General features: G+C 34.0%; 2 protein-coding genes and 1 long non-coding RNA gene across 3 annotated transcripts; all 3 read left to right on the top strand.

Moving 5' to 3' along the window:
• The first annotated feature begins 25,960 nt into the window (after window positions 1-25,960).
• On the top strand, window positions 25,961-36,923 carry LOC128240153 (uncharacterized). The gene is made up of 5 exons (XM_052956672.1): window positions 25,961-26,087; window positions 27,802-28,071; window positions 29,705-31,809; window positions 32,720-33,768; window positions 34,747-36,923. The coding sequence occupies exons 2-4, from the start codon at window positions 27,810-27,812 to the stop codon at window positions 33,764-33,766; spliced, it is 3,414 nt and encodes a 1,137-aa protein (XP_052812632.1). The 5' UTR covers window positions 25,961-26,087; window positions 27,802-27,809; the 3' UTR covers window positions 33,767-33,768; window positions 34,747-36,923.
• A 592-nt stretch (window positions 36,924-37,515) lies between these two features.
• On the top strand, window positions 37,516-40,549 carry LOC128240478 (uncharacterized). The gene is made up of 3 exons (XM_052957122.1): window positions 37,516-37,575; window positions 37,800-37,863; window positions 39,553-40,549. Exons 1-3 carry the CDS (start codon window positions 37,516-37,518, stop codon window positions 40,185-40,187), a joined length of 759 nt encoding a protein of 252 aa, XP_052813082.1. The 3' UTR covers window positions 40,188-40,549.
• Window positions 40,550-65,588: 25,039 nt separating this feature from the next.
• On the top strand, window positions 65,589-66,887 carry LOC128240460 (uncharacterized). The gene is made up of 3 exons (XR_008262173.1): window positions 65,589-65,664; window positions 66,283-66,402; window positions 66,799-66,887. It is a non-coding gene; the product is annotated as an uncharacterized LOC128240460 (long non-coding RNA).
• The last annotated feature ends 411 nt before the right edge of the window (window positions 66,888-67,298 follow it).

The following is a 67,298-nucleotide window of genomic DNA, read 5'->3' as shown; positions in this document are numbered from 1 at the left end:
AACATTACCATCTGAACAACATTCTCAAAAACTGCATGACCAAAGGTGAAACAGATGTGCTATGATTTGGACAAATTATAGGTCATAACTCTAGGTTTACTTACGACAGCGGTAAACTAAACTACACCTTCTAAATAACATTCCACTCTAGGTTGAATAATTTTAGAGTTTTGAGCTACACAAAATCAAATATTACTGAAGACGGAAGCTTGCGGACGGAAACACGGATGGACGCACGCCCTAGAACCAAGACGCACTAATGAATTCAACGAAGAACATTATTGATGGCAAAACAACAAAGTCCGAGAAACGCTAGAATTTAAGACTCTGTATGACAAGTTTCTATTGCAGTATAAACACGTTTTTCATTATTGGAAACCAACGTTGCCTCCCGGGGATTAGGGTTTCTATAATTACCAAGCCTATCACGAAATTAATAGCAACTTTACTCGAAGTAATACATTTCTTATCTGCAACACTAAAGACATCAATGAAATAACGGATACTGACCAAACCCTTATACAAATCTCTGACTTATTTCCATACATGTATTAATTGCCTTCAGGAAATCAACCGTCAACTTTTTCATGCTTAAAATGTAATAAGCAATGTCTTGTGTTTATCTTCTCAATTATTAAATATCGAGATATAGACCTTATCATGCATGAACGTATGGTTTCTAGCAACGCTTACAATTTATTTATGTATTTTGTACGTTTATGAGTTAAGGCCACTGTTAAAGAAAGGTTTTGCTCGACGCCGACAAGAACAAGAACTAAACTCAACTGATCTTTATTCAGTGACTTTTATGATAGATATTATAATTCCATACGTTATTGATAGGTTTTAGATTGCATTTTAGAGTAACATGAATATTTTTCAATAACCTTGACCAAGTCTCGTTTGTTTACTGACAAAATATTGTCAAAACCTAATATCAACGCCTTTATAATTTAAATATTCGGATTAATGAACTCATAGAATAAATAAGTTACGTAAAATTGTTCTGCAATGCAACTCGTACACAGCTGGGAAAACCATATTAGACTTGCGTTGGTGATATCTGTAATCTGTACACTTCAGTGTAGATATTCATTGATAAGTATCGCAATTACGCTTAATAATATGAGTATTTTGACAGTTACTGAAATTGTTCAACTTTTACAAAACTAACATCTATGGTATTTTCACAACAACTCTAGCAGTCGTTTTTAAAGCTAGGGGAGGTAATTACTATACAATAAGACAACAATGTGTCTGCGTGTTACGCACCCTGTAATAAGTGATAAGCACAACCAAAATCATTGTAATGTAATTTCTTTGCAAAGTTTGCTCTTCTTCGTAATGCAGTAAAATATGTTGAAAACATGTATATTGTACTTTTGTTAAAGAATAAACATTAAGGAGAATACGAAATTATTTTTTGAAATATTTTCAATTTGAGCTTTGCCGACCCACTGCGCATTATAGATGGCCCTTAAACCTGTCTTGTACAAAAATACTTAATCAACAGCACATGCAAAGCTGTGATTAACACAGCGATAGAAATTTATAATTTTACTTTTCGAAAAGTCTTGGCATTCTGTACACTTAATCGGTAACTGCAGAACGTCTTCGTTGCAAAGCTGTTCCGCACCACATTAAAGGCCTTTCGCGCATCTCGCGGTAGTCTGTTTTCGGGGAATGCTCCACATACCCCGAAAACTTGATGCCCATCAGCCGCTTATCTTGAACCACCGAGTCTTATGCATTTCCAGCTGAAGCACCCAAAATTTCCCCGATGATTCTACCATCTGCATGGCTGATACTTTCTTTTGCGTATTTTGCAACGCGTTTCCGTAAGTGTTCTTCCGGCTTTTTACGGTTTCTATCCGGTATCTCTTGAGTTTGTCATCATATACCTGGCGATATAATTTACAAAATGAACATGTTTTCCCTACAACATAAATGTTAATGAATTTCCATTCCTTAAGTTTTATCGAACAATTATGGCCTGGTCTGGTTTCATAAAAGAACAATCAAGTCGCATCATATACTAAACAATGACGTTTCTGATATCCCAGTGTATTGTTATTATTACTGCCTAATCGGATTATAATATTTTAGACGGGACACTATTTTGTCGTCTTAGGTAATTCGTAAAACCGGTCACATATATCTGTTGACAAACATTCACCACCTGATGGCAAAATATACACCTATAGGAAGGAGATCATTCCTGGCCCTAAGATAACAAATACCCTAATAAAAGAAACAACCATTTTTGAAAGTATTCCCACCCATATTTGCCTATTAGGTACCCCGGTACTATACCAATATTTAACATACATTTCTTTGCAGAAATGAGCACCTAAAACGTTCAGATTTTAACAGCAGCTGGAAAATCGCAAATTTATGCCTTATACACATACCACTACACCCCAAGAAATAGAACCGTACAATAACCACAATATATATCTTACAACACCTGCTAAAGTGCAGCGCCGCATTCTCAATGGTTCGAGTCAAAGTAGCTATAACAAGTTTGCACTGGACTCTGAAAACTGCAAAAAAGACCTTAATCGCTATACATCATTTAAATCATACCGTGTTTGAAAATACCTGCCCTTTGATGACGTCACGATGGATAAGAGAGCGCTATTTATGCAAGATGATCAATTTTCAGCTATGGAATGCAATATAAGGTACGGTACACATTTGATGCATTTAAAAGAAAAAAATTCATGTAGAAAATGTGTCTTGTACTATTTAACAGAATGAGTCGTGCTTTGAAGCAAATAATCGGTTTGTCACATATTTTCGCGACTTCCTTGATATTTGAGTGAATAAACATTGATCAAGCCCAGTCATGGTTTCACACCATATTTTATTGTTATACTATGACATTTGACACATATCTTAATGCAAGATCGGATGTTTTTATTTAGTTTTGTCTTTTGTTTTGGAGTCTTTTAGAATCTGTTGTGTTGCTGAAAGTCATACAACGTGCCATGATGAAATACGTGCCAAATGACTGACATTGAAGCGAAAAGGACCCGAAGTATTGCGGTTAAAATAATTTATGTGGAAAGAGCAATTAATAAAGTTAAGAACATTCACATCTTCGATCAGGTGATTACATTGTTTACGTTCGTTTGCATCAATCTGATATGATGTATACTCTATTAGATAAACGTTCACCCAGTACCAAATAATATCTTATCCAGTCAATTAGTACAATTGAATTGTGCACACTGAAGACTTAAATTGATTGAATTTTTAATCTCACATGTTACGGCATGTCACGTGGTACATTTTGTATTATTACATGTTATTTGTATATTAAACTTTCAAGATACATGTTTGGTCTGTTATTTGTGTTTTTATTACGTTTACGTTAATATATCTGCCTTATGGTACTGATGTTAAGAATGCCAAATATGACACATTTTTTTTCTTTTTTTTAGCTTCAAATAATTACAATATATCTGTAGATTACCTTAGAATCCCTCTATGAGGAATCAAATAGTGCGCCATTGCGTCATGTTAAACAAGAATAGTCACGTATTTTAATTATCTTTCAATAAGATCAATATGTCTAAAAATTGATGTCAATACATTTTAGACTTTTCAAACTATGTGCCATAAAGTATTTGTATACATTTGATTTTCTTTATCATAATTGAAATATTCAAGCTTGAATTACTCTCACATGTAAGACATGGACATACGCTTTCTGACAACATGTGTTCCCAGTTTCTTATGAAGATCTTGACCTGTGTTGCAGTGTGTAATGAGTATCTTATTAGCTCGATTTTCTTTAAAAAGAGACAAGCTAAAGGAGGGGAATAAATTTGCTAGAGTAACTTTCTTTATTAATTATACATGTCATATGGAACCGGTAATTATAGTAAAAATTGAAAAAAAAATCAGCAATATGGCTCTTTTGACATGACAATTAGGTTGATATTTAGCAAGACTTAAAACAAAAGGTTCATGAAAATAAGTTGATTGAACAGCACGATGTAGCAACGCATTCATTGCAATGCATTATAGTGATTAACAGTGTATGTGCATGTTCGTGTATGTTTTCACAAGTTAAAGAAACGTAAGACATTATGATTATGAATAAGAGGAACTTTATTAAAATTAAAACCATAAACCAAAGCGTGATAAATATATTTCAAATCCAGGGTTATAGACTTTAATCTTGAAAACAAGAATGTTAAATGAGCAGACAGGAGCACTGGCAGTAAAACAATTCTAAAACATACAGAGGTCAGAAAAATTAGAACAAAACGATTTTCTATGAAACAAATACAGAACATATAAATGCAGTAAAATAGTAACCACACATAGAAATTCAAGTTCAATAAGAACACTCAATACGACTTAATCGTCCCCAATTTAATGGAAATTCTTGGTAACATCACCGGTGCTTTCTTTCATATATTCAGTGTGACGTAAGTGTTGTCACATTCCCTGCAAAGCTGTGGTTCTGCGTTGCACTGGCGGTAGTAAAGACTAGCTGTTAAAGTAAGTATGGATTAAGGTAGTGAATGAAGCTATGTAAAGTAGATATAACAAATGTGTATAATTGGAATTTTCCTGTAAATTTCGATATAATCACAAGAAAAAGAAATTTTCGAGAAACTGTTCGAAATCCGAAACCAACAACGGTTACAGGATTTCTGATAGAATTCAGAATACATATTATTTGTTTATAGACGTGCTTTTTTATCAGAAGAATAAGATAACAAACTAAAAACTGTGTAGCAAACCCGTCGAGGACATACTCATACAGCAGCTACGATCGTATGTATTATTTGAGCTGAATTAATATTATTAGGTATGGTCTTTTTTCATCAACACATTATAAATTGTTCAATATTTTTGTGTCGCAGACACATAGGTTTCACTTAGATGGTTCATTATCGGCGTCCGCGGCATAATAGTCGGTGTCAAACTTTTGTTTCCGACCGATAACCTTTGAATGTCTGATTTTCTAGTGTTTCTTATATATTCTAATAAGTTCTTTATGTTTGCGTCGCCTATAAATCATAGTAGACACATAGGAATAATTTTGTTCTGTGTTGTTGTTATCATTACATACGGCCCAGTCGTCGGGCCCCCTCTTTGGTTTCCGACCAATAACCTGTGAATGACTTAGTGTCTTATTTTAACATTTAATCATTGTCCGTAGATAACCCTTGCTGATTTTAGGGTCAGTAAGTCAAACTTAAAGTCATGGTAACAATTGCGTTCCCGACAAGTGACACATTTAGTTCGCGGAATTCTAGATTTTGTTCGTACATTTTGGTAACGCACAGGCACACGCACGCGCACGCACACGCACACGCACACACACACACACACACACACGCACACACGCACACACACACACACACACGCAGACATGCACATTATATATGAACTGTTTGGTTGTGTGTGTGTGTTTAATCATTAAACTCATTTGTGTAGCGGGACCTGAAGTTACCGGTTCAAATATTTTTATTGACCTACTTCACATCGGTTTATTAGATAAAGTAAGTATCAAGATGTCAAACAATTGCATACAATGTAATTTCAGTGCAGTTTGCTGCGCATTTTAATATCATGCAAATGCTTTTATCTTTAAAAAATTGACCTAGATTTGTGCAAGATTTTTTTTCATGTCTGCACTTCACTCACTATGCGAATAGGATCTTTCAAGTAGTAAGAGGTCCTTCATTGATAAAGAAAAATATAAAATGATACATCCTGTACTATTATACGAATATTTCCTTTAGGTAAGAATTTCTTTTAAACATATTGTAAGTGTTTAAAATAGTTTCTTCATCATTTATCTGACATTACTTCTAATGATTGAACTTTGTGAACAAATAAGTACCTTTGTATATCTATCACTGTTATATGATTAACATTATTGTTAGATAATTATCCTTCAGATTAGGCCTAAAAAAAATTATGTCTGTTTCCTGTAACCCGACCGACCGTAAGTTTTTACCGCCGACCGCAATTTTTTTATGCCCCAAAATTCGAAAAGTCAGATTTTTAGCGATCTCTGGCCTATGATGACAACGATAATTTAAATATTTTGGTAGTGTCCGAATCGTTGCATAGTTACAAACGTTTCCGGTTTGGCAAGTTGAAACAATGGCAAAAACCTTAATGGCTGTGACATTAAACTGCAGGGCTTTCAATTGAGCTCCCGGGTTTTGACGCACAGGAATCGTAAATGACCCGAAATCAACTCATCACCCATTTGTAATATGCATCAGTTTTGACACGGGATATTTCGGTGTGAGAGTCGGTATCATCTGAAAGGAGCCTCAATGCATGATCTGAATGTTTGTTTAACCCGCAAGAGCAATTTACACCCGAAGTGACAAGTGATTATCGATCTGGAATCTGATCGGTAACCTTGTCAATTAGCAGCACTCAAACTCAATGACGTAATATTAACTCCGCCCATTATGCAAATTAACGGATACCTTCCGCTTTTTCGCTAAGTGCAATGGTTTTGAAAAACAAAAATGCTAGGATATATTTTGTTCATTTATTTTAAGTTTTTTTTTATTATATCTCCAGTTAATTAAAAAATATTCTTATAAGTTTTTAATGAGTTAACAGAAAAATAAACATTGTTCATACCACATGGTCTAAAAAGCACGGAAAACAGGTGCACGCTAACTTCCTGTCAATTTTAATGAAAGTGAAAGGAGAACTACGTAGATCGTTGTCAGTGTTATAGTTTAGTCCTATCACGGACCTGGTTTATAGGTCCTTGGTTCTATAACAAAACTGTTATGGTTTTGCCATTGATGAAAAATACGATGTTGCAATACTGGCAATAGGAACGTTAAATGTTTTTGTTTACTTCCGGAAAAAAAGATAAACCTGAAAGTGAAAGTTAAAGTAAGAAAGATGTCGTTGCAACTAAACAATCGCTGGTGCATATTGGAATTTGACAAGGATGCACTGGATTACATAACGAAGATGCATTAACTAAATAATATGTTCGTCAGAGTCAGAACATATTTTACCAAGTTTTGACTCTGGGAATGTTTTAACCCCGTAGTCCAGTCAAGTCCAGAAAAGGAAAAATCAACAAGGTATTCTATTGAAAGTTACATTGATTATCGTGCTTGAGATTTTTACAGAATGAACAGTGGATCTAATACAGCAGATCTTTTTAAAACACTGAAAATTGTTAAAAAAAATAAGTTGTGGAAACTATTTAAGGTACTGTACGTGTACTAGTTTTGCTGTTTTACTGTTTAAAAAAGAAAATGGTATTACTTTTTATTAGTCAGTCTAAGCTTTTTTGATACTGATTCTAGTCTATTTAAACATATTCCAGTCCAATCTGTTATTTTACACTGTTCGCTGTCGAGTCAGCAGGTAAGGTTTAAGTGTCAAAGCAGTGAACAGCGTAGACAATGGGTCTACACTGGTCCCAAAGATCTGTACAATTCTGACAGCCTCTAAGAGTTAAATGGTTTAGTCATTGATTCTAGTCATTTATCAATCGAAGTATTGATTTATATAAAATTATGTTTTGTGGAGATTCTTGTCTGTTCTTGTTGTAACAGCATTTTATTTTATAATAGTTGTCATGTACATTTAATTGTAATACATCTTGATATTATTACACAGTCTATCTTAAAATAGTCTGTGCAATAATATCATGTTTTATTATTAGAAAATGTATGCATTTTGAAAGTTTTGTTTAAAACATTTTCCAAAAATAAATTGTCTAAATGTTCTTTGATTCACTCTTTCACTGGGTTATATTTGCAAAGTCTAAAGATGAACTGCTTCCCTGGTGAACATACTGACAATGCTCAAAATTGCACATAATGTTGCCACCGCTGGGAGTCGAACCCATGGCTTGCCCTTCAACAGGATGCATTCTACAACTGAAATACATGTACCATGGCTAAAAATAACTGATAAACAATGCTGTTTCTTTGTCAAGCTTCACCTATATATAGATGTGAAAAAATCACTTAGTCTTGATTTATTACAATGATGATGTATTTTATGTTTTGATGGCTGTCAAGCTAGCAGTTTTAGCTTATAAGTGGCAGAAAGATTGAATCTATATATCACACTGAATTCTTATTAAAATAATTCACCTGAAATAAACTTGAATATTGGATCATTATGACATTTAAAAAAAAAAAAAAAAAAAAAAAAAAAAAAAACAATCCCTACCTACCGACCCATCTTTTTTTCAGCATGTTACAGGAAACAGACATATTTTTTTTTTAGGCCTTAGATTCATTTTAGTGAAGTAATGCTATCCTACCTTTGTTGGATCCTGTTCTGCTCGCTCTGTGTTGGGTATTCATTTTATCGCATTTCTTTTCTGTTGGTTTCTTACGTCGACATTTTCGCTGTGGTAGAAACATCCGAAAAAAAGTTCAGAAATGTATTTTTAAAACAAACCATGAATAATGCATACTAACAAAGTATCATTTAATAAAAGGCTTTGCATTTGAGTGAAGTTAAAATAATATATCGTTAATCATTATATGTCTCATGTTTCTATTAAATATAATCTGAAATTATATCACAGGGAAACACGGGAAGTGAGTTTGCATTTGTTTGGGGTAATGTACTGATCAGAAATTGCTAATAAAATGTTGTGATTTTGGTATTATTGGCACAAATGTATGCATACCACGATGCAAATACGATACATCACGGTATTATATAACCGAAGCACAACTTATATCGCCATATACCGTTTGAAAATTAAAATGAATAGTCGCCTGTACTGAATGTAGTATTTATGTTTATATGGCCATTATTTCACTTTCTATTTTATAACACGTCAATATGATATATTAGTAATGTATTTATTCGTCTTTATTGGCTTAACATCTTTACTATGCATCAGGCTGTTCACAATAATTGTGTAATGGCGACTAAAATTGATGAAAGTGTACTGTGATCATTTATACTGTATACAAGTTGATTGTTTCATATAACAAATATGTCATTGATTACAGCTATCAGAAAACCATCATCATCATTATCATTCAAAACGGGCATTAGATGTGTCACACAACCCACCAGGAAATATCGAAATTATTGTCACTTCGTTGTGACACATACCGCTTCTTTAAGTATCCTAACAAAACATAACATAACATAACCCTTTAAGGATTACAATATATCGGTTTATCATAACATAATATAACATATCATAACATCAAACAACATAAAACAAAATAAACATAGCATAACATAACGTTTATCAAGCTTTTAATGTTACAAAAATTATGGCCAACAAATGAGGTAAACCTCCCCCCCCCCCTCCAAAAAGGAATCCAGAATACCTCTTTATTAATGTACCTGAATTCGGAAGACCATTTCGTATAAATGTTGATAAAAACGCCTAAAACGTCTAAAGATTTCTCATCCGTGCCGTACACCCATGTAAGATAATTCAAGAAGGCAAACAGTGGCACGCAAATGCGTCAATTGAAGAGTAGTATAATGCGAGTTTGTGTAGATGTTCCTTACACGGGTAAGATAAAATCAAGGCTAGGCACACGCTGACAACGACAGGCTTGTAACTATGATCAAAGAAAGTTTTTGTTCGATAGAACCTATCTCTGTAAAACTATTAAGTATATTGCATGTTTATAACTGTATGATCGAATTATTTGAAGTGAGGGCAAGTGCGGGAACCGGTAGCAATTCTGTTTTATTCTACGGATTTCGTCCGAGTAAACATTAAGCGAGCGGTCGACATAAATGGGTTTTTTCCATTTCGCACAAGATCAAAAGCGTGTGAATTTATAATGACAATCCTGAATAGCAACAACATCTTTAACCGTACGAAATGTAAGTAAAGGTTAATACCCCACATATATATTCATTTTATATACTTGTCTCAGACTTCCGCATATTATATTTGTTTTGCATTTTCTAAAACAAAGATGCGATAGACGCGTACAACGAAACATCAATTTTGTGTGGCCTATCGGTAATTAAATCACTTAAACAGACATGTCTTGTTTGGTAGTTATATCTGCAGGTTACCTCCTGCGGGTGAGGGCGCATCTGGCGCTCGCCCTCCCCCTTTATTTTCGTAAAAGTCTACTTCTTATATCAATAGCGGAATAGAAAATACGACCAACATGCACTTTTTCGAACATATATTGTTTAGAAATACCCGAACATTTTGAACAATATTCATTTCGGTTCTGAGAAAGGGAAGCATGTCAAAATGTTGGGTCCCTAAGTAACGCCTCCTCTAACAGCAAATCCTTGAAACGCCCCTGCCTTTGCTATTTCCTCTGAAAAAAGTTTCAAGGAAATAATAATTTGTTTCCAGGTTGGTTATCAAGTTAAAACTTAATACTATGATCATCATCATTCATTATATTATGTAAGGTAAGGTTTATCACCGTTATTTTCATAGACACAATACTTTTTATATACTTTGTTTCTTTTTTGTTTATTACCCAATTTTTGTTATATTTCAGATCTTACAGTTACAGTAAATTAAAAATAACATGGTTAAAGCAAGGCCAAGGATAGAGTTCCCAAACAAAGATGGGTATGACCAACATCGGACGTGTGCAAGGGATCGTGCTATATTAACCCGCGATCATATCGGTCGAAACATTCACATGCTGCGACCAGGTGATCATATTGGTTGGAAAGTGTTTTATGTTATTGCTCATCATGCAATCGTAATCGAGGTAAAGTCTCAAAGTATTGAAGCATTTCATTTTCGCAAGGACAAAACGGACGGACGTTTCAAAATATTGAAAGTAGAAATAGACAATTCTAAAAACCGTTTACTGTATTGATTTAATTATCCATCGAATGTGGTGAAACAGAATTCACCGCAAATAGTTTTCGAAAGAGCAAAAGAGTGTTCTGAAAATCAGAAACGGTATAATTACTTCAGTAACAATTGCGAGCAGTTTGCAATATTCTGCAAAACGGGAAATAAGTATTCGTTAGAAACAGAATGGTTTTTTGGGGTAAAAATAAAGCTCCTGTATATCGTTCTACAGATTTATGTTTAAAATGGGCTTGTTGTCCTAGGGGTGATCGGAGGGTCGCATGCTACTAAGGTTGTTTGTAAAGCGATTGGACGAGTTTTTGATCCCTTGTTTGGAAGATTCTTTCCGAAAGACAAACACGCATAAGAAGGCAAGCTACCTACATGCATTTTGAAGGGACAACTACAAACGACAACAGTAGTTTCTTATTTCCCAAATTAATTTTGCATTGTCTTACACACTTATTTTCATGCAGTGAATGAATTGTGTTTATCTCTTGGTGCCATGTTCAAGTTGTTAAATAAAGAGTTTTAAGAAATTGTTATAACATTCTTTGATTCGTGTTTCCTTGAACGAACAATAAATTAAAAAATAGAAAACCTTGAAAAGGCCTTGAACGAAAGAACGTTCGATATGAAACTAGAACTTTTCAGGTTCAAACGTGACGTGTTTATCTAGGGAAGGAACTACAATGGATTTTAAAAGTAATTCTCAAAGTTGATATTTTCACTCCTGAGTTTGCAGTAAAATATTTTCACTCAACTCATCGATTAGCATGTAGGAAAATTCAATGTACGAATTGAGTTATGATTCAGACCACCTCTTGCTTATTTTGAAAAACAACGTATTTGTACTTCATGCTGTGAACATTAATAAACATCTTACGTGTGCGTCTTGGCCATGCTATTGAACTATATTTTTGTAAATTGCCCGATCCAAAATTGCGTTTGTTCCAATAACACAGATATAATGACCTTCTATTACATAGAACTGTAATACATGAACAAGCAATTCATCTTGTTTATGAATGTTCAAAGAGATAACCTGTATGAAAATTAAAATATATGACAATAATGGAAACATGTTAAATTGATCAGATATTATCGCAAAAATAGTTTCCCACTTAGACCCTGCTTTTAACGTTTAGAGCTTGCTAAACGGTGATAAGATTTAAAAACAGGCATGTAAATGTAACACTTGATTTTTCAGTTAATACTTATGAACCATAAACATAGAACTTTATTGATGAAAACTACTATGTATGAAAATATCATACCAATTTACTGATTCCACTGCATTATATTTAACGGGACAGATTCTAAATTTTGGATGTTATTAGAACTCGACATCTTATGTATCAACTAAAATCGAACTTACACCAAAATTATAAATGAACAATAGCCTTATATATGGAATCTTTATATATTTTGTGATGTATCATAAAACACTTTTTAAGAGACACCGATAAAATGTGGGGTCACACGACATCAAAACTTCACAGAACTGAGCATAGGATACCATTTTTGTTTTTTTGTTTACTCTAGGATGAACATCATCATATTTCATATCAGTAATATTACAGAAAGCCGGGAAAATACAATAAAGTGCGACCAGTGCTACCTCCGCGTTTGTTGTATAAAGGTCGTCCCACTGTAATTGGTTGGATTATGGATTTTAGTGTGTCTGTTGTCAAAACTTTGAAAAACATCTTTTCCTAAGCCTAGGTGCGAACTTAAGTGAACCATCACAGAAATGTTTCCTAGCACAATTTCTTCATACGTTGCCCGAAGTGGAACTCAGGTTGCTATGGATAGCTAGGGATACATAATAAATATAATTCCATGTAACTACATGCCTTATTTCAAAATCATTTCGGAGTGTTTTTCACAGGATTATGAGATAACGAATTGATGCGTTGAACAAGTTAGTCGCTAGAGGGCTAGGCTATTTCTTCATCTATTCTGATAAAACAAACTATACACTTCGCCTAAATGTCTGTTCTTATTTCAACAAAAATGTCCCTCACATGATTCTGTGCAATAAATGGTGAAAAATTCCAAGAAAAACCGATGGCATTGGCATCCCAGAGAAATCCCCTTTAAATATGCTGCCATTAAAATACCTGGTTCATCTTTCAAGTCGCCTTGGGAACCACAGTTATACTTGTTTAGTTATGTTGAAGACAAGCATGTCAGATTGGTGAAATAGCTGTTTTCGAACTTGAGACCATTCATCAAGATGAGCCATTTAGTTTAAACGACTGAATATAAATTAAAAAGAATACACGCAAAACAATAAAATTGTATAATAAATATCTAAATAACAGGATAAGTTCAAGTTTGTTAAGATTTTTTTCATTTTTGTATATTTTTCAATTTATTTATTTATTTCTGAATATTTCGCAGAATATATCGCCGGTATTTTTCGAATGGGGAAATTTGTGACCCAATGTGAAACGAATGATTTCAACTGGACGTTTTGTCTCTTGAATAAATATAGGGAAGAGTTTTAATGCATCATGCGCACTATTCTAAATATTTGTCGTACTTGCATAACGAACAGCAACATGGCAGTTCCGCCTTTACATTAAGATATGTTATCCCATATTCTTTGATTTGTTTTAACTGGTCGTCTTTCGTTATCGATATTCTGCAAAAAACATTTTTCTGTAAATATGATTCTATTCGTTTAATACATAGAGATTCAACTTGGAGGTTCAAAGGGTTTTTGACTAATTCGAATGTATGTTTGTAATGATAACGACTAATTGTACTAGCTTGTGGCAAGTGAAAAGTCATTATTATGTAGCATAGTATGTTCTGTATCATTTAGTATGCATTGATATTTTCTAGTTATAATTGTCCACGAATGTGGGTGTATTGCAGCTGCGACTTGTGCCAGAGAAAGTGCAGAGTTTTGAATTTATTGCATGAGAAACCTATTCGATCCAATTAGCAAGCAGGGTAATACAAGTTAACAGTGTCCGTTCGGTGACTGTACTGAAAAATACATACCTAAAGGGATGACATTCGTAAGCTATACGCCTATCCTTCTGTTCGTAGCATTTCGTGTGTAACCTACAACTAATGCAATATTTAAATAAAATCTTCATTGAAATATCCTTTCTTGGACATATTTCAACTGAAGTACCACTTCCAAGTAATTTAAAATACTCAGGGGCCGTAAACAAACATCAATTGCAAACGGATCAAGCTATCGGGAGCGAGATAACCAACTCACAAAAAGGTACGATGCAGTACATAAGACATAACTGAGGTTTAAAAAAAGAACAGATTAGCTTTTTTCACTCGGTTTGTGAGAATGAGTCTTGTGATTTTCTGAGTGACATTATGAAGAATTACTATTGGTTGAGCTGTCGTTATGCAAAACACATTTACCATTATATTTGCCAAATAAAATACATTCATGAAATTCATATGCTACAAGTGAACACTCGTAGAACAGAAGTAAGGCCGATAACTATTCGAATAAAAAATGAACACCTCTAGCAGGTTAAGCCGCTTGATATTTTTAAATATGTTCGAACAAAAAGGTTTAACAATGGCGACATAGAATTTGTACTATATTTCCACATTATATTACGTACACCTGCTATCTTTGAAAATATGAATATGTTGTGTTGATAAATGGTTGATGACTATCATTTAAAAAGGATGCATACTCACTTAAAACTTGTTATCTTCAATTTCAAATTGTTTAGAACGTCGATTGTTAAATAAAATGGGATTATAGTTGATGTTTTTATTATAATTTGGATGTTTAACTGAAACAGTTAAATATAAATTATAACGCTGTAAATTGGCACACCTATTACATTGGATATGAAGGCGTTATGTAAGTAAATAATGAACGAGCAGTTAGTTCGTTATTGAAGGTTTGAATTTTCATCAATAAAACTTATATTCAAATCGAAGGACAACACGTTAAGGATAACCCATTTACTGTATTAATTGTGGCAACTCAAGAAACTGGTTTAAGCCCAACATAAAGTTTTGTAAGGATCAGATAAGAAATGTTTGAACGCGGACATTTTTAAATGACAACTCGGACGGTGACGCTAAACAATTTGATCTCTATATCAATATACTATGCAGCCGGCATTAAAACTATACTAGCTGTGTAAGTCTAGACCCTTGTGCATGTTAGTTATAATTAAGATAACATTGGAAGGATGATATGCTTGGTGGTTAATATAGCCAAGTTCTACAGTGTTTGATTTTTGGAAATAAATTCGGGCCTATGGCAAATATTGTTATGCATTAAGATGCAAAGAACCTTTGGTCTGAGTAATCCTTACTAGAAAGTCATGCATTTTGTTGGATTCACATAGTAATTGTTTCATATTATATATCAAAAAGCCAAATAACACAGCACCTTTCAAAGTCCAAAAATGGGCGTTTATTCAAACCCGAAGAGAATATATTTTCAACTCAAATCATAAAACACATATATATCTAATGTTATGATATTACCCGTGAAAAAAATATCGCACGCTAGTATCAGTATATTAAAATAATATGTTTGCCATCAATGCACCACCGCAGTTTGGACATTGCCATCTCTTATCAAACTGCTCAGATTTAGTAGGACACAGCATCACCTCAGCAAAAGAACCGGCTTTGATGTCGCCACATACTTCATTAATGATGAGGGTGGTAGATTTTGGAGCAACTCTGACTATGTAGGACATCCTTGGATAATTGACACCTTATTAACACCCTCTGGAATAATTAGTTTGTAGTTTTGTTTTAACCTTATAATTATGTCCCCTTCGAAGTCCGTCCGTCCGCAGATCAAAGCTTGTCCGAGTGATAAATGGATTATTTCTGGACTTACGGTCTTAATCATGAAATGAAGGTTGGGCCTGACCAGTAGATGACCCCTACTGATTTTAGGAGTCATCCGATCAAAGTTTAAGGTTACAGTGACCTTTAATGGTAAAATGTTGTCAAACCTTTTTCGAGTGATAACTCAAAAATGCCTAGACATATGGTCATCACACTTTAAAAAAATAGAGGCTGGGCTTGAACACTGGATGATCCTATTGGTTATAGGGTTCATCGGGTCAAAGGTCAAGGTCACAATGACCTTATTTGATTAAAGGTTGTCCGAGTGATAACTCACCAAGTCTGCAGCCATTATCCACAAATTTAATTTGGAGGTTGGTACTGACCCTATTGATTTTAGGGGTCAAAGGTCAAGGTCACAGTGACCTTAAACGCAAAATTGACAAATTCTGGACCTATGGTAATCTAACCTGACATGAAGGTTGGGCCTGACCAGTAGATGACCCTTATTTATCTAAGGGATCTTGGGGCCAAGTGTCAAGGTCACAGTTACCTTAAATGCAAAAAGGTTAACAATAATTCTCAGTATGATCTCAACAATGCCTGAACCTATGATCATCAAACTTGACATGGAGGCTGGGCCTGACCCGTAGATGACCCAGTTTGTGTTTATTAGTCATTGGGTCAAAGTTCAAGGTCACAGTGACTTTGAATGCGAAAAGGTTGTCCCAGTGATAGCTCGACAATCCATGCAACAATGGCTCTCAAACTTGTATTGAGTGTTGGAACTGACCAGTAGATAACCCCTTTTTATTTTCTTCAAAGGTAAAACTCACAGTGACCTTAAAGGCAAAAAAGCTTGTCAGTGCGATTTCTCAACAATGCCTGCCCCCTTTGCCCACAATCTCGATATTTTGGTTGGGGTTGACCAGTTGATGACCCCTGAGGATTTTGAGGTCATAGAGTTAAAGGTCAAGGTCATAACTCATATTATCCAACTAATTTTCGTCATATTCTCTTATATCATGCTGCTTCGTTATTATCTGCAAATACAAGTTTTCATCTGAACATGTTTAAAAGCTGTAACTACTATCCTTACACTTTGAATGTTCATTATCTTAAAACTGATGCAAAAACATTGAGTGTCAATGACAAATCGCAGTCATTTCTGTCCATGCAAATCTCATTAAATTGTACAAGTAATCTTGACAACATGGCGCTCAGGTGGGGGTGGGGGAAGCATAATATACTGACAAACATCTTTTGTTTCAATATCTTTTAGTACAGTTTTTTATGTCAAAATATATCAAATAATTGTTTTGGAAATAATGTTTTTAGGCACGTCATAACGTTTAAATGATTTTTTGAGGACATTACGTACAACTCAACCATTTAATTACAAAATAGTACTTATTGTCTACGTTGTATATATTTTTAGTAAATAACATTATAATTTTGTATAATTAATATCAATAATTAAAACCGACTCTAAAACAAGGAAGCAGGATACAAACAAGTTAGTCAAGTACTAACGGAAAAAGCATCACGCTTTAATTAACAGCTTTTCAAGATGCTTGCATCTGAGCGTATAATGATGTGTTACATCCTAGTACAAAAATGACAAAATTGATAATAAAATACAATTTCTCAATAACAAATTTACGTGGCTGATAATTGTTTTCGTTCGAGATTGATCTTGCCAATATCAATGTACCTTTTAGAATTGATAATCTTATATATAATAAGCTGACATACCCGGCATTGTTCCATCACTCTCAAAAGACTGGAGCATGTAAACAACTAATAAATATTACCGTAACATACCACGTTGGGAAGCATTCTATCATTCTGTAAAAATCTAATATACATTGCCGTAACGTACTGCGTGCGGAATTGTTCCATCTCTCTGTGAAAAAACTAACATACATTGCAGTAACGTACCCCGTGGCAAATTGTTTAATCCCTCTGTAAAAAGCTAATATACATAGCCTTAAAGTTTGCTCTTCGAATAAACCTTTGCATCCACCATTTCAAGAAACTGTATTGAGACCTGACCGATATAAGGGACAATGATTACAAATAATCGCAAATCTGAGTAAACTCAAATTGCATAACTCCAAATCTTCTCTGCATTTTATTTTTCGTTCTAGATGAGTAATTATGATGATAATCGCTGAATTTTATTGCTATTATAATTTATACAACTTTTCACATTTATTTTTGTTAACCAAATGAAATAACGATGATGTTTTGTAATCAAATTAACGTTCTTACTGAATCTGAGTCCAGACTTGGGCTTGAGACTGTAATTATAGCTCCTGTAATAGTTCGTCAACCTGCATCCACTACTAGTGGTATTTGAATTTTAAACAAAGAACGCTATTTGAATCACGCGAGTTTGGTGTAGTTACTGTTTTGTATCATATGTCAAGGGGCAGTATTAAATAACCACCTTAGATTTCACTTAATGTTAAAATTAGAATCAAGGTGTTATGATGGACTGAAAATTAACTGGCTTATGAACTGATGAAATCATGGAGGCGTGTCTTCGAGCAATATTTAATACGGCACATAGAGGATCCGTGTTTTAGTAATAGCACACTTGACTGTCAATTCAGGGGTCGTAGATTCGATTCCCCGCCGCACCACAAACAATAACAATCGTATGGGGGAATGAAATGGGGGTCCCGTGTGGTAGCAACTGGAGCAACGAACCAGGGAAGCTCTGACTATGGCAACATTCTGTCTGTGCTCATGCTCTAAAACGTTAAAATGACTGAAAATCTTACCGAAGCACAACGTGCACACACATGCCCATAGACAACGCGATACCAGTCATATCGGACACAAAAGAAGACAGCTATTTATCGATACTCACTTTACGCAAAACAAGAGAGCTATATATCGATACATAACTGACACAAAACAAGAGAGCTATTTATCATAATATAGTTTATATACAAAACAAGTGAGCTATTTATCAATATATACTGGCCACAAAACAAGACACTATTAGTCAGTATATTCGTAATACAAAACAAGAGATTTATTTTTCATTACATTCTTGACACAAATCAGACAGCTATTTATCAATACACTCTTGACACAAGCAAAAGTAACTATTGATGGATACATATTTGACACAATTCAAGAGAGCTTTTTATGAAAACATACCTGAAACAATGCAAGGGAGCTATTTATCACTACATACTTAACCCAAGGCAAGAGGGCTGTTAATGGATACATATTTGACACAGAACAAGAGCATTATCTTTCATTACATACTTGACACAAAACAAGAAAGCTGTTTTAATTATTGACTCATACTTGACACAAGCAGGAGAGCTATTTTTCGAAACTTACTTGACACAAAACAAGGAAGCTATTTATCGAAACATACTTGACACAAAACAAGAGAGTTATGTATCGATACTTAAATGACACAAAACAAGAGAGCTGTTTATTGATTCACACTTGACACATAGCAGGAGAGCTATTTATCGATTATTACTGGACAAAAAAACAAGGGAGCTATTTATCGATAAATCCGTTACACAAAACAAGGGAGCTTTTAATCGATACATACTTGACACAAAACAAGAGAGCAATTCATCGATTCATACTTGACACAAAACAAGAGAGCTTTTTATCGATACATACTTGACACAAAACAACAGAGCTTTTTATCATAAAGTGCAAATTAAAATATATAAACCGCATTGTATCCAGCATCACCTTCAAGACAAGAAAGTACAAAACGCACAAAAACATATGACTGACCTATGAAACAACTTTAAGTAATTAACAACTAGATACGGAGTGTTGTTTCCTCTAAAATATAACGCAGTCCTATGAAGACAACCATCTGCCATAGAACGATTGCAAACAGCTTTAAATCTAAGAAATCATATACTGTTATAACATTAAACTTCAAGGATAACTATCACTCTTAAAGTTAAAGTTACCTATGTATGTAAGGGTGTAATCAACGGCGATGAAAAGGTAACCCTGGCGGCAAGGGTGTAAACAACGACGATGGAATGATAACACTGGCGGCAAGGGTGTAAACAACGGCAATGGAATGATAACACTGGCGGCAAGGGTGTAAACAACGACGATGGAATGATAACACTGGCGGCAAGGGTGTAAACAACGGCGATGGAATGGTTACACTGGGGGCCAAGATGAAAACAACGGCGATGGAATGGTAATCCTTGCGGCAGCGATATAGAGGTTACACCGGCGGCAAAAGTGTAAACAACGGTGTTGAAAAGGCAACCCTGGTTGCAGATGTGTAAACAACGGCATTAAAAAGGTATCTCTGGTTGCAGGTGTGACGATGAAAAGATTAAGACGATGAAAAGATTACCCATGCAGGCAAGGGTGCAAACAACGGCGATTAATAGGTTGCCCTGACGGCAAGTGTGTAAACAACGGCGGTAAAAAGGTTACCCTGATAGCCAAGAGTGTAAACAAAGACAATAAAAAGGTCACCCTGATAGCAAGTGTGTAAATAACGGCGATCAAAAAGGTAGCCCAGGCGACAATTGTGTAAACAATGGTGAAAAAATGTTACCCTGGCGGTAAAGGCGTAAACAACGGTGATAAAAAGGTCACTGTGGCGGCAAGGCAGTTAACAACGGCGATGGAAGGGGTAACTTTGGTGGTGACAGGATTATAATCATGAAAAGCTTTTACATTTTATTCCAGTAATAAATCAAACCTCACTTTTTTAGACAGGTTACCAAATCTATAGTTCGCCCAAAAGATTGTATGCTTTAAACGTTTGATTTTGCGTTTCCACTGGATGAGATCTTGAGCGAAAGTAACAAAAATACAAAGAAGTGAATAGGATATCGACTAGTTCTGCAAAGAATGATAATTAAACGATATCGTATCAGAAGCCAACAAAACTCGAGTATTATATGGCTGTTATAATTATACAGCTTATAATAAAATAACATACATATCGTGCCCTTAGTCTTTAATTACTATCTGTGTTTTGTTCATATTTATAAACAAGATTATAAGGATATAGACACTTAAGACACTTAAGCTTGTAATTGTATTCGATTTGTAATACGTATCTTAATAGTTACTTATAAATATCAGTTCCGCAATGATGTCATAATGTCATCAAGTTGACTTATTAACTAGTTCTATGACTTTGTATTTATTTTTGATACTGACACATTATTTTTGCCCCACACTTTAACAAAACTCGAAATTAGAATCATTTAGCCCCAATAAAGAGTCACTTAACATACAAGCTTATTTATGAAACGGATCAAGGGCGTCACTATGTCGGCGTGTTTTACTGAAGTTGTGTTCTTCAAAATAGCGCTAAACCTACGCATTTTGTAATAATGAATAACATTTTCAGCACTTTCCTCCGCTTAACCTTCGTATATTTTTCAAAACTGTATTCACTGCTCTATAACATTACCAACTATTTCATAAAATATTATACCCTTCCTGGGCTCATTTTCGAAATAAACACGTTACATTTGCCTATGGATCTCTGTTTCTGGGGCGTCATAACTACAATACAAGTGGTTTATGGCCTTTCAAGAAAAAAACATAAGTGGTTTACAATGATGTAACTAGGGAGTGAAAGGGGATTTCAACATGTCCAGAATCGTACAGGCTTCTTGTTCCGTCCATACAGACAGTGACGGTAAAGCTTGTTGCAAAACAGGGTCGCAAAACCATAGAAATAGGAGTAATAAGAGACTGTCGTGAAAAAAATTTATGGAGAAAACTCAATTGAACCAATAGAAAAATCGAACATGTCAAAACATGCAGGATAAATTGGGCTTTGTTTTAAAAGAAAAAAATCCTGAAGTATTCTGACGTAAAAAACTGCAAATCCATCGTGAAGAACAAATTGTATTTGATAACGCACTCCAACCCGCTCCCTCCTTCACATCAAACGCAACCTCCGCTCTTTTGAGGTCTAGCTAATTATATATAGCTAATATTACGTGCGTGTCTGTCCGTATGGTGTGCGTGCGTGCGTGCGTACGCGCGTGCGTGTGTGTGTGTGTTTGGAGATACACATTCTCATATATTAAACGATTAAATAACGACATATTATATCATAGATTAAATATGATTTCTTCAGGCTGTAGTCAGGTTTTAGTGAAGGAGCTAGAATATATAATAACAAGTGGCCTACAATCAAAGATAACCAGTTTTTGATGCTGTTGTTAATTCTTTTTGTGCTTCCGTTCTCCAAGAATACATATATGTGTTACGAAACAAAGTTTGATTCACTTTTATAGAAATATATCTTCATTTAAAAAGAGAGTCATATAAGTGTCAATCAGATCCTGAAGGGACAAGTTAAAAACAAAATCATTGTTTCTATTAAAATATCAGCTTCTGTAAAAGCTACCAGTTTCCAATTTGTTTACCATAATTATAAACTTCCTATTCTTTCATTTACATCAGGGTTTTTAGTCACTGTCCATCGCATCCACATAAATTATAATCGTACCTTGTTGTATTATGCTGGTTATTTAAAGGGGCTGTCTCACGTATGATAAAATAGCGAAAAAAAAGAAAATTGTCGAAAACTGACATAAACTTGGCATCGATGTGTACAATGCATTGAAACAAACTAATTAACTGAAGTACCACATAGTTTACAATTTATTTAAGTTTAGCAGTTATTTCGTATTTTTCCATTAAAAAAGATTACTGGGTATGTCTACCAGGTATAATTCATTCCTTATGCATAATTGGCTAGTCGGTGTTATCACGTGATAATACCGAGGTAGGTGTATAGCTTAATTAAGTCACCCGATTAGAATAAGTCTTTATAGCGCAGTGAGTGAGACGCTGGAATACAAATTTGGCGACGCGGGTTCGAACCCGGTCTCCGACACATTTTGGTAATTTTTTACAATTATGATATCAAAGCGTAACACATTCTGTTAGATAATCACCTGAGATTCGTTACAGAAAAACACCTTTTTTGGTGCCAATCTGTGACACAGTCCATTTAAAACAACAAACTGATTTGTTTTTTTTCAGTCAGACAGCTTTTTCACACGACGCTATTATTTAAATGAAGGAGATCCTTAAGTACTCGTATTTCTCCGTTTTGGCCTTCTAGCCCTTGCAGCTTTTCCTGTTTGAAGAAATGTTAAGTGGAGCGTACTACATCTTCTTTTACATCAATAAACTAACAATTGTTAGACTTTGAAAATTTTAGGCAGACAAAATTATGTTATTTCATATATTAAAAAGGTAATGTTTTATATAGTCCGTCTATAATTTTCTTTCTACACATGTTTATGAATTTAAACAAATTGTAGATCGTTTCAAATATAAGTATGACATATCAAAGTATTTATTTTATTTTAGGGACTTGACACCAGATGGTACAATTGCCAAAAAAAGTCAAAATCTTACAAACTTGATTTCATTGTGTACAATTCATTTTTTTTTGCGTATTTTCCTATTCGAAAGTAACTTGGATCGACTACCACGTAAATACAGGTTAATTTAAGAATAGAATCGGTAAATGTATATTTACAAATCATGTGATTTGCACCTGCTAAATATACACACTATAGACTGGGAATCCATTGTGCGCCTTTTAAACTGGTAAACTCTGCTGAGCCAGCGACAAAATATTCATTTAAAAGTTAAATGATATATTTTCGGCCTCATACTACCTCGTATTTACAGGAAATACTGTATTTTTGCGATTTCGCGACCATCTTGTGTCTAGTCCTTTAAAAAAACTATGCGGTGGTAAACATATTTGTTTTCAAGGAATACATTAAGGCCACAACAAATTGATCATTTGTTCTACGGATTTTGCCCAAAAAAAGTAGGACCGAGCGATCGAAAAAAAAATAAAATACTTTTTTTTAAATTTCAGGCAATTCAGAGGCGAGCGCAAGGCGAAAAATTAAAAAAATATATAAAAAGTTTATTTCTTAACAAATATATCATGCAATATGTCAAGAAATGCTTTTTAATTGCAAACAAAGGTTCTTAGTTTAAATATAAATTAAAAGGTTTTGATTGTATCACATGAAAATCTGTCTCAATATATAAAAAAAATGGCAATAAGATCCAGTGCTTTACTATTATTAACTTCAATTTAAGCATGGATATATTGTAAAGACAACATTCCTCATAGTAACGTGCAATTATTCGAAGACCAAAAAGAAAACTATTGTATTCATCCCGTAACTTAATACTATCACAAAAGAATTTTTTTTTAGACTAGTAAGAGTAATTCATCATTTGAGCATTTTCAAAAATTGGGTCAGGTCTATATTTGAACCCACAGGCGCTAGTCACATAATCAAATATTTTACAAAATCGGCCTATATATGTATTTTTAGATATATCTTATTACAGTATATAGCCGTTTTAGAACATTAAAAAAGTGTGTGTCAAGTACCTGTGTTTGAACCTCTTGAAGCAAATGATAAGGTTGTAGTGACTTTGACATTGAAATTAAAAACTGAGAAATGCGTTTCAGAATTTAAAAAATAACTCACGGAAACATGTTCATTTGTTGTAAGTCGAGTGTCCGTGTATTTTAATATAAGTTTTGCACTCAAAATCTGATTTAGTTATTATTTAGCACTAAATTTTGAGTACAAAACAATGAATTACTTAAAACACACATAAATAATTATTGCCTTCGACGCTGTGAAACTGTTGTTGTTTACTGAAGACTATAATCCATTGACTATGACACTGATTTTCAATTAAAAATGTGTATTTTACATTTACGAAAACTGAAAGTATCCTGCAAATTAATACCGGAAATAAATAACAACGGTGCGTCCTGCAAAATATTCCCGACGAAAAACAATGTCAACAAATATCGGCTGTTTTGCGGTTACCCGGACCTGATTTTGTCCTGACACGAGGAAAGTTTGCTCGCGGAGAATGAAAGCATGGAAATACCTCCAAAATAGGGCGAAGTCGACTTTGCAGGTTTAAATTTTAAGTAAAAATAAACTTCAGCAAATAGAGGAAATTCAGAAGTAAAAAAATAATAATAATATGCGCGGCCAAATAGTATGTGCGGGCGCAAAAAAAAGTTTTTTTTTTTTTTTTTTCGTTTTTCGAATTTTAGGTGCGGCAAATCCGACGAACAAATGATCAATTTGTTGTGGCCTAAGAGTTTTAAGAAATGCAAACAAATTTACTACAAGTACGGTATACAATGATACACTTATTCGACACTTAATACTAATGCGTTACTTAAATACATCAATTTACTTTAAGAATCCAAAAGGGCGTTATAAGAGGAATAGAGGAAAGCCCATTTAGCGTAGAAAAAAATAGTAATTAAAATGTGTATTGATATTTTACGTTTAAGCGCTTACCTATTATACATTTTCTTTTAAAAAATCTCTTACACTCAACTCAATCTGAAACACAAACGTTTATGTGTGCGCCGCGTCAGACAGAACCAAATAAGCAGCCTGCCGTAAGGTTAGATTCTGTGTCCATCCGCCCCTAATACATATGACCGATTGTCGAAATTGGCGTCCGTACATAATGACATCACTGAAAAAACTACCGTCCTATGGCAGGTATGATTTATTGGTGGTGGTATGTAAGCTTATTTATACTCACACTCGGGCTTGCACATTCGGCGAATGCTCCGTTAAGATTGTTAGTCATTTTAGCTTCTTGGAGCATAGTGCACAGACAGAATGTAACCCTGGTTACAGCTACCCTGGTTCTTTAACGTGCATCAGTGTTAAGCACTGTCACACGGGACCCCCATTTAACGTCCTTCCCGGAAGACGATTAGTATGTATTTAGTGATGCGATTGGGAATCGAACCTGCGACCCCTGGATTTATAGTCAAGTGTGAGTGTGTTACCACTAGTACACGGATACGCCTCGTATGACTTATTAAAAGGGAGTGTGTAATATATCACGACTTAAAAGTGGATTGAAATGACAAGGGTTCGAAATGAACGTTGTGCTATTAAGGTGACAATCATATTCAAAATACCAAACATAAAAGTGATACACCTTTAATAAGAGAGCAGCTTTAAGGTCTCGAAATGGTTTCACAACAGTGGCAGATTAAAAGGAAAGCGAGTCGCACTGTAAAATGTACACTGGTACAGCAAGTTTCACCTTAAAAGAATAATGCGCCGTCTCAACGTTTCTGTTATAAACATATCCTTTCTTTAAAATAAGACAATTACTTTACTCTATTCATGACTTCCGCGTTGACATTTAAGACCAGCAACCAATTAAAAAATGACAATGAACTTGCCTATGATTCGATGAAACATGCATCGATAAATTCGATAGCTTGTGCTCATGTATTTCATTAGATGATATCTGCACACACCAGTCCATAGCACGAAAAGCATTGTTCCGGTCTAGCCGGAGATGGCTGAGTAGTTTCGTGAAGTGTCTAAAATATATTAGTTGGCGGCAAGTGAACAAACCAAGTGGTTGATTTGGATAACTTCTGTGAAATGTAAGTTTTAACCAATTTGTTAAGACATATTATAGGAATGCCATGTTAGTTTTTCATAGCAATTGGGTAACTATTGAAAGTGTGATAAAATGTATAATTTATCTTTATGACCCTCTTGTGTCTCAAACTGCAGTGACACATTGGACAATAAACAGGACAGCCGGGAATGAACAAGCCAGGCATTTCTTAAACTACGTACTAAGCGCCTTGCAAACATAACTAATAGCTACTAAACCAACAACACCAGTTATTAAAATTATATACCAAAGATTTACCATAAATAACGAGGGAAGTTGGTTAAATTTAGTCTTTAAGCTGCATTCTCACAGATGGAACATTTTGACAACATTTTTATTATTTGTTTTGAAACGAACCAATTTCTTCGAAAAACCATGGACCGTAAGCAACGGTTTAAGCCATGAAACATGAGCTTTCGAACGGAAATATAAAAGTCTACGATCTGATTTTTTTGTCAGCAATCTTATTTCATTGGTTTGCAGATATTTACGCAAAAAAATGCTCTTTCCAAGACAAAAAATTAAGAGCCTTGTAAAATGTGGGTTAATTTGCGTCTTAAGAGCCTTGTCAAGTATAAGTCAAAGCTACTATACCAAGAACACCAGTTATAAAAAAAAATATATTCAAACAATTCGCCTTTAAAAAACAAGTGCAATGAGTTTTATACCATGTTGTCAATGGGAGGCTTTATTAGTCAATCCTGCAAATTAAAGGGAATGACGTTTTTATATATCACGCTTCCGACATAAATGACGCAACGCCATTGGTTCAGGACTGGTCGCACGGTGACCCCATATATTTCCATATTGGGGCACCAAATTTACATCGTATCGAAATGGCGTTTATTTTCCGATTCCGATTAATATTCCGATTAATAAATCATGTAAACAGGCTAGCGGCATGATATAAACGTTACTGGGTCAGTAGGTAACCCGATATGGGATATATAATATATGATTATATACATATAACAAATTAAAAAAAGTTCTTGCTATTTCTCTGTTACATTTGCAATATTATGATTGAAATTTGGAAACTAGAACTATGGGTTGCGAAACCTCATAGTGTCTTATTTTCATAAACAGAAGCATGAATTAGAAATCGTTTTGTTGGATCCAACTCTGTAGTTACTCAATATGAATTTATACAAAAACCTGGTAGTTTTCCAGGCATCTTTTCACATTGCAAAATATATTGTTATGCCAAGAGGGCAATACAATCCCTTTTGCAATATATATTCCAGATTATATGCATGTTTGGTAGCACGTAGCCTATAAAACAAATATGTGAACTACTCATAAATATTATGTTACATGAAGTCAATACAACGTGCACTGTACCCCGTATACTTCGAGAAAATAAATAAAGGATCCATACTAAAACATAAACACAACTAGTCAACCTACTGTTTATGTACGAGTTCATTCCGACTGATCCAATAGTGGCAAAAAGTACTAGTGTTGTTCAATGCGCAATTTCGATTTTAACACCATTTGTCCACATGTTGGTACGGCTCCAATGTGCATAATCACAATTTTAAAATATCCATAACAATTGTAAGTACACTGATAATGCAGTCATGCAAAACTACTATATGTTCTTACATCAGGTATGACAACTCTTGTGCTGAGGCAAGTGTTAATAAGTAAGTGCATTGAATAGTTTATTAAACGATTTACACTGTTTATTCTACCAGACAATGCTATGAAAAGTATGATCGAGTCAACCAAAGAAGGCCTATCCGAAGTGACAGTCACTGTTCAGACTGGGAAACTGGAACTCGAAGAAACTACTGCGGATGGAAGAAACGAACTAGCAGAAGCGACAATTGACGGGAAAAGGGAGCTCGAAGACTCACTTGAGAAAGCAAAGAAGGAACTCAGCGAAATTATTGATCATACAAAACAAGTGAGCATGATTGAAGGAGAGGAACGAAAGGAGTCCAAATTTACAAAAGCAAAGTCAGGTAAGAACCTGCAAACTAGCATTCTCTATAGAGTGAATAAAGCAATTGATGTGCATTACACGACATTTGATCTAAGAACACGTTTGTCAACCGCAAAATGATCATATAAATTTTACAGCTCATAAGTACGCTTTTTTCAACAGTTACTTGCCAACTTTATGGATATGACTTAAATAAGGGTTCATTGGAATAATTATTTAAGTGGATACCATTTTAAAACAATGGAGATATATTGAACAAATGTCAAATATGTAGCAACGCTCGGAAGATAAAAAGTCCCAAACATACGAGAGTGGGTAAATATATGTAGGATTTTACATGAGTGAGCGTTTAAACATTTCTGAAAGCTTAGAGAAAGTTATAAAGCCAGCCTTTAAGTCTAATAACTATTTGGTGTTTTAATAAAAATAATTGGCAACGAATTTTTTTTTTTTAATTACATGGCACATTGGTCGCCTTGATGGGGATTGCATTCTTTTTTTCAGTAAAAAACTTGATGCTTGTGTTAAATTAGTAGTGTGAAATGACGTAAATATCAAGTGTTATAAAAGGAAATTAACCGATCGGTGAATTAAAGTAATGTTTATTTATTTATATTTCATTTGATTTAGAAATAGGCATTTTATCTAAATTGGAAGATAATTCATAGTGCATTCTTTTAATTACATGAATTTTCGAACACCATCGAATTCCCATCAAATGCAAATTTGTTATTATGAAACGACTTTTTTCTGACGTCTTGTAACACGTTGAATTTGGTGTGAACATGTAAGCATTTTAAACCACCGAATGAGACGTGAAACCGGTAAACATCAAATGTAAAAGAATGTACCTGAGTAAGAGTTTGAATCATATCGACAATCGGACAGTCAACTGCAGTGCATCCCATTTAGATCGTAGTATTTTATGTGGAATGTGGTCCTTGGTATCTATCTTAACACACAGTCACCTTACACCATATATTATAAGGTTGAAATAGGAATTTTATCAAATTTCCGATACCTTTTGGCTGCATGGAAATATATGTGGCACTTACAATTTTCTTACCTGAAAGGCCAAGGGCTCACGATTTATATCAGTTTAAGTGCCACAGCCAATTTTTAAATTCTAATAAACTAAGAATAATCAGAATTAAAAATTTGGAAAATTGTTGCTAATTACAATGTTTCTGCTATCGAATCTTTCAAGGTCGTATTACGAGGTGAATATTGCCCAATTTAGATTTCCTAGCAATATTTTACATCTCTGCAATAATTGCTTGTTTCAGTTAATCTTTAAACAGACTTTTAGAGCTCAACTGAAAGGTCTTTGTTTAGATATTTTGTTAACTGCGCAATGTACATGACGATCATATCCCAACATACAGTATGAAATGTTCAATATCTCACCATTGAAAAAATATTAAAATACAATTATAATACCTCAATATATTGTTCTTATCATGTATTCAAGTAACAACTGATGTGTTTAGGAAAATGGCATTTAACTTGATAACAAGGAAATACCTTGTTGTAACTTTTGATAATTCACTGATAGCATAACGACATCTTATACCAACAGCATCGTTGATTTCCACTTCTTTTTTTTTTCTTTCGTTTTAAAACACCTTCAACGAAATAAGATAATTTTCCAGATTTACAGAAACAGTTGCTCAACCATTATCAAGCAACTTCTGACAGAATGAGCGTCCGATTGGACATCGATGCAGCTATAGAAGATATTTATGAAAAGCCAAAACTTTTATTGAACAGAGAGAACAACAAAAAGGACAAACATTGTAAAATGAAATATAAAGAGGTACCAGAAATAAGTGAGATGTTTCAGAGCGGAAATGGCAAGATGGCTAAGACAATATGCGTGGTGGGCGAAGCGGGCTCAGGAAAGACTGCGCTTTGTAAAAAGATCGTCCATGACTGGTGCAAACTGAAACAGGACGGAAATGAGGAGGCAAACAAAAACCGATTAAGCCAGTTTGAATTTGTGTTTTACATAAGGCTTCGAGAAGTTGAAGATCGATGCAAAATCAAAGATTTGATTTTACAGTGTCTGATTGAACAGATTGAATCGGGTGATAAAGAGTTGAAAGAACTGAAAGAACTGTTAGCAGATATTTTGAAATCAGAATGTTGTCTTCTCTTGCTTGATGGTTTAGACGAGTGGAAACATTGCAGCAAATGTAAGCGAAATGAACGAATTCCTCATGTTGAAACAAATTGGACAAATTGTACAACATTGATAACAACACGACCATACAAACTAGCGGAGTTGAAATTAAGCCGCGCACAGCTTGGCAACCAAGTGCAATTGCAAGGCGTCCAGTCACCCACGAAACTTGTTCAGAGAATACTGAATGAATTGGAGAAAGATCGTCAAGTAAAGAGGGATTCAAATGCCTGTATTTTTGACCTAAGAGGTAAATGTCTATGGCACTTAAGTTGTGTTCCAATCATGTTTGTTCACATTGTATGGCTCTGGTATAGAGACCAGCTAAATGCAGGCATGTCTTTGTCGGACGTATACGAGAAAATAATCAAAGAAAGGTGGTGTGAAATGAACGACAAGAAAAAAATAATGGACAACGAACTTCCAAAGGAATTTCTTGATTCGTTGAGTAAGTTAGCTTTCAATAAGCTGTTTTCAACATCTGAAGATGATTCCATTGTTTTTGGCATAACGGCTGGCGAATTAGAAAAAAAGTGCAAACAGGAGGCGCTCGAATCTGGCATCATGTCCTGCAGTAATAAAATTGGAGAAAGATCAGCGTCTTATCAATTTGTGCACAAAACTCTTCAAGAGTACTTGTCAGCATTTTATTTAGCGAACTGCGAATCAAATTTGTCCAAACATTGTCATCAGATTCAGGAGGTGTCTAGACATCACCGGAGAGAAGGTGCGCTTAGCTTGCGTCCGATGTTCCTGTTTCTATGCGGCATAAATATAAAAGCCGCTGAAGTGTTTTCTGAGTCATTAAATGAGCTTTTTACTGAATACTTTGAAAGAGACGGATGTTCAGCTGAGAAAACAAGAGCTTTCCAGAGCATGATACTGGAAGGCTATGAGGAGGCTGAGAGAAGCGGATACACAAAAGTGGAGTTATGCCTGAAGCATGCCTTCCTTGGTCAAACAGAAAAACACAAGTCAGTTTTGAAACTCTGCTTGGATAAAAGCAAATCCAATCTTGTGTCTTTACATATACAGAAGAAAAGCGACCTCGCTTCTTTGTTGCAGTACAAGAAAGATCCAACTGTTTTAGATTTAGAGACTTGCAAGAAACTAAAATTTGTTTGCTTAATTAATGTTCCTTATGAAGATATCAACCAACTGAATTTTAATGGATTAGTAGGATGCAGAATAGAATTCAGTGACTACAAACCAGCAAATAAACTGGTATCTTCACTTTTGTCCTCAGATTTGACATGTTTGAAAACACTCACTTTGAACAACTTAGGTTGGGAATGTAAAACTGAGGAAATCTTCTCCAAACTTCGACATATTGAACAACTAGACGTCACATGGAGCAAATGTCCACCGAACGATTCACAATTCGACCTTGAGCGCCTTCGCCATCTTCAACATCTCAACCAACTCACTTTAAAGCGGATTGCTTTTTCTGACGTTGTGAATCTGCATATGCTCAATCTCCGCACTTTAAAGGTCAGCTTTAGAACACAAATGAGAGCATCAAAGTTGATGACGTCATTACTGGCACAAAGCGACGATTCACTCAATTCAAATCAAGTAAGTGCTACAGTAGAATTTGAAATATTTTAAAACGCAAACAGACAAAAACGTATTTTGTTAAATAACACGTTTGACCAATCTGCCCGAGTCATACGCTGGTTCGAACTATAATTTTTTTAAAAAACGGAGTTATGTTTTAACGGTTTCAATTTCGCTGTAGAATAAAATAATGATAATTATACTTTCCGCTTACTTTGAATTAAACGTGCAATTATGGGGAGATCGTCTCATTCGAATACTTTGGTAATGTTTGTACAGCCAAATGTGCCAAACATAATTTTTAATTTGCCTTATTTGAAATAAATATCTTGGAACTATTTTTTAAAACTTCGAAAAGTCGAAACAAGTGGCCTCAAAGAAATATAAACCATGTTATGCACGAAATAAAAAATCGGTTCATCGCCTCTTCTGAAACGTTCTAAAAATGTACGTTTTGCAATTCTTGTTCGAAGGTGAAGCATTTTTTTTTTACAATGTCAACATTCAATTTCGTTTTTTCTTAATATTTAGATGCCAAACGAAAAACATGTGCACACAAAGATATTGGAATATTATATTTAAAAAATACTAGAAAAAAAGTGCAAACCATGGTTATTATAACAAAAATTGAAATTCAGTGAATCATCAAAGTAAACACCTTTAATAGTTTTTGTTGGTTTATTCATAGTTTTATTGTTCTAGTAATAATACTATTAATTTAGCGGGAATGCCGTTTTAATATGGTGTACAGAAGACTAGTGAAAATTGTTAACAGCTAAATAGTTGTAAATAGCGAGTATTGCAATCCACATGATGTTTGTGCGTTTTTTGCCGGAGAAACCATGGTGTCTCTTCTACATCAAATATTAAAATATGTTTCTCTGATTGTCACTTGCATATTCATATTTCTTTTATCATGGCATTTCAGAATGGGCAAGTCCTCACGGACGTGGTATTGGAAAATACGCTCATGTCAGGAGAAGTATTCAGACGTTTCGTTCGTATGATGATAGAGTCGCGACATTCTTTGAAAAGTTCGTTATTGAATTGTACAATAGAGCCTGAGGAGGACGTGGGACAACTGTATATGGAGTTGGTAACTCCAAAATCCGTCTCAACTGACTGCACAACGCAACTTCTTTTCAAGAAGGTGTCCATGTCAGCAGGAGCGCTCAGAGGTCTCATTAGTATGGTGATACTGTCGCAAAATGGTCTGGACTGTGAGTTATTAGACTGTACAATAATTCCTGAGGAGGACTCGAGACAGGGACATGTGGAGATGGAAAACCAGCCTGTTTCCCAGACGATGGCTTCACAAGTAGCATCAACTGACTATACAATACACATTCGTTTACGAGATATGACATTATCAGCAGGAACGTTTAGAAGTATCGTCAGTGTGGTGATACAGTCGCAACATTCGCTGGACTGTAAGTTATTGGACTGTACAATAGAGACCGTGGATGACATGACGCAGCTGGAGATAGAGATGGAGACCACTCCTCATATGATAGCGCCAAAGCCCGCCTCTACTGACTATACAACACACATTCTACTACATGATATGACCATATCAGCAGGAGCGTTCAGACTTCTAGTTAGTATGGTGTTACAGTCGCAACATTCTTTGGACTGTATGTTATGGGACTGTAAAGTAGAGACTGAGGAGGAAGAGATGGAGAACCAACCCTACCTCAAAATGGTAGCTCCACTGCCTGTACCAACTGACTATACAACACACATCCATTTAAAGGAGGTGACCATGTCACCAGAAGCGTTTAGCTGCCTCGTTAGTAGGGTGATACTGTCGCAACGTTCTGTGGATTGTGTGGTATACGACTGTACAATAGAGCCTGAGGAGGACTTGAGAGAACTGGAGGAAGATATGAAGAACCAGCCTGCTCTCAAAATGATGAAGTTTTATCCGGTTGAACCTTCCAATAAGTGGTTCATTGAGTTCAACGTAAACGTATAAAGGTAGGTGACATATTCACATTTGCTTGGAATATTTAAATTGAAATTAGCTCAGGTAACTAAATATATTATGTTAACTTTTTGATTTTCTTTATCACATTTTATGTCAGACAGAAAATCATTAGCAGTTAAAATAGTTTACTTTGGAGGATACTTTCATTGCGATTAGCATTGGTGTTACCTGGTGTCAATGTCATTTGTATAATCGAGTATAATAATATTTTGTTTGTTCTATGTCACTTTGAAATATAATTCCTGTCGGATAGGTACACCTTGAAATTGACTTATTATGCCTCTCAACTGGGAATCAATTTGGTATGGCCGAACGCGTAATACAAACAAGCAAAACATGTTACACTTCTGTATAATAAGAATTACCGTTGAAGAATACTTCATCAGAATTCCTTTGCTATAGCGCCTGACTTGAAAGTACTTCTTTATCGGTTTGAAGGAATTAAATATTTGATGTCAGCGACACCTTTTATTATGATTAAAACATATTAGGTTTATGAATTGCTCTAAATCACAATAACGTTTGATTGTTTAACGAGGCTAAACCAAAAAAGGTTCCGTTTTTTCAACCTTTTCCTTTCTTAGTACCCAATACTTATATGATTATAGGTATCAGACGAAATGTTTCTGACCGTAATTTTTCTCTCATTTTGCGATATATTTGGATGACTTTGTATGAGAATGGCGCGATAATATACTTTAACAAAATCGTGACGATGATTAATTTCAGTATGAAGCTGAACAGAACTTTACTAAAATAAATCCAAAGTTATCTACCCTGTATCGTTTGGCCGTGAAATCGAAACGTAATGTACTTTCGGCTAATGAAGCAGAAAACAAGAAAGTAAAACATTCTCGGATTATTATTTTCATTTTTGTATGACAGCTGTAAAATATCCCGAGAAATACTTCACTATGATGATTGTCGTTATCAGTGTTATGTCTGAATGCTCTTTTGTTTTGTTCCAGGTTCCGACACTCGGAAAATGCGAAGGTGACGTCTTTTCAGCAAAAAAACAAGCATGGAATTAAACTGAAATTTTTGTCTAAGGAATTTTGATTGAAGATATGTTCCTCGTGGAAACCCCAAAGCCTTAGGTCAGACTAAATGACTGACTTACGAGTTGTGTGTTTTTTAACTGTCATAAACAAGTTTATTGTCTAAAGAAGACACCTGCTATCGAATAGAAGGTATAAAAAGAGGATTCATGTGTCTGTTTTATGACTATTTTTTTATGATGTTTATAGTTTAGTTCATATTTAGAGATGCACTCTTACTCCCAAATAAGATTTACCACAATTAATGTCGATAAAAATGGTTCTAATGAAGGATACCGAGTTTAATGTGAAGGAAATGAGCATTAAACACGCTATTTCTACCTTATGAGTCTATAGTAGATCACAATGAATCCTTTAGATTTCACCAATAATTAAATATTTTTGCGCTTTCTGGTATTAAATATACGGTTTCAAGCCTGTTATCAGTAATTTATAGTTTCCATAAACGCATTTTTAGTAAGTAGTTAAAGGTTTATCAGTCAAAATTTATGATTGTTATACATGTGTATGTATTGACTTTAAATAAGAGTGTCCCTTTAATGGTGGCTTATTGCATTTTTATGGTGAATTATATCGTGATAAACGCATTGTTTGATTTAGTGAATTTATCAAAACATGTATTCACTGCTTTTCTCATTTTAGCACGTTTCAAAATTATGTAAAAGTGTGTATATGCGAAAATTGCTGGAAAGAAAGAAAAAAAAACATCATTACGTTATCTTAAACTAAGTATCAATTCATAATTATTTTTGACAAATTATAAGCATTTTTGTATGTTTTTCGATGGTTATGGGAAAATAACGCTGTGTTATAAGTCCGATTCACTGTCACAAAAAACAAAACAATGTTAACGCACAGAGTCCAGGGAGGGAAAAGTAACATCTTTTACGGTATGACATCATTTTGATAACATTTGGAGATATTTCCAATTAGATATCAAAAAAATATTGTTTCTGATGAATAACCAGCATGCAAAAAAGAAAAAAAAACAACATTTGGTTGTTTTAGGGTAAGACTGTTATTTCTTTCACTTTACTATTACCGAAGTAATATTTAGTTTTTGCTTCTCACTTGGTGAAATGCAATGCTATCCTGTACTGAAACAAACAACTTCTCTTTATATGTATTGTAAGTCATCTGATTTGTAATTTGGATTTTTGTTTTATATAAAGTTTGATCTGCCTGTGTATGCCTTACAAGTTATAGTGATTTCAGAATTCAATACAACTGTAAATAGAGTTTCATTTGTGTACACATGCATGTTTTGAACGGTTGAACGGATAATTCTTGTGAAATGTGACCGAAATGCTGTTTACAAAAATTAATTTTTTAGATGAAATCAAATACAAGCACTTCTGTGTATATTTATTTTTATATTTGAAATAAAATGCTCTGTTTTCTGAAATATTAATCGAGTATCTTTGAGTAAAGGTTTTGTGTTGTTGAAAAAAGTAAAAAAAATACCTCATTTTCAAGCTCATTTCTTTTGCCAACATACCATCTGTGAGTGAGTCACTTTAGAGTTCATTAAAACTGTTGTTTAGTAAAATGTATTTGTGTCAATCTATGTTGTACATTATACTGGTTGCCGAACTCATTATATTACTGTAAATAGAGTTTCATTTGTTTAATTTTGTTATGTGCGTGATAGAGATTTGTCTGGTAGTTCTGCAGTTTGTTCTGTTTTAAATGTTTGTAGTATACATTTATTCTGAACTTCATTGTTTTTGTTGATAAACTGACAGTTGCTTTTATTTTTTTGGTAAATTATGCCGATTGCCACTGGAAATTTAGTTTATTTGTTGTTCAGATTAGAAGCGTTTTAAGAAGGAAATGTGTTAGCTTATCTTTAAATCCCATATAATCCGCATTGTTATTCAACGAGCTCTGGAAATATGTTAGTAAGAGAAAACTTAGCGATTTCTGAAATATACGTTTTGGACGAATTTAATACAATTGATGTTAAATGACGACGAGTGTCCGAATCTGTTCATCACATGTTTTTACCTAAAAAGAATTTCACCTGCGCCGATGATAAGTCCAATTCAACAAAACATTTCATTGTAGTATATCGTTTTAATTCCGTTCATAAGTAGAGTAAATAATTTTATGGTTAAAATTGTTTTGTTTTATCTGGAGACAGTTTTCATTTTTCTGTTATTGTGATTTTGTCCATGTAATCTGGGCACAACGTTTATGAGGCTTTTCATTTTCATTGTGTTCGTTCAAAATACTGTGGACCAAACGTGATATATAATATACTTTTGAGTTTTCGTTAATGTTATTTATTAGGGAGTTCAGAACGTCACGTCATTTATGTAATTGGTGCCGATTTTCGTAAAATATTTGTGTACTTTAAATTCGATTTTTTATACCAAAAGTAATTTGTTATTTAATAAATTTAGGTTCCCTGTCAAGATTAATTCATATTCTCCATTATAAAGAAAAAAACACTAAAATTGAATAATTCGTTGATGAAGAATCGATCAAAATGCAACACTATCGATTTCGCTACTGCACCGCGACCTCGCTCGCCCGGTCACGATTTTTATCTCGCTGTTGAATACTAGTGTTATATAACCAATTTTCCGAAGGTGTTCTCCCCTGTTAATTCTTATTGTTGACCAATCAAATGAAAGGGAATATTCAGATCTCGATTTTGACAGTTGAACAAATCGAATGCGTAAACAAACAACGAAATGGTGTTTAATTGAAGGCGAAAACAGTGAGAAACAACAGGTAAGATATTAATAAACAAAAGTGTTCAATCAAATACCAACACTACATTATATTTCCAACAAAAATATGCGGTTATTTCACTTTTTACGCTGTATTTTATACGTCGGAAAATTCATTTTCCAACCCCATTCGGCAATGTTTTGATTACGTTTCACGTTGACGTTTACCCCACCCAAATGAATTCACGTTCCGTAATATTAAAAGCATGTGGTTGTATTTTTCAGGTCTGGCGATCGGTGTTTAAAAGGAATATGTCAGAAGATCAAAGTAGTAAAATTGGATTATTAGGTATGGAATTTGGAAAACATTTATTTTATTGTCGTCAAAATGTTGAATTAATGACAAGTTGTTTCACTTTTCAACAATATAAGAATGTCTGAATGGTTTATTATGTAGACAGTGCTGCACTTCACAGTACTGTTCTCTGTCAACAAATGTTTTTGTTATTGCATGAAGTTGAATTCAAAATTGATGTTTTATCAATGTACACACCTGTTCGTACATTAAGAGGTATTGAAAGCTATATTTAGTTTCATTATCTTGTGCATGTTGTTTGTATTTTGATATAAGTACAGTTAACGAACTCGATGCTTTGTGGTTCGTGTATTTCTCTTTCAGTTCCAGTGTGCATGTCGTTTTCAAGAGTTCCTGATGGTTTGATTTTAATTTTCTTATATGATTATACATCTGTCATCATAATGCATTTCTTGGATAAAATATAGCTAGTGGTATTTTTTTCAACTAAAATAAATCAGTGCCTTCATTTATCAATTAAAAACCAATTAGAGTGTATATATATGAATTATTTTTAACCATGTGAATTTTTTGTTGTTGTACGGATATATGAAATCTTGTGCAACAAAACATCTTTATATCTCGATGAAATAAACATTTTTAATAAAGGGGCTTGCTCATGTTGTGGCAACAAAAATTAGTTCTCCCAGTAATGCATCTGAAAACATATTAAAATAAGTTTACTCTTTGGTACCGAAATTGCAGAATAAATAAAAAGTATAAACAGCCAATATGGTTTTAGTCGAGAGCGGACCCAGGCTGGTACAGTCAATTAATAGTAAGATAACGGATTATAACCACTCTGCCACAGATACTCATTAACAACTTGTTGGATATTTTAACCATAATGCAATATATTGAAAACATAACATGATAATGTCAATCAATCAATCACACTAGAGACATTCATGAGTCTTGTAGCTTGAAGAATAAGGATAAGTATACAACTCACCCTAGCGCCGGCGTCACACTTTGGTTTATGTTTTGAATGTAAGCACCTTTAAGTCATTATCTCAGTAAATACATCATTTATTGCATTGAAATTTGGATATGTATCCCCAACTATCTCACCTATTAAAGTAATGAAGTTAGATAACATTAACTTTTCAATTCTTACACTGAAAAGCAGCGGAATAGTTGAGCACGCTGTCTCTGTGTCAAACCATGAGCGATCCCCTTTAATAAGTGGGAAAAAATACACGGTACCACATTTGATGTTATTCTGTGAGTAATTTTCTGTTAAAGACTAAATTAGATTATAGGACAAGATGCTCTCTCACAGATTGACAGTTATGACATTCTTTAATTTCTTCAGATTATTTTAAGTTGTCAAAAAGGTAAAGCTGTGATGTTCTCCTTGATGAGGTCTTTACAACATTTTTAAAGTGAGTCACATGGGATCAAAAACTTGGTGAAAAGATCAAATCTTAGAAAAATATAGGGAACAAACTTAAGGCAATATATCTGGTCCAATATTAATAAAACTTAATCAGAATGTTTTCATTAATGAAATGGTTAATAAGTTTTAAACTAGGTCACATTGGGTCAGAAACTAGGTTGATAGGTCAATTCTTAATATTCTTAATATATAAATTCAACAAATATGCTTGTTCTTTCTTCACATCTTCATTTAATTGCAGCTAGTTAAATTCATTGTTGACCTAAATTTTTTTGTTGTTCTAGGTCCACCATTGAACAAGGAAATTTTAGAAATCTGGGAGAAGTACAGTCAGCCTGCTGCAGTCAGAAAAATTCAAGAAGAGTTTGAAGTGTTGCGATCATCACCTGAATCATGTCTCAGAGTGAAGATGTTTCGTTTAAGTCAGAAATGCCAGAAGTTAAGAAAACAAAAGCGGGATGGTGAATTGCGTTCTATTTTGCAATCGGGTTTTCATGCCCCTGAAAAAAAGATCACTGAAGATGTAACGCTTGCAGATGAAAGCCAAATAAGACAAGTGCAAGATGCTGCAAGGAAAGTTGTTCAGGAGAATCACAAGTTGAAGAGAGAAATAGAACATGTTGAAGATACAAATGAAAACCTTTCTTTTCAAATTGAACATTATGGAAAAAAACTTGACATTCAGATGAAATTGTTAGATATGATGAATGGTCGCTACGGAGAAGCCATGAAGTATAAAAGAGAATCTCACAACTTGCAACATGAACTGGAGTTATGGCAACAGACATTTCAACACATATCAGATCAGCTAGATAAAACAACCAATGAAATTTCAATGTTACATGAAAAGGTTAAGAAAAATTCCATAAGAAATCTGAACAAAAAAATTAAAACGCAGAGAGAAAGCCATACTAATTAAGAATTAAGTCATCTAGACATAAACTGAAACTTCAACAGCAGAAAAACCTACTTCCTAAGTTCATTGATGAACCACATCTGTTCGTTGGAAAGTCCATTCAGCAAAAGTTTAACATTCCTGATTCAAATGAAATCGAATGGTTTAATGGTGAAATCTTAAAACTTATTAATATAGATGGTTTAAATTCTACATACCAGGTCAAATATGAAGATGGTGAGCTTAGTTCTTACAATCTTTTGGTTGATTTTGAGAAAGGGGACGTTATTATTTTGTGACATTGTTATAGTGCTATGGACATATAAACATGTCAACAAAACTGTTTTGTTTACTAAAGACAAAAAACTTTTTTGGGTATGTCTTCTGTTACTGATCTTTAATACTGAAATGTATTACATGCAATCATTTGATGTGATTTAATGTTTACACACTGTATATATCATGTATGTGACATATAGAATTAGTAAGTTATCAAATATTACCAGTTTAACTTCAATAATAATAATTGATACATCTTAAAATGGAAATACTTTATAAACATTGAGTGGACGTAAATTAAGTTAAAGCTTACAAAGACTTGAAACATACATAAGACATAAATGAAACAATGAACACCATCCATTTTCAACTATTGCCTGATAAAAACACCCACATTTGCAACAAAAATGTATTCTCTTTAACTATTATTCTCATATAAACCATTTATACCTATAAACTAAATACACAGTGATCAAATTATAATGTTTTGAACATCATAGTGCACATACAAAAGTTTATGTGTAAATATGTAATATATTGTATAATGCAGCGGCGGCCATTTTGTCCGCCATATTGGATATTTTGCATGTAATTATTTTTCAAAGTTTTCCGTATGTCATAACATATCAGTAAATATAAACTTTCTTATTCATATTTAGTTGTCACAATTGTTTTTTTTAATGAAAGTCCAATGTATGTTGCTATTTCCTTACCATCGGCGGCCATTTTGTCCGCCATTTTGTCCGCCATTTTGGATTTTTGAATTTTATCAATTTTCTAAAATATTCTATACATCATAATCTTTCGGAATATGTATACTTTCCAATATCTCTGACTTGACACGGGCATTTCATTTTAATGAAATGCAAGATTTCACAAATAAACGGTGCCATTTTTATACAGTTGTCATATAGAGCTTGTAATTACAAAAATGTGCCATTTTTCAGGGACTAAAATGCTTATAACTTTGCTTCTACTGGGAATTTTTTCACCAAATAAAATTTTTCGTGATTGTATAAATGTCCCTTTTCCAGTAGTACATGTTAAAACCATTTTAATAGTTTTTTTCTTTTTTCACTGAACCCCCTATATTTATACTGAACCAGAGAAACATGATATCACGTCATATGGCAAAATAATTTTTGAATGAAATAATTTTGTTAAAAATCTGATACTTCATATGTTTAATATGTTAATGTATCGTCACGTATTTACAGAAAAGATTTCATTTACCTGGTACGTATGATAGAAGCTAAAGACTCTTACTCCCATAAAAAATATTTCAACAATTAAATCAATTGTTTTAATATATCAAAAGGGCTGAATAAATGTCAAAATCAATGGTTCTTATGAAGGAAACCAAGTGTATTTTGAAAGAAAACGCAAAAACACGTTATTTCTACCTTTTGAAAAGATAGTAGATCACAGTAAATCTTTTAGCATTCACCAACCATTTAAGCTATTAAATTCACGGATACAATCTTGTTATTAGTAATTGATATTTTTCATAAATGCATGATTTAGTAACTAGTTAAAGGTTTGTCACTAAAAATTCATGTTTTTTATTCATCATGTGTTTGTATTGATTTTGATTATGATTGGCACTTAACGTTATTTGATGAAGTATTTTCATTTTTGAATGTTTACAATCAACATTGCTGTTTTTTTTAAAAAGAAAATGGCCATGTTATCAGTTGCGAAGTAAAAACAAATAAATTAAAAATATTCTTCAATATATATTATATAATATTGCAATGGAGAATTGTTAAATTACCTGGTATTACCGTAAATGTATGTTGAACACAGCTGTTGCAAGAATTTAATAAAAGTATGTATGCTAATCGCCATGCGAGTATTGTTTTTTCCGTCTGTCCGTCCATACGACGGTCCGTCCACTTACACTTACACACTGTCAAATTTATAGAAATTGAATAATATATTTACTTAAATCCATTTATCCTCCACATGACCTGAGCCTTCCATATTCTCTAATTCGATTTCCATCAAACTCCAAATACCTGTAGGACACCATGTAATGATATATTTTGAAAAGTGGTCACGTACTCAGTATAAAAGTCACCCTGCTCCTACTTATGTTCGCTTCATTCAGAACTAGGTCCAACTCGCTCATAACAAGGACCTTGGGTTAGCTAAAAAAAACTCAACATGCCTCTTTATATTGTAATAAAGAAATTTTGATGAAGTCCGTCCGCCTGCTCAGTGTCCCTCTATGTATGTACTTCTATATTTCAAACAAGAGGGATAAAGGTCTTAGATTCTTAGAATTCTGGAATTAAAGTGACTCGCTTATGTTTTGGACCAAAACTTTCCCGGTAATGCATCTGAAAACACTTATTTTATCATCATTTTACTATATGATACCGAAATTGCACAAATACAGTTTAAGCATAACAATTTGTTTTTGTTTTTTGTTGGGTTCAAACCTACGCAGGTAAAGTCAAGAAAGTGTTAGAAATTTAAAGTTTTAACTATTCAGAAAAGGGTTTTGAGGAAAGAAACTGTGGTGATTTAACAACAAAGAAGTCGTTTAATACTACAGTGTTCCAATAAGCTACGGTGTTATACGATATTTGAAGATAATGATATTATATAATGAGATTGTAAGGTTGATATCTGTCGGTACATACATAGAGCTATTTAATATAACCTTACCCGTGCTGCACCCACCGATGTTTCTTGTAGAGCTAACGTGACTGTTTTTCGTCGTCTATAATTATTACATGACGAGAACGCCTGCTTCATAAACTAATTTTCGATTTCATCAGTGTCGAGAGGGCTTAACATTAGTGATGTCAGAAAGCAACATGCGGCATAAGGAATTAATCGCAATTTAATACTGGCCTTAACTTTGTGTACCCATTAATTTTGTCATGTAGACCAAGGTTTTATAAGAAAAGTGTGACAGCTTTCGTGCTTGATAATGCACTTAATAAGGATAAGTTGGATTACTACTTTGTATTATGCCAATTGTTTTTGTTCTTTTGCGCAGATCATAGCAACATATTGTAGCTTTGTTGGTATACATCAACATTATTGTCTTATAGTATTATAGTATTATAAGCACTTTGACTCACATGTGGAAGTGTCAACTCAAACATTTTCAACAATCCATGCTATGTCAAAAACACCGAGAATCCAAAATTAGAGATAACATACTGTAAATGTACTTAAACATAACATCTCTTATGATTATGCAATAGCTTGTGGCGAGTCTAAGCATTAGAAGATAACGTGATCAGGCTCACGTTTCAAGTACGAATATTAATAACATACGTTTTAACAATGAATAAGTGCATACTCGGATTAGTACAATCTTTGTAGCAATTTACCAGTTTAGAACACAAAGCCGCTTTAGAAAATTACGAGGTGTTATGTATTTAGCTTGTTTCAGCCTGTCGGTGCAATAAGTTATTGAATAATCAGAGCGCTGAAAGCACAGGGGTGTTCATTGAGTTTACAAAAAGACGAGCATGCATTTATATGTAAGGACGTAATTCAATTGAAAAGCATTCAACTATCAGAATAAGGCATTTTTACATAACACGGCACAAAATCATTTTCCTTTCATTTATTTATACGCCGCAAGCAACGCATAACAATCGCAAGAGTGTACTTGTGTATGGAGTTTCCATTCGATAAAAGCCCATCACTTTAATTTGTTACGGCCATAATTATTGGTTGTGATCCACAAGTAACAAATGTGCGACCTGTTATTGAATATATGTGCAATACTTTCACGCTTAGTGTTTTTATTACTGATTTGAGTGTGTGCTCCACCAATCGACGACAAGCCTAGACAATTATGCGTATTCTTTTCGTTCAATAAAATACTCCGCACTTGAACAGTCTCAAAAATGTAAACAGAACACAATTCCTTGCACTTATTTCTCGAACAAAAGCGCGTCATAAAAGTTAATATTAGGAGTAAACCAACAATGTATTGATGTTACAGTGTTACTTCATACTGGGCCTTTGAAGATTTTTTTTTTTGTTAAAAAACCCAAACCAAACAAATATTAAATGATTCTTGAATTTGGTTACAATATGAAATGTTCATCTATGCTATGCAGATGGTTAAAACTCGTTATATAAAAGTTTTTTTGAAGACATTTGCCTTCGGTTGAATAACAGCATATTTTATGTCTTTTATGAGCATATATCTCTGATAAATTTCCAACAGCGTTAATTGACCTTTCACAAAAAGGTCTGTTGCAGCGCCATATTAGCTGTCAGAAGTTGAGACGAGTCTTCGAATAAATTAACCCACCACTCGTCTTAATTTTCAAAGTATTATCCTTTACAAATATAAGCCTTATTAAGCATTTCAACTCTGGAATCTCAATTATACATGGACGAGCTTAATTAAAAAGATGGATATAATTATGGGATTCAGCCTAAAAGTGAGACTTTTAAAAAAAAAAAACATATCTGTATATATAAATGTTTAGGTTACAACCTTCAAATGGTCAAGCAATACTTAAGTGCGGCAGGAGATCGTTCACACAAACTAGTTGCACCCCCAGGACCGTTCCAATGCAGTACCGAACGATCCTTGATGAACACACCAAATTTTATATATTATATAGGTAGTGTGCTGTTTGTTGAGTGTTATGTTGTTGTTCCAAGTGTTTTGTTTGTGATTGTTTGTAGTATATATAACTGGTGTAGACCCTCTGCCATTTAACGGGGATATGTTTAAATTTCCAAATATCGGACTTGCTTCTGAAGTTTTCATTTAAATATTCACAAGGAAATATAACACAACCCAACGTTTGTCCCAACACGTATCAATTTGAGACAAGTGAATACTATAAGCTTATTAGAAGTGAGTCATGTAAACTAATAAACTGAAGACAATGTAGAAGAAAGGAAAATCATATAAACTCCTCAACTATCTTCTGGTAATCAAAACAAAGCATGCCAATCAAATCAGCCGTAAGTCGGCTTTAACGCATATGCAGATGACAGATTCATTGTTAACGCATGCGCATATTGATCCTTTGAAGCTATAAAACCAGATGCCAGCGTATTCCTGACGTAATGGAAATGGAGCTAATAAAAAGTACGGTAAAATCAAGACAATCTTTTACTGTTTTTGTTGGAATGCTAGTATGGTAGTTATACAAACGGGGTTTTGTTTATTGTCAAAGAGATACTATTTGTCATGTGTATGTTGTCTTTAATTATTGCTTTATGTGTGCTGTCAAAACAAACGATTACTCTAGTTGTTATAGTTACCAACCTAGTTAAATTTGATAACAATACTTTGTTGGAAACTTTCAGCCGAATTCAGTACTCATTTTAGATATATCATTATTTAATTAGTCCGTTTACGTTGTTATTACAATAATTTAACTTTTATTCAATGAACGCCATTGTTAAGCACTAATCATGGCTTCTTCAAATTGTATTTTTATTGTTTTTACTAACATATCTGTGAAACCGATGGTTTAATTAACCTACATAAATTTGTACGTATACAATCGTGTTTTTGTTTTTAATTACCGACTTAAATGTACCTTGATTCCATTGAAAACAACATTTAATGATTCATTCAATATTTATTTTGTTCAAGGTGGATGTGTGTTGGCGATAGGTTTGCTGGTTTGCCTGGCCTGTTCAGTCGAGGCAAGGACTTGGTATGCTTATATTGCATGTAATGGGGTCCATGTTAGTCATAGGCCGGTTGTCCATGTTTGCGCTGTTTAAATCATTTTATGCATTGCATCGCATTTGAGTGTTTTTAGCATTTACGGATGAAAATGATACACAATCGTATAATGAGCTCTACTGAAATATTCACTTCACTCATAAAACGTCATAACTCAACAAAGAAACATTTAAACGTGTCCTTTTTTGAATGATGCATTTCATGTCGATTTTGTCGGAATATATTACCATTCTAAATATACCTTACTTATTCATCTATTTAGGAAGATGGATACGATAATTCAAAGTCGTATCATCCCAGGTCACAAATTCGTTGTTTTCTGCGATTTGGCAACGGCCTACAATGACGTCAACACACCTATGATTGGGAGTCGCGTGATTACCTTGTCCATGCTCCCTAATAGGCCAAATACGTACTTGCCAGAGAAAGTCAACGTACTGTTGAATAAAGCTCTAAAAATAATCTAAAAATAATCGCCATACTAATGCTTATTTTGACGAAAATGCATAAACAACCGGAACAACATGTTTAATTGATAAAAAATACTCCTAAAAATTCAAATGAAATATTTGCTTTAAATATGATATAATTTGCAATTGTTCTCGTTTTAAGATAACCCGAGATGACGTTTAAGCATTGAGGTTAGATTGTTATCATGTTTTCGAAACATGAATTTAAAAAAAGCTATTTCATCACAACCTTATTTGTACGAACAAGACGTCTTTTGTATCTATAAGTGAATGTCTGAACCGTAGCATAGCATACATACTAAGATGATTAAAATGTATAAAAGTTGCAATGGCAACGGCGAAACAAAGGAATTAATGTAAATAATGTGCCTCAATATATATATATATATATATATATATATATATATATATATATATATATATATAGTGATTTACTTTGAACTTTACTAACATTTTCAAAAATGTTGCAAAGAGAACGATGATATAATAACCACCTAAGATGAAAACCTGAATGTTTTCCAATACATTGACATAGTTTCCGGGAAATATGGAAACGGGCAAGTACAGAGGATTCCTTACTGTGGCTAAAGACGGAGAACGTGTTAGTACACACAAGTTCAAACCATAAATACATGGAGATTCCGCCAGAAGGCGGTTCCCTCTAGTACAGACGGACAAAGGCATATACAAGGCTGGACAAATAGGTAAGATGAGTCACGTTGTGTAGATGACTGAACCTCATAAGAGGGCGTGGCATTGAGTCCCACCGTTGTCTTACCTTTCAACAAAAATATGTCTGCACCATTAGTAAGATATAAAATACATTCATAATGTTATATTTATATATAACCATTAGAATGTTTTTTATCAGTGTGGATATACAAGTATGTTGTACTCTGATCTAAATTAGTTAAGTGACACTCTTATTTAAAATCAATACAAACACATGTATAACAAACATCAATTTTGACTTATAAACTTTTAACTTCTTACTAAATTATGAATATATGGGAAATATTCATTACTGATAACAGGATTCTAACCGTCTATTTAATAGCAGAATGCGCAAATATATTAAATGATTGGTGAATGCAAGAACAAAGATTTGCTATGGTCTATTATAATCTCACAATTACAAGCAATTTAGCATTGCAAGTAATTGAAATTTGACAGCGTGCATAAGCGGATAGTTGTTGGTTAAACGTTACAATTTGTCAATATGTCAGCATCTGATGCATATTCCTTAGTATAAGCATTAGCTTTGCTGTGTTGAAGTATACACTAGGAGTATACAAGTTGTGATAAGACGAACGTTAACTAGTTTTTCTTTGTACAATTAATTTTGAGTGCTATGATTGACCGCAAAGTAGGCAAACGATCAGTAATACGCCAATACAACCCACTACTAAAATATTGGTATTTACTTTTTTATGGAAAAAGTGGTATTGATTCACTTTGTTAAAGTGCTATTAAATCATGTTATGATTACCAAATTCCGTTCAATATACGATATGATTTGACCAATGTTACATTTGTTTTGGAATCAAGTATATAATATACAAAAAATGTTGTTCTGCTTTCTTCTTGTAGTTTTTATTTATTTGAATGCATAGTTGCAAGCAAATATAACGAATCTAAATGTGGTTTATGCAATTGTGTAATAGCTGTTGGGATTGAGGAACCCAATACCTCCTTGCTCAATATGTCGGATTTCTGGCGATTTGTCGCAGTGCACTTGGAAGGCAATCTAGAATAGAAGCGTTTGGACGTGTAGTTTGCACATACTGAGTAAGACATATAATGCTGATAATTATTTCTGTATGCTATTGATGACATGCTCAAAATCTTATTAAATGTAAAATAAGATAACATACGAATTATATTCAGTTGAAACTAATACTATTATAATGGTGCTGGCATATAAAACTATGTGCTCGAAACGAGTTTTGTTTTGGTTCACGGTGCTAGCTATGATATGAAATAATAGTTTGATACAATAAAACAATATTGTGTATAAAACATTACATCCCCATAAGCAAGGCTGTGTCAGAAAGGTTTCAAGTGATTGATAGCAAAATCTCACTTATTCACAAGTTCATCCAAGGGTCTAGTACAAGCTAACAACTTAGGAAATATGATGTGCTTGTAATAAAACAAATTGTAAAGATATTTGCCTTTTTATCTTTTTAACTTACAGCTACAATCATAACTTCATTTACTCATTACCTCAAATATGACTTTTATTCAATACATGTATGTAATGCTATGTTATATCATGTCATTTTATGCTATGCGAAACGTAATGAGGCCCCGACTTAGATACAACTTAAGATTCAATTACCGCCTCTGGGTGGCTAATCCGTATATATATCAGTGGCTATATGTTGACACTGGTGTAATGTTTGCTGTCATTTGGCGTTTAAGTTATCATATACTAGTAGATTAAACATAAGCAACGAAAACCGATATGGACAATATTTCTGTTTACATTCTTTTAAAGTAAAATCCAGATTTTTGAAATGCTATCATTAAAAAACTGCTACAAGGACAAGTAAGGTAGCCAACATTGCACAAAAACCACATTTAAACGCACAACACTAAGGTCTTCCTGAACGAAAAAATCACAACTTAACAGAATAACACAATCTGGCCACACATGCATTAAAATATTTGCATTAAATAATATAGAGTTACTGCTTTGGTATGGTCAGCTTAACTGGTGATCTTTGGGTGGTTTCAGCCACCTGTTTGTAAGGGGAGTTGTTCAAAGTCAGGAGACTCATCAACCACTTAATGCTTTTTGGTAGTTTTTGCACATTTTTATACCAAAATACTCACTTTGAACCCTTTGGGAAGGCATTCAAGGAAAACGCCCGATAATCCACTGCCAAGAGGATAAAACCCTCGCAGGTACGTACCAATTGCCGTGTACGACGGAATGGAGTTACAATTACTCATAACCTATAGAAGTATACACAAATTATATATGTATAAATTGTACCATACTTGGAAGTGTTGTTTTCGTTATCGCGTTTAATTTCCATAACACTAACAACAGTTTGTGAAATATATTTATAAAATGAGATAAAGCTTGATACCCAAAAGTATGATACATTTTTCAGCAATTAGTATACACAAATCAAATATATATTCAGCTTAATCATTTTTCTGAAGATTGAAAAAAAACTTGGTAAGCTTTAATTGTATGTATTGATATTTAGACTAAAGGAAATGTTTATTAAATCACCTGTATTCCTTGATTCCAATGAATGGGGGAGCTGACATTACAATTGTTTAAAACAAAAGCCTCGATCGAAGTGTGTAATCCGGAAGGACAAATTGGAGCGCTATCATTGGCTACGGGCTGGCCATGTGACAAATCACGAACAACAGAGTACTTGTTGCAGTCCTGAAATACTGTAACAAGAACATGAACACGACCTCAAAATACACTCTAATTGTGAAGTTAATTGTTTGTTTTGGTGAACAATAACATAACGAGCCGGTCGCAAGTCTTCTTGTAAAAAATAACTTTCTTTTTCTTACATTGTAAAATATACTGCAATTTTTCACTAGAAAAACATTTTCATTCTGCTTATTTCAGGCAAATAATTCATTCAAAAAATATTATAAATAAGGAGTTCGCGCCAAGTTTTAACCAAACGACATCATTCGTGAATTGACTGTCTGCGCTTATGTTTTAAAAGTACATGTTTTATTTATGTTTTTTTTTCTGAAAAAAACTGACAACATACATCGTTGGCGGCATGATTTTGGGTAATAAGGAGTAAGGAGTTAATCAATTTTACCGAAAGAATATTACTTCATTTTTTGGAACAAAAAGCATTCTCATTTTTGTGTAAAATGCCCAAGGCTACCTTATCAACAATGTCATGTGGATTCTTGATGATATATTTTAATAAAAAAGATATTCAGTTAAATAATGAATATAATGTATAAAATGTATATCCAGGCTACAAAGGTTCAAATTTCTTTCCTATAATACCTGAAATCATCGTCAAGAAAGTGTTGATTGGGCAGTACTGACTATTTTGACAAAAAAAAACATTTTGTATAAGACATTTTTTAAAAATGGAAATGCTTTTTGATCGTAAATTGTAAAACCCTTAAACCAGTACATTCAGTTTGTTATCTGTAACATCAATGGGTCATTTTGTAACAGTTTCATTGACATAAAATGATCCCTAAATATAAAGCTTGCCAAACAAAAATATGGCACGGTCAACCTATTCATGGAATACTTCATTTTTTCATAGTGTTTTCTTATAACCTTTTTCGTTGAAATAATTTTTATGTTGCATTGTGTTTATAAACTCAGAGAAAAAATAATGTATACATTCGAATTTTGCTTTTATTCCAATTGTTGAATGTGTATAATACTTAACACTGCTAAAATTAGAAAAAAATCAAAAAGTACAGAGGAAGCCCATTAAATAGAATATGCATTTTACGCAAAGTAACACCAATATCGTGCATGATAGGATTAAATAACTCGCTATTGAATATATCATTTTTTTTAAATGTTATCTTTGATCAAGTCTTAATAATTGCCTAAACGTTTCGAGAGAAGTTCTACCATGCTTAAGATGAAGAAGCTATAGTCCAAATAAATAGCCGCTTCAGAGTCTTTGACGATTTTTGTGTTGGCGACACGCTTCCATATCCCACTTGTTGTTCTCCTAGGCACAAATGACAGATCCCAGCACTAAGTATACTGAGCGGAAAGATAACGGGCGCCTGCTAAATAGTTCAAAAAGTTCGATGCTTTGTTGACAGATCGATTCAAATTTGTGTTTTATGAAACACCTAAGTGTAATATTAGAAAAGTATTGGCTAAAACAATTATGTTTAACTTTTGTGTTTTATTTCACAATGTAGTGTTAAATATTGTGGAGTTGCAGTTGAAGAATATATTTTACATTGGTATGAATCAGTCGATTTGTGGCGTTTAGGGAACAAAATGAATATCCAAATGTTAAAAAAAAAACACATCCCTATACGTGCATTATAGTGGCTGAAGAAGCTTATGTGTAGTAACTCATGCAGATCAGTTACCTTTTCATATACTTTTACGATTTACCAGACAAAGCAATCTGTTAAAGTACACTAATCGAATTAATGCTGCATCTCCTATATAGTTTAAGATGTACCTTTTTACTTGGGTAGTTTCGTTTCGTTATGTTTAATTCCATCGACGGTAAATATCATATTTTCTCAGAAAAAAACACTTTCGGGAAACAACGGGCAAAACAATAACAGAGCGCAGCCAGCGATTGGGGTGGCTATGAAAGTGATCATTAACTATCAAATGACGGTACTATTAACCTTATTAACACGTTAAAAGGTTATGTAAATAAATCCTAGATATAGCAATGGTCGTCAAGTCAACCATATGTTTTGCTTTAAAACAACGTTTGACAATTGCTGTTCTTAAAATTTCGAAGTGTATATTTTCATTAATTTGTGAAATTAACGAAAGACGTGTTCAGACAAATCGAGATCTACGCCTTGATAATAATGTGATTTTCTCAGTGGTAAATAGCCAAAACGTTTTGCCGACGTACTTACTTCATTTGCAATGCAACCGTTCGTATGAGCAGCAATGCGAATAAAGGACATCAACTTTATTACTTATTTACCATGGTTGCTTTTCGTTATTGCTGGAGTAGTTGTCATTTGTGGCGTCAGAGGTGATTTTGTTGTCTGGATCACGTTTGTCGCAACTGGTGGCGCTAACGTTGTGGTGAAGGATGCTTCTGGTAAAGTACGAAAGACTGGGCAACAACATTCGGATAGAAGTATGCGGAATTACATGGGTAGATACAAATAAACAGATAGGTGTGAGAAAACATCTGAAATATTATTCAACTAAAAAACCTTATCCTTTTTATTTGAATCCAAGATTACTGTACGATCGGATCGTTGAAAGAAGTATTCCCCAAAAATACAAATTTCAAAATAGGCCTATTCTCTGCGAGGGAATAACATATGTAAAACGTTTACTTTAAGAAACCTCAAAGCAAGAATCCAAAACACGATATTTCTGGATATTGTGTTCTGAGATGGTTTATGGAGTTTGAACATATTGTTTCGCAAAAAGCAGTATAGGGTATGGTTAACAATATATGCATTATATATATTCTTGAGCCACTTGAAGAAACATCATTATATTATGTATCCAGGCTTTATCATGCAGGATCGAAGACGCATTCGAAACATATTTACATGTACTTTAACAGGGATAAGTATTGTCTTCAGATAAGACAATAGCCTTTTCTTTATAATTTGTTCCAGTGTATCTATGTACGCAGATACTTTCAAAGTGTCGCTCTTCGTGCAACACTTTACATTGACCTTGATCATTGGAACAGTGATGGTCAAAGCAAGAATCCAAAACATGATATTTCTGGATATTGTGTTCTGAGATTGCTTTATGGAGTTTGAAACATATTGTTTCGCAAAAAGCAGTATAGGGTATGGTTAACAATATATGCATTATACATATTCTTGAACCATTTAAATAATAATTCAAAAGGGGTTAAAGCCATGACATTAGACCATTTCCGGTTTCATAAGCTACAATCGATCTTGTGAACGTATAAATCGTATTGCAAACCGCAAATCTAAAACAAGATTCGCCATTCAAATCAGAAGCACACTTATGCTTGATGTTAGCATTTTTAACGGTTGTTTTGAATATATCGTTCGAGCGTACGAGTATGCTTCTACCTAAATGTCTAAAGGTTCTAGAAATTGCGCTTTTTGTTAGATTGTGTAAAACGGTTCAACCGACCCAATCGCAAAACAATGAGGAAACCTCCAAGGCCGATACTGTTGTGTAATTTAATTACCATGTAACCAAACATTTTTTTTAAATTAGCCAATATAAAGTGCTTAGTAAACATAAAGTATTTCATAGATTATATGCACTTCATATTTGTTTTCTTGATTCGAAGCATTACCAACTGTATCTTCCTTCCCTTACAGACAACATTTATATCGCTACATTTGTGACCTAAAAACCTGTACCATTGATTTTACCCACCAATTAGAAACAACAATGTTACCCTCTTATTCAAAATCAGTACAAACACATGTATAACAAACATCAATTTTGACAGTTAAACCTTTAACTACTCACTGAAAAGTGCATTTATGGAAATTTTTAAGTACTGATAACAAGATTGTAACTGTTTATCTAGTAGCAGAAAGCGAAAACAAATTAAATGATGGTGAATGCTAAAAGATTTACTTAGTCTACTTTAGTCTCATAAGGCATAAAAACCTTCTTTTAAATAAAACCCGGTATCCTTCAGAAGAACCATTGTTTTTGATTTATTTATCCTTTTTGAAATATTAAAATAATATTATTAAATGTGGTAAATCATATTTCGGAGTAAGAGTGCATCTTTAAATGTTTGAGTGCTAGAGATTCCTGAGATATAATTCACACAGTTGCTTCTATCATAAGTAACGTCAAATCAACTTTAATTACGTACCATGTTCACAGCTAGCTCCCTGAAAGCCGGATTGGCATTCACAAAGGTATACAGGATACCCAAATAAGTTATCTCTTTTGCAATGTTGTGCTCTGCCATGACAATGGTCTTGAATTTGTTTTTGTGTGCAATCGGAAAGGTGTTTGTAGTGATCTAAGATGTCTTCAAGAATGAACGCTGTAAAATTAAAGACTTAATATACAAAACAATAATATTGTTAATATTAACATTGCATAACTGCGATGAGACATGAATTCCATTTACACTGCTTGCAAAAACATCAAAAGTGCACCGCTTGTAAAAATATCAAAATTGCACTATTGCGGCTTTAACGTGGATAAGATATAAACATTGCGTTACCCAACATGCAATGCATATACATGTACTTTAACAATTAAATACTATTAGCAAAACGCTAAGACCTTATTCAATCAACATATAATTTTCAAATGTGTTGTCCGATTTTTTTCTAGTATCCAATACATTTGAAAAGAATACTTATAATAAAACATTAAGTTTTTAAGTTATTATCTCGATCTAGACTGTACTTTTCATCGATGAACATTTATGAACATTTGAAAATGTCCAAACTGATGGATTTCTACCATTCTGATTTATCGAAAATCAGTTCAAACGGTTAAAAATCTAATCAGGAAACATCACTAATCTGAACGACTGCGTCATTTTCATCCATGCTTCCAAGCCTTTTGTAGCTACGAAAATATATAGCTCGCAAAGTGTCTCTGCTATTTATAAAAAAAATCTGCTCAAGTTAGATAAAAAAAAGTTTCTTTCTACAATTTGTCTTTACACAATCCGTTACAAAATAAATATTTATAAAAAAAAGAATCCTCGTGTATCTACAAAACAACAATTTATCTAGCCAGTATGTATGCTTGATATTCTTGCGTGTCAGTTCTTTATTATTATAACGAATGTTTAAAAAACGAAAAATATCTTGTAGAACATTGTTTTGCCATCTAAAAATAGCAAAAACTGACCTGAATGTATAAAAAGTAATTTTTCACCATAAAACGTATACGTTTGTATTTGATCTGCAAATGTGCACCAGCGGCGGATAAGATAAACAATTCTATCAAATATATAAAGAAATTCAGAACAAAGTAAAAGAGTATGAGCTTCGTCAAAAAACCTTCATTGAACTTTTTTAAGAAAGACATCAGTGCAAAAAAGTTTAGGCACAACACATTTCTAGAACCAACGGTGATTCATATTGAATATAAAACGACGCAAAAACTGGCCTTCTTGAAACGGAAAGTATAACATTTTTCAGTACAATAATACTAAATTGATAAATTGTGAAAACTAGGCCAAGTGCGAATATATCTTAGCTGTCTTATGCAATTTTGAGATAAATTTGATCCGTAAATTATTCAGGTCATGCTAATAGAACAAGTACTCCGGCGTAGCTCCAATAGGCACAGAATGATCGGGCCCTCACCTCCTTTCAAAAAATGAAAACAAGTGGAGTAAGTGTATGATAGCACACACGAGTTGCGAAATTAACAAGTAAACGTGTGTTAAATTGTGTTTAATAGGTAATTTATCGCAAAACATCAAACCTAATAAAAAGGGGGGACGAAAAAATGACGATATAAAAAATTATACTCAATAGTCAATTTTTCGACCCGCTAAATGATTGGTATTCGGTACGTTACTTGGTGCAAGTTCGTGCTTTTCGCGCAAAGACATAGCGAGAGTGACTCCAAAAAGTTTCGGTTGAAAACAATAAGCAAAGATCGGGAAACCAGAAACAGCAATGTTTTTGATAGACCTTAACAATATTGTTAAATGATGTAAATCACAAAATTATAGCACAAACATAACTTATCAAGTTAATCCACTCTTGAGTGCGTGAATCAATGGATAAAATAGGATACGAACACGTTTAGAAAAGCATTCATTTAAAGGGTGATAATTCCGGGCAAACTAGTAATGTTTATGCACGTATTAGAAGTATTAATAAGTATTCAAAACATCTTACCATGCGATATCAGACCGAAAGACAAACAGCAGCAAAGAACTGAAAAACAAAATGTAATACATGTAATACTTAAAATTAAACAACAAACATCCATTTAAGATCGGAATAATATAGGATTATCAACCAGGCAGACAAACATTCTCTTAAGAAGGTGCAAAGTTTCATGACTGTCTATTTAGCCACTGAGCAGCGTGAAAGGTAATGAGTAGTACCCTCCAAAAGACGATGCTACAGCAACAAGTACATCATCCAAAAGCTAACATAGATATTAAGGGCAAATCAAAAAGAGACACAGAATACATCAACACAGATAAATGCTCATGAATAACACAATGGAAATTACAAAGAATTGCCACGTAAATAATGATAGGGTACCCGCCTAACAACGGTTGGCTACATGGAGTCTTCTCTATGGTTTAAACTAGCTAAGAGAACCTAGCAATCAAACTAACATCTAAGATTACACCGCTACAAATGAGACGTCAGTAAAGTACAATATAGTGTTTATATATGAGTATCGGTTATTTAATGGCTGTTTATTGAATTGACAATATTGATAAATGCAGCACCATTGTTCTTGATGCGTAAAATGTATTAATAATTCAATGGAAAGTACACGGAAAAGACCAGTAACCAACAATTTATAGATAGCATCGGTTAAGTGAAATTGGTGCATTTGATTGGTGGAAAAAGGTACCATACGCCATCTGGTGTATGCAGGAAGGTGTTTTAAAACACATGGTATCTTTCTGCATTGAAAGACACCACTCTTAAATGAGTATTATTTGAATTAAGCTCTCTAGTGTTTAAATCCATACCCAACATCTGCAAAGTGTAATTGTTCTAATGTTATTGATGTCCACTTTTCACTTGAGAGGTTGTGAGTACATATGGGTACTGTCTCATGGCCACTTATATCGGAAATTTGAGAAATGCAATTTTATAAGATTTTTCTGCTTTCGATATCACCCAACTAACATAAATTGGTATAACCTTTAAACTGAACCAAATACATACTACAATATTGCATAATACTACTATAAATTATACATAATCCAATTTTACTATAACTGCTATGAAATATATATTCCAAGGCAACTAACAACTATCATAAATACATAATACAATGTTGCTTAAATCTTTTATAAATACATAATACAATTCTCCTAAAACTGCTATGAAATATATACTCCAAGGCAACTAACAACTATCATAAATACATAATACAATGCTTCTAAAAATGTAATTAAATATATACCCCAACGCAACTAAGAACTATCATATATACATAATACAATGCTTTTCAAAGTGTAATGAAATATATACTCCAAGGCAACTAACAACTATCATAAATACATAATACAATGCTTCTTAAAGTGTAATGAAATATATACCCCAAGGCAACTAACAACTATCATAAATACATAATACAATGCTTCTAAAAGTGTAATGAAATATATACCCCAAGGCAACTAACAACTATCATAAATACATAATACAATGCTTCTAAAAACTAAAAAATACATAATGAATACATAGTCCAATGCTGCTAACAACTGTTATAAAAACATACTCGATTGATACTTACAACTATAAAAAAATCATAATCTAATGCTGCTTAAAACGTAATAAAATAATGCTTCAAAAATGTAATAAATACATATCTTATGCTGCAAAAACTGTAATAAATACATTATCCAATGTTGCTCAAATATGTACTAAATACACACTCCAATGTTTAAAATATGACACAAAATAATTCATACTGCCGCAAAGGTTAACATCCATGTCGAAACAAGAGGAATCTTGCACTGGTGTTTGTTGGTATCGTTATCTCTGTTTAATATTCAGTGTTGCGGATGGTACATAATCTAAAGGTTCAACCTCAGTTGAAGTTTCATAAAGATCTTAACATATGTATAAATAGTTAAAAGTGCATACATTGCAAACCAAAATGATAATGTTTCAATTATTAGTAAAATAAGTTTGAAAGTCGACCGCAATTTTGCGATTTAATTAAATCACCATCGCAGGAGGCGGGTGTATGTCAAAATCATTCTAATAAATATGCATTGAATAAAATTTTCCTTATTAGTCAGCACATCAACATTTCTTTATTACTTAGTATTTTTTAATTTGACCAAAACATTCCACTTTCCAAGAGACCGTATAGCTTTAGCTTGCAAACAAATTTGCTACCTAAAAAACTCATGTATGTTTACATGCAAAATCGTTGCCAGGTTTTCTATATGGATTTCTATATGGAATACTAAAGGCCCATTATTTGCATTATATGTATGATAGAGATATCTAAGAAGTTTGAATGGTTGAGTACCGTTAAAAAAGTACCAATACAATTTGCCTGCTGAAATATTAATCTTGTTGCATGAATACATACCTAAAATTAAATACAGTACATGATGCATTTGTTGAGATAATGACTTAAAGGTGCTTGCATGTAAAACATTAAGCAAAGTGTGAAGCCGACGCTTGGACGAGTAACATAGCTATTATTCTTCGAATAGTCGAGCTTTTTTCTTTCTTTACATACCATTCCGATTTGTAGGTTATAACCACTCAATGTCAAATGAAAATTTGACTGAGGTTTGCGCAACCGTGAGGGAAATTAATTTGTATATTTTCTGTATGTCCCTTAACGAGTAGAAGCAAAAGCGAAGTGTCCGTATTAAGCGAAAAATGAAAAATAATAACACATTTTACACTTGTTAAATATTCATAGAATGTTTTTAATATGATTATTTTAACCTATAACTTGGATATATTTCAAAAGGTCGGACAGTGTCTAATATGATGATGGTACCGCTATGAAATTCATGATTTGGGCATAGTTTTTTTACATGATTTAAGTAAATGAAACGCGTAAATTCCCAATTATGTTTGCAAGAAACACAGCCTCGGCAATTCATGCATCGGTCTGTTCTTTCTCTGATATAATGAACAGTTCTCCGCCTGAATCAACCTAACTTTTTGGTCTACTTACAAGGGTTCAAATGCTAAAATATGTTATAATAGCATTAACAGTAGACGGCACTACTATTGTTGTTGTCGACTTGAACATAACATTCGGTTAAACAGATCTTAACATGGAACTTTTGTTTTCAAATCCATAACAATTAAGAAATTATGGTTGTTGTAAGTCTGACTTCCCAATATAAGTAAATTAGGCGTCAGGATACCCGACGTGTGATCATAACCTTGAGTTTAACTTGCAAAGACACACTATATCAAATAAATATTTACAGACAGACATTTTATTTACAAAAAAAACATATTTAAAAACATTGAACTAATGATAATTCAAATTTCTTAACTAAACAACTATATAAATCATTTATGAAACATTTCCGTATGAAGAGAAGATTGTTGTGTGTAGCAGAAATGGGCCAGTCGTCTATGAAACGCTTCCAGGTAGCATGCCTTAAAATGGTTTCACTATCCGAAATTCAGAAGTCAATGTTTAATTAACCTTAATCTTAAACTTACTATCATTGTCGTTAAATGGCGGCTGACTGCCAGTGCCCTCGTATAGCAACGGCATATGTCGTCAAGTGCCCGTCATCTATCGATGCCCTCGTATAGCAACGGCCTATGTCGTCAAATGCCCGTCATCTATCGATGCCCTCGTATAACAACGACCTTTGTCGTCAAATGCCCGTCATCTATCGATGCCCTCGTATAACAACGACCTTTGTCGTCAAGTGTCCGTCATCTATCAATGCCCTCGTATAACAACGACCCTTGTCGTCAAATGCCCGTCATCTATCGATGCCCTCGTATAACAACGACCTTTGTCGTCAAATGCCCGTCATCTATCGATGCCCTCGTATAACAACGACCTTTGTCGTCAAGTGCCCGTCATCTATCGATGCCCTCGTATAACAACGACCTTTGTCGTCAAGTGCCCGTCATCTATCGATGCCCTCGTATAACAACGTATAACAACGACCTTTGTCGTCAAGTGCCCGTCATCTATCGATGCCCTCGTATAACAACGACTTTGTCGTCAAATGCCCGTCATCTATCGATGCCCTCGTATATCAACGACCTATGTCGTCAAATGCCCGTCATCTATCGATGCCCTCGTATAACAACGACCTTTGTCGTCAAGTGCCCGTCATCTATCGATGCCGTCGTATAACAACGACCTGTGTCGTCAAATGCCCGTCATCTATCGATGCCCTCGTATAACAACGACCTTTGTCGTCAAGTGCCCGTCATCTACCGATGCCCTCGTATAACAACGACCTTTGTCGTCAAATGCCCGTCATCTACCGATGCCCTCGTATAACAACGACCTTTGTCGTCAAATGCCCGTCATCTATCGATGCCCTCGTATAGCAACGGCCTATGTCGTCAAATGCCCGTCATCTATCGATGTCCTCGTAAAACAACATTTGTCGTCAAATGCCCGTCATCTATCGATGCCCTCGTATAACAACGACCTTTGTCGTCAAGTGCCCGTCATCTATCGATGCCCTCGTATAACAACGACCTTTGTCGTCAAATGCCCGTCATCTATCGATGCCCTCGTATAACAACGACCTTTGTCGTCAAATGCCCGTCATCTATCGATGCCCTCGTATAACAACGACCTTTGTCGTCAAGTGCCCGTCATCTATCGATGCCCTCGTATAACAACGACCTTTGTCGTCAAATGCCCGTCATCTATCGATGCCCTCGTATAACAACGACCTTTGTCGTCAAGTGCCCGTCATCTATCGATGCCCTCGTATAACAACGAGCTTTGTCGTCAAATGCCCGTAATCTATCGATGCCCTCGTATAACAACGACCTATGTCGTCAAATGCCCGTCATCTATCGATGCCCTCGTATAACAACGACCTATGTCGTGAAGTGCCCGTCATCTATCGATGCCCTCGTATAACTACGACCTTTGTCGTCAAATGCCCGTCATCTACCGATGCCCTCGTATAACAACGACCTTTGTCGTCAAATGCCCGTCATCTATCGATGCCCTCGTATACCAATTACCTATGTCATCAAGTGCCGACCGTCTGCCGGTGTTCTAGTATAAAAAACAAACTTTGTCGCCATGTGCCGGCCGTTCGCCGGTGCGCTGTACACCAGCATGGCAACTCGATCTGGCTCTGTTAGCGTCGGCGATGTCAGCGGATATGACTTAGTTTAGACCGGCTGTTGCTCTCAAAGCAATCGCACTGTGCGTGAGCGTCATGCCCCCCCCCCCCCCCCCACGTGCAAAACGGTTAACCCGACCAAGAACGGTCAAATGCCGTAATATTATGGACACTCCCGTGCCCAAATGGTTATCACAGCTCAGTAGTTCAGTGTCGTGACCGAGATCCTCTGTCAAGCTCTAGATTTTCTACATCTATGATATTTGCATGCAGTCTTACTGACGAATAACTGTTCAACACGTCTAAATTAACGCGAGTCACATACAAGGCCCGTTAAGCTACATACAAAGTGGTTTTCAATAGTACAAGATTTACGATAAACTTTACTTTGTCATTACTTTTAAGATTTTAGACGAATACAACTAAAGTTGCTTGAAATCAGTAATACAACAAATCGTAGAACAAACATTTATAAAAATAAGACTTCTTTATCGAAAGCTAGAAAAATGTACCAAAACGTTCCCTGATTTACATAACATTTCTTTGTGTTATGTATGAACAAATGAGTCCCTGCAGTAAAGTATACCTACATTAAAATTCATAGGGTTCATCCCTGACATCAAATAACAGATGTGTTTGCAAGCTGGAGCTCAACTGTTTTCTTGTTTATGAAATGTTTTATTACAAAAGAATAACAATTTATAAGAGAGAAGAGAGAGTCTTTTGATCTGAGTTGTTAAATATGAATTTTAACACATATATTTGTGAATCTCTTTATTTAGTCTTGAACTGAGTTTGAACCGCAAAGTTGTATAGCATCCTCATTATTCAGAGATAACGGTACCAGCCAGTACTAGTATCGTGCTCAATGTGTTCTATATCGGAACATACAAACGTTTTGGAACATGGAGGTTAAACTTTGTAGCAGTACGTACCATTTTGTATGATTTGGATAATGTTGTTATTGATAATTTTATTGTATTCTAATTTGTTTAATCTTGGTGGTATTTGTTTTGAATTTTTTTAAAGATAAAGCAACAGCAAATCAACAGAACATACAAATCATAGTTATCACCGATTCATGGTTTTAATTCCATGATATATAATCTATTGTCCATCAAATTAGTCCCACAACCGTCATGATCAACGTTGCATGCAGCAATTGAGCGTTGCTGGAGTATTGATTAAAACACTTTCAACTAAAATACGAAATAATGACGTGGAATGAAACAGATAACAAGAAATGTTGAAATAATTCAATTACATTTACATGTCCTTTTGCTTCCTTTTTCAAGAATACGTTTCAATCGGATTGGTAACGGTCTATTGCATATGCAATTCAACATTACTTAACAGGCGCTCATATCCACAATTCACAATCCATATTCATGAATCCAGCACGATCAAGGTTATACGCCGAGTAATGCAGCCAATTAAATGAATTTTTTAGTTTGAGTCAGTTAGAAGATATTAAATAAATTGTAAATGGTAAAGAAGAGGCGTTAGCTCCGCCTTTCTTAATCAATACGTTTTTATTTAATATGTAATTACTATTCCTTCAGCTTAATTCAATGAGTTAGAAGATTTGTGGCTGTATAGAGGATACTAGGTAGGGTCGTCGATGATGAAAGTTTCTATGGCAAGGCGAAGGAATTTATCGAGTGCGCTGCGGCACTAACACAATATTGTATTTATCCTTTTACTTTATTGATGTAACAGGATAAATAACCACAAGTTTATTTTTAAGAGGAGGACAACTGTTCTTACCCATCGACATCGGCAGACTACCCATACAGTGTTTAAATGTGCCAGGATTATTTCTCAAAACTGTTTTAGTTTACCCAATACGTGTGTAGTCAAAGTAATTGCATTTTAAAACTTCTTATCAATTCAGAGCAGAAAAGCTATTCAAGTGTATACTCGTGACACAGTCAACAAACAATTATCCATACATGTAACAATTACTCCGCAAGTATCGAACATGGTTAAAATAATCGCCACATATTCAATGGATGTAACTCATGTTGATTTGAATGAATAAAGTGTAAGATGTTCAGATCTGCACCGGCGAAGATATTTTTATTTCTGTTGTTAGTAGGATGTAGTCATTTACCCCAAAAAGAAATTACTGTCGTTGAATGCTGCACATTTTTCAGCATCGCGAGTGGGTTAAGTGTACATGTAGATTTTCTGCACGAGTTTGTATGCCAGGGTTATTACCATGCCTAGTGATAGACCTTTCTAGGCGATTGACTGTTGAAGTCGGTTGTTGGCGGACTATTGATTCGATTCTTGTGTACGGGATGGTCTTTTCGTCTGACGTTGTCGCGGTAACATGACAAACTGACTGTATATGAACATCACAACAATTATATTAAAGAATTTGCACGGCACCTTGTTATTGCATCGATTTGAAAGCAAATGGCATGATAAAGTTTCATTCTTAGACTGTAATTTCGATGACTTTTATTTTTCCTGCTAGGGTGTTTATCATTGAATGTTCTAAGTAGTATAATATTTTCATTTTCAGTTCTTTTCTGCTGTTTGTCTTATGGGCTGTTAGCGCAAGGTAAGATGTATCAAATAATAAAACATATGAAATTTGTTCATTTACAAGACTATCTTAAGATAAGTCCGATAATTTCAAGTCGTACTTTATTGAACAGGAGTGTTCAGTCGGAACAAAATCATTGTTTGTTTGCGGTGTCCCGATTGACCTTAATTGTCTCCACCCGGTTCCTTTTTATTGCCATCAAAATAAAACTGACCATTAACTAAGTTTTTCCATCAGGAAAACATTTTTTGTCACTTCCCTACACGAAAAAGATGCGTAAATCTTCAAATATCAAATGAAAACGGTTTGCAGTGAAAACATGATATTAAGACACATCTTTACTAAAACATCCATCATCCCGACCTTCAACAAACACTCATTGCTTTTGGCTTCAGTAAACGCAAAATAAATTATATAAGGATAAATCCTAACGTGAAATATCTATATTCTGCAGATACCGAACGATTATACTTTCATCAATCTTTCGTTAATAACGCAGTGAATGAAGAAAAGAGTTAATGCAGAAACGCTATGTTTTGCTAGACATGTTTGAATAATAATTTCAAAGCGGATGAATGGGTTGATTTGATTTTGAGAATGGTCGAGTGGTATTGATGTCCGTCTTTAAACTACGTGAATGTTGGTTTGGTTACCGGCAAGGAAACGTTCTCATCCCCTCTCGAAACGGACAATTATTGGGGGGGGGGGGGGGGTTTACCTCGGAAATGGAATCGAAAGTAATTCACTAAGGTGTAATATTTCGTAACAATCAAACTAAAATATTTTAATTAATGCCTTTGTTCGTGTTGTCAGTATAATGCATTTGTTAACTTAGTTTTTAATTTTACAGCGTTTTTACTTGATGGTGTAGTGGAATACATTTTACCACACGATTGCTCAAACGACGAAATTCGAGATCATTGTCATAATAGAGCAACACATTGCAAAAGAGAACACCTAATTGTAGGAACTTTATACCATTGCGAATGTCAACGTGGCTTTCATGGCCCTAGTTGTGAACGGGGTATGTACCATACGTGTAGTTAGATTTTGTGTTACAACCCGTAATTGTTTTACCAATACCATCATGTGTCTCATCTTTTAAAGCCCCAGCACACAAAAAGAGTCCAAATGTTGCGATAAAAGTGTTGCTTCTAACAAGCGAGTAAAATGGAACAGAACAAAACAGAACAGAATATTTATTTTGACTGAGCATCTTTAATAGATTAATTCTTCATCAAGCAGCTATTTTTTTTTAATTTGTTCTGATAACGCTTTTGTAAAACATATTGGTAACCTGGTAACACACTTACTTTAGGTAAAGATACAAAACGAGTGCAGTATTTTTGTTTGTAAATAACAACATACAATTGTAAATGAATAATGTATTAAACACTTAATACTTTATAAGAAAAAGGCTTGTTGTTTGGGAGTTTGTGTTTAACCGTTTTCCGCTACATTCATTATTGTTATCGTCCTATCATTCTGCGCTACATGAATTCACTTAACGTTAAACAACGGTGAACACGTACACAATGTAGGCCAACAGTCGTATCAGTGAATCGCGCGTTGCAGTATTCTCTTTATTTGCACAACATTGCATGTTTTGAGATAAACACGATGAAGCTACACTAATACGTCCAATACAATGCTACTCGAAAACTGTTCAGCCTTCTGTGAAACAATATGTTCTAACACCATAATGCCATCGCCGAACACAATATTCAGAAATAGTACCTTTTTGTTATAGATTCCTGTTTTGGCCAGCAGTGTACCAATGGGCAAGGTATTTGCCATTTGTTGGACAAAGACCCATATTTTGAGTGTAGATGCAAACCTGGATACTCTGGGACGGATTGTAGAGGTAAGTTATTTGATTGATTTTAAGACAGAACTAAAATTGATTTCACGAGGCTTTATCCGCGGGAAATTCAAAATATGTAAAAAGTCCACAAGAGTTAAATATAACATCTGGGTCAAAACGCAGAAGTAATAACCCTTTTTTGTTTACATTATTGGATACAAGCACAGAAAACAACATTATTGCATGATTTATGCAATCTTTATGATGCGATTTCGTATAATATTGCGTTATTTAGAAAACGCGCAATGATACCGTTATGACGTGACGTCAGCCAAGTTGAATACGGCCGTATTGCATTTAACTTAAATACGGATTACCATTCTTGCGATATGTATTGCGTTTATATTTATTATGGGTATAGATTATATACATTTTGCGTGCGTCTTTCGAGTATTTTATTTTCAATTCTAAAGTACTTTGACGTAAAGTTATAAATTTGATAAACAGTCGTCATTACTACCTGTGTACAGTACGAACATTTTCTTGAACTTTGGGTATTAAACTCCAAAGGATAAACATATTAAATTAAATCACGATAACAAAAAAGATATACTCAGAAATCAATGATTGAATTAAAGTCCAAACGAATATATTGCACATTCATCTTTACCTGCATAGATTCATCCATCACCACAACGTCAGCGCCTACAGTTACGACAACGCCAGTCAAGACAACAACAAACCCACCGACGCCACAAACTACGACTCTTCCAAAAACAACAACGAAAAGCAACCCTGGTAAGCAAGCTATTACTCTATGTACCGTACCAAAAGGAGTCTATTTTGAAACGTTTTTTATCTCGATGACTTGATTTGGTTTATTTCATGTCGATATAAGTGAAACATTTAAAAAAACGTCTTATTGAAAATCTATCTTCAGTTTAATTAATGATTTAATCATCAAAATGGAAACTTTACACCACCAGAATGATTAATCTGGTTAATAACAATAATTCAAAAAGGTTACTAATCTGCATACAATACTCAACAGCTTGATTAATCTGGTTAATAGCAATAATTCAAAAAGGTTACTAACCTGCATAAGATACTCAACAGCTTATTTAACGATTTATACAGAGTTAAGCATGGTTGAAGATTCAGTATGATTTATTATTTTCTATGTAATTGTTACAGTATACCAGAGTTGCAACAAATACTCAGTTGTGAGTGATTTGTCACATGGTCAGCCCGTAGCCAATGATAACGCTCCAAATTGTTCATCCGGTTTGCACACATCGAACGAGGCTTTTGTTTTACACAATTGCAACGTCAGCGAGCCTTATGCGTGGCATCAAGGAACTCGGGTGAACTTTTAATGTTACATTTCCTTAAGTGTCTAGACAAAATATCAAAACATTAGATTACAGCACATCAATTCAGTTATAAGTTTTTAAATCCTATATTAATAATAGTAATAGTTACAACCACATCTAACTCTTTCTCATTAATATAAATGAATTTATATATATATATATTACTTGTGTATACTTATTGCTGGAAATAATTGATGATACCTTTGCCAATCACGCTCTATTTCACTTAAAAACACGTATTATAAATATGTTTTAAAGACAAATGGAGAGTTATTCAAACTATACCGAAAACAACGCTATCCAATCAGGTACATTATAGAT

This window comes from Mya arenaria, chromosome 7, assembly GCF_026914265.1.
Source record: "Mya arenaria isolate MELC-2E11 chromosome 7, ASM2691426v1".
Taxonomy (NCBI): domain Eukaryota; kingdom Metazoa; phylum Mollusca; class Bivalvia; order Myida; family Myidae; genus Mya; species Mya arenaria.
Note: the sequence above shows the minus strand (reverse complement) of the source record. Positions and strands in the feature narration are given on the sequence as shown.

Bases quoted from the DNA above. Each gene is read 5' to 3' on its own strand.
- LOC128240153 (XM_052956672.1), top strand. From the start codon at position 27,810: ATGAAAAGTATGATCGAGTCAACCAAAGAAGGCCTATCCGAAGTGACA. The intron at 28,072-29,704 runs GTAAGAACCTGC...ATAATTTTCCAG, and splicing joins ATTTACAAAAGCAAAGTCAG to ATTTACAGAAACAGTTGCTC. The intron at 31,810-32,719 runs GTAAGTGCTACA...ATGGCATTTCAG, and splicing joins ATTCACTCAATTCAAATCAA to AATGGGCAAGTCCTCACGGA.
- LOC128240478 (XM_052957122.1), top strand. From the start codon at position 37,516: ATGCGTAAACAAACAACGAAATGGTGTTTAATTGAAGGCGAAAACAGT. The intron at 37,576-37,799 runs GTAAGATATTAA...TGTATTTTTCAG, and splicing joins AAAACAGTGAGAAACAACAG to GTCTGGCGATCGGTGTTTAA. The intron at 37,864-39,552 runs GTATGGAATTTG...TTGTTGTTCTAG, and splicing joins TAGTAAAATTGGATTATTAG to GTCCACCATTGAACAAGGAA.